The 72,089-nt window shown below is 38.3% G+C and overlaps 1 protein-coding gene and 1 long non-coding RNA gene across 4 annotated transcripts in view; both read left to right on the forward strand.

The window, feature by feature from the left end:
- Positions 1–20,739: 20,739 nt before the first annotated feature.
- Positions 20,740–42,657, forward strand: MGST1 (microsomal glutathione S-transferase 1). 3 transcript variants are annotated; one of them, XM_046012014.1, is made up of 5 exons: positions 20,790–21,027; positions 23,875–24,081; positions 27,129–27,276; positions 30,428–30,522; positions 42,053–42,657. In XM_046012014.1, the coding sequence occupies exons 3-5, from the start codon at positions 27,151–27,153 to the stop codon at positions 42,297–42,299; spliced, it is 468 nt and encodes a 155-aa protein (XP_045867970.1). In that variant the 5' UTR covers positions 20,790–21,027; positions 23,875–24,081; positions 27,129–27,150; the 3' UTR covers positions 42,300–42,657. The 3 variants fall into 3 exon arrangements, with proteins under 3 accessions (XP_045867968.1, XP_045867970.1, XP_045867967.1); XM_046012012.1 differs by lacking the exon at positions 23,875–24,081 and having other exon boundaries at positions 20,740–20,850; XM_046012011.1 differs by lacking the exon at positions 23,875–24,081 and having other exon boundaries at positions 20,791–21,027.
- Positions 42,658–69,084: 26,427 nt separating this feature from the next.
- LOC123947347 overlaps positions 69,085–72,089 on the forward strand; it is an 18,097-nt gene continuing 15,092 nt past the window's right edge. The window contains exons 1-2 of the long non-coding RNA XR_006819742.1: positions 69,085–69,221; positions 69,997–70,103. This is a non-coding gene — a long non-coding RNA (uncharacterized LOC123947347). The remainder of the gene's footprint in view (positions 69,222–69,996; positions 70,104–72,089) is intronic.

Here is a 72,089-nt window from a genome sequence, read left to right on the forward strand (position 1 = left end):
ATTACTTTTTCATAGTTAATGCCTATGTGGAACTAACTCACTGCACTGTTTTTCAATTCATACTCCCCAAAGCCTCCTCTGGAGTCATAAAACCATGAATAAGAGGAATTAGCAAACAGAAAGCCTATGATTTTAGAGTATCTGGGGTAAATGGGAATATAATTAGGCTGGTGCTGGTTTACAATTAGGAGAGGGATTATATCTGCCTTTCCTCACTATCTCTGAAGGTAACCTGGAGAAATATGACTAATTTGGGGGAGAATTATCACGTTCGCCCATAGCTCTAGGTCAAGCTCTCTCCCCCCACCCCCACCCCGAGCTGTGGTAACCCTACAGGCCCCTTCTTACAGAAAAATCACCAGCCAGCCCCCCTGCTGCTTTATAAATGCTCTCTCCAATCTGAAGGGATTGTGCTCGCAGCACAGTGCAATTTTCATTTAGAAATGGGCTTCCAATTGTGTTGACACACCTCATTAGCTAAGCCCTACCTCTTAAGTCAGGGACTTTGGTACAGGTGTTAAGTACGGGAGGAAGAAAAAAATAAGGAAAGGGAGAAACCATCATTCCTCACCTAAATAAATAAGGGAGGACAGCATTCTTTATTCCATGTCCCTTGTAACGTTTAATTTTAAACTTTACTGTTGTTGCTATTGTTTTCCTCTATTTCACTTTTCTTCCCCGCTCCCTCCCTGGGGGGGGGGGGTAGGAAGTCGCGTTTGCTGTGGACGACAAGCGTAAGGTTAGATCTGGGTTGAGCTTTTGAGGATTAGAGAAAGACGGCTCAATATTGCGCTTCTCTCTGTGGCTTCCACCACTGTGCCTTCCCTTCATTGTCAGGTGTGCCGTTTGGAAGTACTCAGTCGAATTTATTTAAATGTTTTATTTTATCAGCCTCTGCGGAGGACATATTTGGCACTTTATTTTACTTATTGGCTTATTCGATGAGTTGTTTCTCCGTTGTCTAAGGGAATATGTGTCCTGATAACTACAGCAGGTGTTTGAACGTTTGGCAGGGCTTGTCACTTGGAAGAGAACCAACCCAGCTCAGGCCACGTTCTGGGGTAGTAAATTTCGGCTCTGCTGTAGGTTTCTCTTGCTTGTCGATGATTTACATGTCAGGAGGAACATCTAGGAGATTCTATTGAGTTAGATGATTCTGCCATGCTCAGAAATATTTAATGAGCCTATTCTCATGATAAGACCAGGCTAGAGACAGTTGCTCATTCCTTTTGCTCTTTTTTTTTTTTTCTGTTTCTTTCTCAGTGCTTTTCTGAGAAAGAAAATTCCATCATAAACCTGCGGTATGTAATTAATATGTGATACTTGCCTTTTTCTGGACACTTTGGTATGTTTCATGATTAGCTTTTGCTAACAGCAGAGAGAGGAGGGAGAATGTCAAGCGAGAGAAGCGACTGCAAATGCTTTATGTAACAAACCATATTGTCAGACATTACCAGAAAAAAACACAGCTGCAGAATGGCGGCGACATGCAGAGAAGAAAAGCACCAATGGCCACCACAGTTTAATTTCCTTTAAGTTCTTTATTTACAGGTTATGGTTCTGCAACATGTATTCTGGAATGCTCTTTGGGCAAATTGATAGTTTGTAGAGCCAGAATATTCTTCTTAGTAAACTCGGTGATCCCCTTTCCAGGTTTCATGGACTTATTTTTGTTTTAGCTCTCAGTCAATGTCCTCTTCATGTGACTTATTTTTAAACTGTAATCTTGCCTTATTCTAATTATTGGCTGTCTTGAATGATTTTTCCAGAGATGTCAAAGGATGATTCTAGTTTTGAAATGCGCCACTCCCCCTAAAACAATCAGCAAGGGCCTGAAACACACATTTTATTCTCTTCAAAAGCGTTTCCTACAGTTCAGGAACTGTGTTAAAGTCTTTACTCGCTCATTTAAGACATGGAGCTATCACGATCATTCGAGTCAGTCTCAAATTATGTTCTGGAAAAATTGCCCTAGTGCAGTGTTTCCAAAGCTTGAATAACCATACCAGTCAACTTCTTGGAAATACAGACCCTTGCCTGCAATTAGACTGGTTTGGATCAGAATCTCTAGGGCATATGGAGTTGAACCAAACCAAAGAAGGTCAGAACCAAGAGTCCAGAGACACACCGAAGCTTCTAGAACACGATTGTAACCAGATGATTGATCTAGACTTGGGAGGATAAGGATGTGAATATGAAAAGAGAATTTGAAATTGGGAGATGATTCCAAGGAGAAAAAACAGCTGGCATACGAAGTAGGATGACACTGAGTCTTTTGTGTCTCCCTACAGCAGAGTAGGTAGTTACTACGGACAGGCCCTGCCTCTACAGAGACATCTGGCAGAGACACAAAGAAACAGCTATTCATTCAATAGTAGATGTCAAGAGCCTCCATGCAAGAATGGGGCACAAACTAGGTACAAACCCAGGTAGGTGATAAAGATGACCCAGGGATAGGAACCCAGCCCTGCAGAAACTTGGTTGCACTCATCGTAGTGTCATGAAAGCAAACAAAATGATTTAACATGGAGATAAGACATCTCAAATAGGAGCCCTTAAATTCCTTCTTCCTAAAGACTGGGCTGGTTGTACTGTATGGGCTAAGTCTTAGCCTGTGGGTGAGGGCTGAGTGTCCATTTCTGCAAGTGATACTCTGCTCTCCAGGGCGAGAGCCAAGCACACCACTGCAAACTCCAGGGAGGTACGGGGAAGGAGTGGGTGAGAGACTGGGACAATGATGTACAGAAAGACTGGTTTGGGAAACAGGAGAAGTCCGTAGGCATGGAAACTGTCCTTTGGTGACACGTCCATCTTTTTCTTCCTACCCTCAGCAGTTCTCTCTGCCTCTCACCCATTTTTCTTTCATCTATGGCCGTTTGCCATACTTGTTTGCCATACTTGTGTGCAAGCATATCTCCCTTGCCCTGGGGAAGTCTTATATACATTCATTACATGGAAACAGAGCTATATATAATAAGCCCTCCCCCCTTTTTAACGGAAAACATGACTCTTAAGGTAGCCACAGCAGTGAAGCCTGCAACCCTGTCATTGAATTACTGTCGGAAGGAAGAATCCAGCAGCTGGCACCTCCGCGGGGCTGGAAGAACCACTGGAGCCAAAACTGAGAAAACTTCATGTTTTGTAACCCACAGCAGTATTGATTATTCTCTGCTGCCTTCTGTGGGAACCAGAAATAATTGCAGCAAGAAGGCTGGCCAGGGGCATGTGGAAAAAGAGGTTTCCAAGTAGTTCAAGAAGCACCAGGGAGGGAAGTAGCTATCGAAGGGGACCTCCGGGTCCCAGGCTGCCCATTGCAACCTGCCCCCTCCTCCGTTTACCTCTGGCCAGTGTTGATGCGGAATAACCGGGTCCATTTCTTCATTCAGTTATCAAGTGAACTCCGAAGGGAAGTCTTCCCAGACCGCCTCCTGGTTGCTCCCATTTCTAAATTTTGAGCTGGTGACTAGAGTTACTATGAGGTGGGGACCTGGTACCCAATGACTTAAATAACACATATTTATTTATATCTTTGAATAAGTTTTTTTCTTCTCTTAGACACTTATTGTTCTAAGAACTGTCACAGTGAAGCTGAAGGGGGTGAGTTTGGGCTGGAAAGACAGTTTCTGTTTTCTTCAGTTTAAATTAAATCCTTGACATTGTAAAACATTACAGATACATTACCATTGTCGATTATGTACCGTTCGTATGTTTTTGCTATTGCATTATTCAGAATTAAGTTAAAAATTCTTTTTATTGTGTCTTAATGTTTCTAGGATGTGGACAGATCAATATTTCTAGTCTGTGCACATACTCTACCTAAGGGCTGTGAGTCATATTTGCTTTGAAAGAAATAGCACTTAAGGACTGTCAGTCAAGTCAGTTTTAAGAAACACAGAACTCTTTAAGAATTACTCTGCCTCCTCCTCACATCTAAATATAGCTAACCAGTTGGAGTGTCTAAGAAAGATAGCTAAGCTGTATTTAAAAATTGGTGCAATCGCAATTAATTAATGGAAATAAAAAATGCAAGCTCTTTTTACCTATATATATCAAAGAATCCTTACTAAATTAACATTTATATAACAGAACGAGTAAGGCGTATTTGTAAGGAAATGACCCAGTTTACTGAAGTCATTTGTATGTCAAGATTATAGTATTTTGTTTTACCAAGTCTCTATGCCCTGGCTGGGAAAACACTGGGCAGTGTGTTCACACACTGGGATGGGATTTTTAGTCTCCATTTGGCCACAGCTTAACTGTACGATTTTAAAAACTACTGCCTTCATTTTGTCCTTCCCAAGGTCTGAATCTCCTTTCAGGCTACAGGTTGAGGACAACTATCGAGAATGAACTGTATATTTTCAGATGTACTTGCTGTGTCCCTGTGAGAAGTTGGCATTAATATCGTACAGCTTGATAGAGAAGAAATCCTCCTTTAGCACTGAAACTGGCTTGCCTAATTCAGATCTGTTTACTGTTCCTGAGAGTAAATAAAAGCAAAATGGTCCCTTTGGTAGCTAGGAGACAAATAACGTAACAATCATTTATTCAGTGACTACTTACCTTGGGCTCGTCACTGTGTTACGTGCGTGTGTATTTAATCTTCTCCCCGAGTGAGCTTCCATTTACATACCACATGATCTATATTTGCAAAGTGGTTTTTGGATTCTTCTGGCATATTACTGCCACGGGTGCCAATAAAAGGAACCATACCGGGCCCTAATATCCCTGATTATATTTGTATCAGGGTCTGTAGAGGTTGTATCAGCAGACAGAACAATGGACTGTACCATTAAATTAGCACAATTTTACAGCATTGCCTAGCAGATGCTCTCACTTAATCCAAGAGGTTATTCAACCCTATCCAATATGATTACTCTATAAATATTTGCCCAAGCTCAGCACCAGCCGTGATATCACTAATCACATGCAGGTTTGTTATAGCAAAGACCCCCAGCGTCAGCAATTTGAAAAACAAAGCTAATTAGTTTTGATTTAGGGATGGGAAGACTTATTAAGTTGAAAGTGAAGAGTTCGCATAGGATAGAGGCTATTTAGAACACATATGAACGTGAACAAGATTTACTATTGTTTGCATAGGATTTTGAGAAGGCATGGGAAGACTGCTCAGCTAAGGATCTGGGCCAGTGATAATGATGAGGGTGGGCAAGGGAACAATCCCCTTAAAAATACCCCTGCAAATAAATATCCATTAGATAAACAGTGTACTTTCTATGCAACCATCTTTAGGACAAGTCCCTGGCTTCCACTTCCAAACAGATCACTGCTCCACGACTCCTCCAATAGGAGAATTCAGGTACCAACAGCAGTGTTGACCCATATGGTTTGATCTGTGGGCAAGGTAGCAGAGGAAACTCTTACCCCTATATCCCTCAGCTACCAGTCTCTTGTGTTACTAAGGATTTTATTATTATTATTATTATTAATGTGTTTGCATCCTTTAAAAAATATTTTGAATTGCAAAAATTTTCCTTAGTAATGTATATCTTTATTAGCACCATATAACACAGTCGTACTTATTCTAGTTTGTGAAAGGCACTATTGGTCAATGAAAAGACCTCTGTCCTGAGACATGGAAGAAAGAGAACTAACATTAACTGAGCCCTTACACTGGGTCAACCACTGTGCTACCCTCTTTAATATACTTTCGTTTCATTCAATACTCATAACAATTTTATTTGGTAGGGCCCATAATATCCCCTTTAAGGATGAGAACACTGAGACTCCATGGGTTTAAATGACACTGTCTCCCATTGAAAACCAGATTCTTCTACTCACAGTTGAGATCTTAGGTAAGTTGTTTCTTTCTTTGGGGTCAATTGCCTCCTCTGTGAAGGAAAAGGAGCAAATGAGATCACTGGTCTTTCAGCTTTTTTGATTACACTATCCTTTCAGTTAAAAAAAAATAAAAAGCATTTACCCACTAACATATATGCATTATAAGATATATATATATATATATATATACACACACACATATATAGTATATACTATATAAATACACACACAAATACATGCTATTATGAACCCATTCATTAAATAACGAGCTCATTTCTTTCTTAAATTTTTTCATTTAAAATAAATAAAATATAAATCCCAACATATTTCTCCCTCAACTGAATGAATCAAAAACTCCTGTACACCTACTTTGGAAACTACTGGGTGAGATGATCTCCACAAGTTCTCTAAATCTGCGATTCTAGGTTGTTTGTTCAGTTTTGTAAATTACAGAAAGAACACATTGATAAAAATCTTACTGCCATGGGTTAATTACAGTAGAAGAGCCAGAAAGAACTGGAAAAACTAGGTTAGGAAAGTTCAGTAGTGAGAAATGAATGATGTAATGTGGAGAAACTAGGAACTCCAAGAATAAATAGGATAAATAGGGAACAAGTAAGGATCAAAGCAGGTTATAATTAATAAAAATAATCTTAATGTGATAGCGTAGTATTAGTAAAAGCATACTTTCTATGTTCCAGACCCTGCTTAATAATTTTGCATGTGTTTATTTATTTATTTATCACATTCCTATGAGGTAGGAATGAACTATTATTATCTCTCAATGAGAAACAGAGGAGAAAATGTGGAACAGAGCGGTCATGTAACTTACCAAAGTTCACATAGCTAATAAGTGGCTAAACTGAAATTCAAACATAGTCACTTTGTCTGAAGAATGAGCTACACAAGGAAGCAGAGAGGACAAAATGTCATAAACAAAAGTGTTAAATCCTAGTGGATATTTGTTCATTGTCTTGGTAGAAGCCAAGCCTCCCAACATCCTTCCTAAAACCATTCCTGGTTTCCCAATCAACTTTTGGATAAAGCTCTCTCTCATCCACAACTCTGGAGGTAGAACAACCCACTAGTTGTATTAGCTCTCTAGGGTTCTCCAGAGAAACAGAACTAATAGGATAGATGGATAGATAGATAGATACATAGATGGAATAAAAGATAAATAGATTTATTATAAAGAATGGGCTTGGGGTGCCTGGGTGGCTCAGTGGGTTAAAGCCTCTGCCTTCAGTCAGGTCATGATCTCAGGGTCCTGGGATCCAGCCCCGCATTGGGCTCTCTGCTCAGCGGGGGCCCTGCTTCCCTTCCTGTCTCTGCCTGCCTTTCTGCCTACTTGTGATCTCTATCTGTCAAATAAGTAAATAAAATCTTCAAAAAAAAAAAAAAAAAAGAATGGGCTTGTGTGATGATGGAGGCTGGGAGGTCAAGGTCTTCAGGTGGGCTGGCAGCTTGGAGACTAAGACGATCTGATGGTGGAGATAAAGACCACGGGCAGTCTGCTGGAGGAGTCCTTCTTTCTCTCAGAGACTGGCCTTTTCTATTCAGGTCACCAACTGGTTGGATGAGGTCCACTCGTTTATATAAGGCAATCTGCTTATTCAAGGTCCACAAATTTAAATATTGATCCCATCCAAAAACACCTTCTACGTTGACACATAAAATTAACCACCACAGCAGGGTGAGTTATTCAGTGTATTTTATCTACCTCATTTCAGAGATTGATGCGTGACCCTATTAACACCAGTTAGGGTTAGGAAAGCTCACCTCTATGACTTGATACATTTCTGGACACCAGGACTACCTTACAAACATGAGGGGAGTGGTTGCTTGGAATGCAGCCAATACCAAGCAATCAAAGCTGAATAATGGAAAGAGACTCCAAATTCATTTTATAAAACCTCATCTGAGGGGCACCTGGGTGGCTGGGTTAAGCATCTGCCTCCAGCTCAGGTCATCATCTGATCCCAGGGTCCTGGGATTGAGCCCCGCATCAGGCTCCCTACTCAGAGGGGGAGGCTGCTACCCCCTCTGCCTCTGCTGTTCCCCCTGCTTGTGCTCTCTCACGCTCTCTTTCTGTCTATCTCTGTCAAATAAATAAAAATCCTTAAAAAAAAAAAAGAACTTGATCTAAGCCCTTAAAGAAACTAGATGTACCTGTGGACTAACAAATTATGTGAGTTAATAAATCCCTTTTAATTGAATTTGCATGGGATATTCTGCTACTTAGAATGTAAAATCTAACAAATGTATAGAGAGAACTTAGGCAGGTGGGGAACCCAAATTTCTTGACATCAGCCTCAGGTCATATGCAGCTACCATGCTGTTTCATAAAAGGACCAGGACAGCTGACTATTATATCCAAAATAGCCCTGCAGGTATTTTCATATATTTCTAGATGCAGAGAAAAGCCTGGATGACCTTTACTGCCAGATGAACTCTTGCCTACTTCAAGGTTTCACCTAAGGCTCACTTAATGACTAATAAATAAAGAGAAAGATGTGGTCACACATGAGTTGGATCAAAGGCAGAAATCTGGAAGGATTTGTGACTAAAATTATCCTAATATACTCTATAAAATAATTCATCTTAAACTCTAGTGGAAAATAATCTTGCAAGAATCCTCTTTACATACATTTTACTTTATTTCCCCTTAAATCCAGGTCAACCTCTATGTATTTCTTTAAATTTTTTTTCTATTTTTATTGAGAAATAACTGACCTACGTCACTGTCTAAGTCTGAAGTAGGCAGCATGGTGGTTTGATTTATGTATATTGGGAAATAATTAACACAATAGGTTCAGAAAACACCCATCTTCTCATTATAGCTATAAGAAAAAGAAAAAGAAAGGAAAAAAGATAAAGAAAGGGAAAAAATTTTCTCCCCATGACAAGAACTCATAGGATTTATACTCTTAATTCTTCCATATATCATACAACAGTATTAGAAACAGTCATCCTGTTATACACCATGTCCCTAGTACTTTCCTATCTTTTGGCCATTTTCCTCCAATTTCCCCTCCCTCCACCCTCTGCCTCTGGTAACCACAAGTCTGATCTATTTTTCTTTGTTTGTTTGTTTGTTTGTTTTTAGATTTCACATATGAGTGAGATCATACAGTGTTTGTTTTCCAGTGAGTGTTTGCATTTCCTTTGGATATATTCCCAGAAGTGTAATTGCTGGATCATAGGTAGTTTTATTTTTATTTTTTTTAGGATCCTCCATCCTGTTTTCTATAGTGACTGCACTAATTTGCATTCTGACCAACAGTGCACAAGGGTTCCCTTTGCTCCATATCTATGCCAGCATTTGTTACCTCTTGTCTTTTTGAAGATGGCCATTCTAAAAGGTATGAGATGATATCTCATTTGTATTTCTTTGATGACAAGTGATATTGAGCATCTTTTCAAGTACTTTCTGGCCTTTCATATATCTTCTTTGGAGAAATGCCTATTCAGTTCCTTTGCCCATTTTTAAGTTGGGTTATCTATAATTATTTTTATTATTGAATTATATGAGTTGTTTATATATTTTTTCTTTAATCTCATATCAGATACATCTTTTGCAATATTTTTCCTGTTTCATATGTTGTCTTTTCACTTTGTTGATGGTTTCTTTTGCTGGGCAAAGCTTTCTGGTTTGATGTAATCCCACTTATTGATTTTTGATTCTGTTACTTATGCCTTTAGTGTCACATCCAAAAAAATCGTTCCTAGGGCCCATGGTGGGGAGTTTATTACCATGTTTTCTCCTAGGAGTTTCATAGTTTCAGGTCTTGCATTAAGTCTTTAAGCCATTTTGAGTTAATATTTGTGAGTAGTGTAAGATATGAGTCTAGTTTCTTTTTTGGACATATATCCCAACATCATATATTTAAAAGACTATCCTTTCAAATATCCCAAATATCCCAACATCATATATTTAAATATCCCAACACCATATATTTAAAAGACTATCCTTTCTCCACGGAGTGTTCTTGGTTTCCTTGTCAAATATTAGCTGGCCAGATAGGCTTAGGTTTATTTCTAGGCTCTTGGTTCTATTCATTGGTTTATTTGTCTGTTCTTATGCAAGTACCACATGTTTTGATGACTGTAGCTTTACGGTATAGCTTGAATCAGAAAGTGTGAAGTCTCCTGCTTTGCTCTTCTTTCTCATGATTTCTCTTGGAGTCTTTTGTGGTTCCATATAAATTTTAGGAGTGTTTTTCTCTACTTCTGTAAAAAATGCCTTTGGAATCTTGATAGGGATTACATTGAATCTATAGATGTCTTTTGGTATTATTGACATTTTAACAATATTAATTTTTCCTGTCCATGAACATAGGATACTTCTTCATTTATTTGTATCTTCTTCAGTTACTTTCATCAATGTCTTATACTTTTCAGCATAGAGATTTTTTCACCTTCTTAGTTAAATTTATTCCTAAGTATTTAATTCTTTTTTAATGTTATTATAGGTAGTACTGGTTTTTTAATTATTTTCAGAAAATTTGTCATTAGTGTAGACAAATACTTCTGATTTTTATATGTTAAGATGTTAATTTTGAATACTGAATCTTTATTGAATTCATTAATTAGATCTAATGGTTTTTTGGTTGAGTCTTTAGGATTTTCTCTGTATAAAATCATGTAATCTGTAAAGAGAAACAACTTTACTTCTTTTCCAATTCTGTTAACTTTTGTTTCTTTTTCTTGCCTGACTGCTTTAAGACTTCTGGTACTATGTTGAGTAAGAGTGGTGTGACACTTTCATATTGTTCCTGATCTTAAAGAAAAGCTTAGTCATGTGTTGTCTTACACTATTGCTTTGTAGACTTGTGTGCATGAAAGAAAGATAATAAGACATATATCACTTCAATAATTTTTAGAAGACCAAGACAGAATATACTTTGGGATTTTCCCTATGGGTTGGGCAAGAAAGAGAAAGCAGAATAGGGGAAAAATCTAAACGTGTTGCTCAGCTTGGGGGTGTAAGTTTAGAGGTAGGCAGATGGAAGATAGAGTGTTTCAACTTCAAAGTCAGGCCAAACGTGGAATAGACAGAAAAGATGTACCTTCAGGTTCAAACAAATCTTCAGTGTCTGTCAAAAAAGGAGTAATGTAACAGTGAGCATCTGGTCAGATAACAGGACCAGCACTGAAGACAAGCCCTGGGAAATCAGAAAATAACCATTGAATAACAGGTATTTTTGGCAGGGAAACCTCTAAGGTCTGGAAATGAAAGCAGGACTCTAGACACTGAAGACTAGCTAAGGGTAAAGACTCAAGAATTCAAATGAGATGTACTTCACAATCCAGAATTGAGTCAGAGAAATGTCATGCTCTAAAATAATTGCAGTCAGGAACTAGGGCAGTATAACATAACAGCAACATCCTTAGATTTAGAAAATGAAGGTTCCAGTTACCAACTGAGTTATCCTGACAGATATTATAACCTCTCTGTGCCTCAGTTTACTCTCTGGTACAGTAAGAGGATTGGACTAGATGAGCCCCAAGATTGAAATGAATGAGAGTCATGAATGAGAGTGACTTAGGGATTTCTTAACCAAGGAAATGCACATTTGTCCTAATCACTAGGAATTTAGGACCATCTGAGAAACCTGTACTGTGGTATAAATTATTTTAAATTGTAAGGTTCTGGGTAAGATTTCATTTAAAAACAGAATTATACTTAAAAAAATAGTTTGAAAACCTCTTGAACTGATACTACTAGAGTTAGTTTTCAATGTATGAATACAAGAACCAAATTATTTCTCCTTCCTGCAAATAACTCCAGATGATAACTGTTTTGGATTTTACTGATATCATTTGAGAGTATTATGTAGGGGAAAAAAAGCTTGATGTACCTCTGGCAAGGGAAGTAAGTCAAATATTTGAATTTCAGATCAAATATATTTATTATTGTATTTTACATTTTAAAGAGTAATACATATTATGGCAACATTTTTCAAAAATAAAATAAGTAAAAGGAAGAAAATGAAAATCAGTAAAGGGAAGAAAATGAAAATCATACAGATGCCTTTAGGACAGAAAAAACAATTATCACCATTTTGTTTATTTCCTTCTAGTCTTTGTGTGTGCATGCATGTGTGTGTATGTGTGTGTGCACGGGTGTGCACATGCGCATTGTTTCTCAGTGAACTTGGGCTCTATATTTATATTCCGCATATTTAAAGGTGAGTTAAAATAAACTATTGGGAGTGTTAAAATATTATGAAAGTAATCACACTAAAGATAACGTAAACATACCATAAAGGAGGTAAATATAATCTCCTAAAGTTCAGTAAAGAAGGAAATCACTTTTAATTTGGTAAAAGCCTCAGAATTATGGGAAAATAGAAGCTAGGTTACACCGCTTGAATTTTAGATAAACTGAGGTGAAAAGATGATATTGTCAGATACGACAACAGAGGAGAAGTCCAGCAAGGGAAGCAGGTGGAACATCTGTCAATTAGCCAACCCCAGAGCAAGCAATACATATAGACTCTCCCCCTCGTCTTCTGCTTTTTCTGTCTGTCCTGGAATTCCACATACAGTTGAGATATCAATAATTCGTATCCGGCCCCATAAGCTATTAAAATATTTTGGAATTCCTAAGCCATTACCGACATTGATTCTGAAGGATGGAAGTTTCACAGTGTCGACAGAGTGTCCTGTCCCTGTTGATGTCGAGCAATCTGTTTTCAGATCTCATGGGAAGCAGGAGGCAATTCTCTTTATCATAATAGGGAATTTAAACCCCATCCCTATCTTTCTTATCCCCTGAGTGAGAGCTGAGATGGTCATTGATCTTACAAAGAGAGGGCAAGCATGGAGAAACATCATTGTCTGCAGCTCATCACTGCTTAAAGATCATACTGAGAAGAAAAACCTTGCCACAAAGGTCATTGGTAGACTGCCATGTATATGGACCGCACTATGAGCAGGTCCCCAGGTAAAGAGAGACTTCGCGGTAAAGTTTCTAAAGCAAGATGCCACATAAATTTTGCTAGACAAAACTAGAGTAGAGTGTGCAGAAGAAAAAAAAAATTTCTGGATCAACTTATTGCCAGTTTTTAAGTTATTGAATCCAATTATTGCCATTTTCTTCCCAGGGGGAGCCAGAACTATGGTCAGAGACTGCTGTATGTTCATGGTATGTTAGTGGTTTAACCAAGACGTGGCTGTGCTCAACGGAGCTCTCCATTCTCAATCTGTTTGTTGGCGTCCAGCTTGGCACCTCTCAGGAGTTCCAGAAAGAAAATCAACTGCTTAGGACTTTAGAGAGAAGGGATACTTTCCTGAAGAGTGTATGGGAAGTGAAAGAGGAGGAAGGTTGCATTACATACTGTGAAATCCTGATGAAAGTCCTTAGGAGCCACATCTGTTCTTCCTCTGAAGTTCTTCTTCTTCACCCGCCATCTTATCTTTCTCAATCCTTTGCCCTGTGGCTCCTGCTGACCTACTACTGACTGTGGTTTGTCAAGTTGCTGCTCTAATAACCCTCTCCACTTTTTATCTCTCTTCTCTCTTACAGAGAGTTACTTAAACTCTCTTTCTTTAGTTGCCAACTACTTTTGAGGCTGTCAAGAAATTGTAAACTAAAAATTTTCCCTACTACAAGTTTCATATTTTACACATGCATATTAGATTTGTTGTTCATTTTCAAAAGGTCTGCTTAACAGTTTCCAACAAATCCTTTATACTCTTTTCAAAGAGAGAAGACTAAGGGCTATGTAAGGACTCTGTTGGGTACTATTATAGCTGGGTGCAGGTCCAGCTCACCTCAGTATTACATCAAGATGTTCACCCCAGGAGTTGACCAAATGAGGTAAGAAGACCCAGTCCATTTCCCAAAATTTTACTTTTACCGTCCTCTGGTGCATCCTGCGGGCGGTATAGGAAAGGTAGACAGTTGAGATCACTGTATCTTTAATCCTATCTTGAATTTCTAGTAGAGGAATGGCTTATCAGAACTGTGCTCCAGGATGTCCAGACATGCAGCCCTGGATAGCATATACTGGTGGGGAGAAAGGCTAAAATTGGAGAACCTTCTTAAAAAATAGTAATGTCTCTGTGGTCACTTGAAAGGGACACTCTGAAGGCAACCAGAGATCAGTTTCCTAGTTCTACTACAGCCTGGGTGAAGTAGTTCCTTTGTTTTGGACAATTTGTTATTTCTCATTTGGTTTTCCACCTAGTAAGGGAGTACTTTGTAAAGTAGATCCAAGTAGGCTGTCCCATAGAAAGACAGAACTCTCTCTTTTTACTTGATAAATAAGAATTCTGATTTATAAAGCAGCAATAATAAATCTGTCAGTATGAATTTCATTTTGGAGAGCCTGAACACTGGCCTGGGTCAATAAAAAAGTATTTAAAGACTAAGAGGCGGGGCGCCTGGGTGGCTCAGTGGGTTAAAGCCTCTGCCTTCGGCTCAAGTCATGATCCCAGGGCCCTGGGATCGAGCCCCGAGCCCCGTATCGGGGCTCTGCTCATCAGGGAGCCTGCTTCCCCCTTTCTCTCTGCCTACCTCTCTGCCTACTTGTGATCTCTGTCTGTCAAATAAATAAATAAAATCTTAAAAAAAGAAAAAAAGACTAAGAGGCATCTTTGCCATGCTTCTCCTTCTTCCCTTTATTTTTCATGGCCATAGGACATTTCAAGGTCATGTAATCTCTGTTCTTAAGTTTTTAAATCTATGCAAAGAAGGTGATTGCTGTCCTAAAGTGTTGTTTTAAGAATCAAACTATCAGTGGAAGAAAAGACCCTTGGAAAAAAAGTGTTGTAAAAATGTAAAGGGCAAAAGGTCAACTTTTAAACAGAAATTGTTTGGCTTGTGTTCCTGTTGGGCCATGCCTGGTGGTGCTGAAAGGGCAAAATACATTTAATTTATAGAAATGTATGTCCCTGTCTATTAATGTTTGCTGTAACATGCTCCATTCTTGAGCTTTTTAAAATATGAAGAAACATTTGTATTAGCTTGACATTATTTCTAGGATAAAAATTTTAATTGGTACAAATTGGTTAACCCATACAAATTTTCTGGAATGTCTGGAAAGATGTCCAGCTATGATGAGCCAAATCAGATGTTCTCAGTGTGGGGTAAGCTGCCTAACAGACTATATCTGGTCCTTCTTAGCATTTAATAACCTCCATGCCTGAGCCTCCAATTTCAAGCCTACATGCCGTACCTCAGCCTTGCTGAAAAATTTGTATTGTTGGGATGCATGGGTGGCTCAGTCAGCTAAGCATCAGCCTTCAGCTCAGGTCATGATCTCAGGGTCCTGGGATAGAGTCCTACATTGGGCTCCCTGCTCAGTGGGGAGCCTGCTGCTGCCTCTGCCTGCTGTTCCTCCTGTTTGTACTCTCTCTCTCTGAGACAAATAAATAAATAAAATCTTTTTTAAAAATGTTGTATTGTTGCTATCACTGATATATCTGTTCTAGAAAGAAATAGGCTTTCTTTCCAGGACTGTCAAATCAAGAGTTTTCACAAGAACACAAAGATTCACTCTATTATTGCACATCATAGAACTCATGCCTGTAGCTTGAAAATAGAAGTCTTTGGTGGAGGCATTTGCTTGTTTGACAGTTTTGTTCTAAATTTTGAAACTACTGGTACTGGAAAGTGCCTGTCTGACAATGGTATACTAGAGCTTAGTCATGCAAAATAATTATTGTTCACGGTTCCTTAGCTGAAGTCAATAGCTCTGTGCAAAACACCACATAATGCAGAGATCTAAAGTTACTAAATCAAAACTGAGAAAAAGAAGAATTTTAAACAGGTTTGGCAGGAAAAAAGTAGGTTCTACAAGATTTGCCAAGTGATTTCTCTCAGCACATGGAAGGCTCTCGTATTTCTAAAAGAGGCTCCATAATAGAAGTGATGGCAACTTCTCTTGGTGCGTTTTGGTCATTGTTGCCAGTAAGCTTATATGACGTGAAAGAAGCAAGAGCAATTGTGGGGATATTAGCAAATGGTGCATAGTGCTTATTTTCTGAACTTGAAGTAATATTTTCAGGTTTGCTTTGGTGCATTCAGTGTTTTAAAGCCTCCAATATATCATCAATACTGAAGGGACTGAGTCAATGAATCTGAATTATATAACTAAATTGGAGTGTCAGGATGCCTTCCCTGAGCCTATAGCAGGGTCCATGAGTGAGTGGTGGAATCTGCTGGAAAGGTTAACATTAATCCTACAAATGGAGAATTATGGCTCCATGTTGCCTGAAACATTTGCCAGAGAATCTTGGCAAGATTAGGTGTTGCTCTTTGACTGCTTCGGCGAAAGAGATGATGTCCTTCTTAACACTTGGCAGACAATTGTCCTTAAGAATATCCCTCTTCTGGGAAAAGCAAGTGATATCTACTGTTTCTGTGGAAGAGGGAGAAACAGAAATAAACTTTCACTGGCTTCTCTGAAATATATTTACATTTTCCTTCAGTACTCTCCACCTAATAGTAAGATGGAATTGATAGGGGTGAACATGTAATTATTTTAGGCTTAGCTCATTGTCACCTTCCGTAGATTTCATAAATTTTTTAAAAATTCATTTGTTATTGAGGTACGATTTGTACGTAGTAGAGTGCACAGACTTTAAGTGCAGTTCACTCGATATTGATAAACGTGTACTCTCATGTAACTGATATCCTGGACATTTCTCACTCCAGAAAGTTTTCTTGTGCTTCTTTTCAGCCCATTGACACGCCATCCCACCACAACCACCCACTTTCCTCATTTCTCTGATCATAGATCAGTTTCACTTGTCTTTGAACTTCCTATAAATGAAATGTGCCTTGTTTCTTTTACTGGACATAGTATCAAAATTCAACGATGTTACTATGTGTCAGTACTTTCTTACTTTTTTTTGAGACCTAGTTAGTATTTCTGTATGAATGTTATCACAATTTGTTTTCTCTTCTGCTGATGGACATTTAGGTTTTCCCAGGTTTTGGCAATTACAAATGAAGCTGCAAAAAAATTCTTAAACAATTCTCTTTGTGTCTATTATGTCCTCATTTCTCTTGAGTGATACCTCAGGGTAGAATCGTTGAGATGATAGCCTAGATCTAGGTTTATCTCTATAAGAAACTACAAGCCAGTTTCCTAGTGTGGGTGTTCCATTTTATACTCTCACAGTCAACGTATAAAAATCCCACTTGCTTCACCTTCTCATCAATATTTGATTTTGTCTGTCTTTTTAATTCTTGCCACCCTAATGTTTGGGAAGAAGTATCTCATTGTGGTTTTGATTTGCATACCTCTGAATACTAATGACATTGAGCCCCTTTGCATCTGCTCCTTAGTCACAAAACTTCTTTTGTGAAGTATCTATTCAAATCTTTTGCATATGTTTCTATTTTTAATTGTATATTTTTGTCTCTTAATTATTGTTAATTGTATATTTTTGTCTCTTAATTATTGTTATAGGTATTCTTTATATATTTTGCATACAAGTTCTTTATCAGATAAATGTATTGAGAATATTTTCTTTCAGTCTGTGCTTGCCTATTCATATTCTTAATGATATTTTTATTAGAAAATTTCAGTTTTGCTGAAGTCCACTATCTTCATATTTTTTCTCTTATAGATAATGCTTTTTGTGCCTTGTCTAAAATGTCTTTGCCTACCCCTAAGTTACTTTCCTGTTTTCTTCCAGAAGTTTTAGTGTTAGTCTTTAGTTCTATGATCCATGTTAGATTAATTTTTACATATGGTGTGAACTAGAGTTGAAGTACGTTTTTTTTTTCCATATGACTATCCAGTTGTTCCAACTCCATTTGTTGAAAACTTTCCCTTATTCTTTGAATTGCTTTGGCACCTTGTTGGGAATCAATTGACCAATTAAGTGTAATTTTATTTCTGGACTCTATTCTGTTCTTTTGATCTACTTGTCTATTCTATAGCTTTGTCATATTCTGCTGGCTAGTTTCATGAGTTTTATTATATTTTAGTCCTGTTACTCTCATTGTGGCTTCTTTTACCTCTTGTAGGTATTGGGCTCAGAGTTTATTTTAGAAGTTGGTAAAGCTTCCAAATTGCTTTGGATCTCAGAGTGCATATACATAAAACAGGAAAAATAAGAACTCTGTTATAGGATTGTTGGGAGAGATAAGCAATCTAGTATCCTTTTAAAAAGCATATTATATATATTTTTAAGATTTTATTTATTTTTTTGAGAGAGTGAGAGAGAGAGAGCACAGTAGAGGGAGGGGCAGAAGGAGAGGAAGAAACAGACTCCCCATTGAGCAGGGAGCCTGATGTGGGGCTCGATCCCAGGATCCTGGGATCACAACCTGAGCCAAAGGCAAGCGCTTAACTGCTTAACTAACTGAGCCGCCCAGGCGCCCTAAAAAGTTTATTATAATTTTAAAATAAATTCTGTATGTTTAGGGGCACCTGGTGGCTCAGTCAATTAAGTGTCTGCCTTTGGCTCAGGTCATGATCCCAGGGTCCTGGGATGGAGCCCCGCATCAGGCTCCCTGCTCAATGGGGAATCTCCTTCTCCTTCTCCCACTCCCCTCACTTGTACTTGCTTGTTCTGTGAAATAAATAAATAAAACGTTTAAAAAATTTGTATGTTTAGAAGATTGCTTTATTTTTATTTCACTTTTTGGTTCCCTTAATCTTAAAAGTTCTCATGCTTGTTTACACAAATCTTCAAGAAGGATATGCACCATTAGTTTCAGGTTACAGGGGCACCTTTTCTGTGGATTTAGAAAAAAACAAAGATCTAAGACAGTTACAAGACATGATGGGCACCTGATCCCCTCCCACTTGCAGAAGCCTTGTGGTAATGGCAATCCTTTCTGATATTTCTTCTTTGTGGGTTTTTTAAAAAGGCAAGAACTGCTAGGCTGCAAATGCTCTATTCTTCTAGACCTTTCTGATCTGATCCCCCTTTTCTTTGTTGTGCCAACCACTCTGCTGAATGACGTTTGCTCTCCCACCCCATATCACTGACCTTTTAAATTGTTTTAATATTTGCTAGGGAATTACTTGGCCTAAAGCTTGAGTCGAGTTTTCCTGAAAGATTTTATTATAGACTTAAAATGATGGTGAGGAGAAGGGTTCAAAGTCTGAACCCCTCCCTTTACCCAAAGTAAAACAAGCTGGATAAAAAGTCTTTCTCTTCTGTATTCATCTAAGAGCTCATAACAAAAATGAATAGAAAGTGTGAATTCTTTACTGCCCTAGTTCCTACCCCAACTATCATTCTCATTTCTCAGTTGAAATATTTTCTTCCTCAAGTTTGGTGGCCTCCATATTTTTTTGGAGGGGGTGTGTGTGTGCTTCATGTTTACTACATTATAAACTCTTTGAGCAAAATTATTTGATGTTATTTATCTTAGTTTCAGATTTTAGCATCAAGCCAAGTGACTTGTGTTTACTTCATAAATGTCTTTTGAATTAAATTTATTACTGTCAAGTGCTAATGTTGTACTACAGACATTGTCATATATATAACAAATAGGCAATAATTGTTCACGATTTATTGATAGCAGGAATTCAGGATTTATTCATTGTTTAGTTAAGTTTGAATACATCTTATAATTAGAGCATCAGATGAGTCAGGTGTTCCATTCTTTTCAAAAACATGTTAGAACTGCTCAACTGGAAATCTGTAGATCAAATTATTTAATACTAGCTCTCTGTACCTTTTTCTGTAATGTTATGGTTTGGGCTGTATCACCGCATAATAAATTAAAATTACTAAACTCCTGTACTGAGAATTCGGAATAGACTCATCTCAAAGTCTGTCCTATTCCAGTTAGTGTTACCGCCAGGTTCCAGAGTACCTTACTGTAATAAGTAAATTAACACAATTTTCAGAAGATACAGACCTGAAAATGAAGCACTACTATCTTCTGATGCTAGATTTCTCAGTACTCTACTGATAGGCTTATTCAGGAATTGTTCTCAGGTTTGTGATTAATTTCTGCTTCCTAGGGCAAACCGGTTAAGTCCTACTTCCTTTTTTGGTAGAACACGGACTTGTCTATCAAATCTTAGACAGCTAATCCCGCCCCTTAAAACCTGAAGGAGGTAAAATTGGGACAAAAAAAGAAAGAAAAGAAGGAAGTGTACTACACAGCAGGTGGTAAATGTGTGAGAAGTATTACCAGGAGAGAAGTAACATAGATTGAAAACGTAAATCCTTAAATAGTTTTAGATAAAACCATGGATGCTAGATCCATAAATATTTTTGCGGGTATGAAGCTTAGAAATATCCCTAATCTAGATACTGATGTTAGACTAACAGTGCTTTCCTAAAACACTCCCCTAAATGTCCCTGTAAAAATCATATTAAGCCGATTGTGTAATGAACTGATCCAGTATAATCTCCTGCAATTCTATTTTGGACTTTGAACATGGAGGGGAGAGGGTGAGGAAGCAAATTGCTTGGGATTACAGGTTTGGAAGACCATAGGTGATTTTACTAAACTTGACATTGTGTCCGTGTCTGCCTTTGCCACGCCCCGGGGGCAGAGTGAAGTTCAATGGAAGGTAATCTTATGAATGACTTTTTCAAATTTAATTTTATTTTTTCAGTTATTTTCGGTTATTTTTATTTTATGAATGACTTCTAATCACTTTTCCTCCTAGAGATTTAAATATTCTATAAAGCTTCTAAAGCTTTCAAAATTCAACATTAAAACCTTTAAAAAAAAATGATTTCCCGCTGAGTAAAAGTTAACCGCCTTTTCCTTGCTTTCCCACTCGCGTGCTTGAAAAGTCCGAGGAAACAGAGGTCAGATCCTAACCGCAGATGTCCAGCCCCACTGAGTAGGGGAAACAGGAAGAAAGGCGCCGCAGGGGGTCAGAGAAGGGAACCGGTGGGCGGTGATTACTCTTGCACAGAAAAAATCAGGCCATTTAGGGGAGGTGCTTGGCGAGCCTGGGAGTCTTGCTCGGCTGGGAGCGGCCCTAGAGAAAGAATTAACTGGAAATTAGCCAGAGTGGGCGCGGTGCCGCGGTAAAAGTCCCCGTAGTGCCCGCGCGAGCAGCCGACTGGGGCAGGTTCGCAACTGCTGCAGCCCTACTCGGACTCCCCGTAGGTGCCCGGGAAGGGTGCGCAGAGGGCGGTGGGCGGAGAGGAGCAAAGTGGGTGCAGGGGGCTGGCTTGAGAGGTCTTTGCAGGCGTGAAACTTCTTTGCTCCCCGTAGCTGCTAAACGCTGGCTTTTCAGTCCGTCGCCTCTGAAAGGGAGTTGAGTTCCTGTACCCTGGTAGGTAAGTTTTCCCCATGGTTAAACTCCAGGAAAAAACTTAGGACGGTAAGTCTTTTGTGTTTACGTGGTGAGTTACTTACTTTGTATTCTCAAGCCAAAGCGAGCTCCGGTTTGAATGCCGCCCCGCCCCCCCCCCCCCCCCCCCCCCCCGCTGCCCTGGAACTCTGGGGGTCCCAGGAAGGTTAATCACAAGCTTACCGTGTTGGAGTCGAATTCATCCTGACCCTAGGCTGGCACCAGGGTCTCCCTCCGTGTGCTCGGCGCTCTGTGCGCAGATTGTAGTACTCTAGGAAGTGTTTACAGTTCAGGCAACTTGGGTTCAGCCGAAGGGTGTGGAATCTTGCGGCGCGTCTGGACACATCGGCCTTTGCACCTACTAAAAGTACAAGAAGGATTTGCCCCGTGGGGTTTACTTTGCTACCAAGAGGAACACCAGCAAGTGTAATAATAATAATATAACAACAATAACAAAGTGCAGGAGAACGGAGATTAAACTGTCTGATACTATAGCCAGCCCCCCAGTCTGAATGAGAAAGTCATGGGAAACTTATTTGGGAGGGGAAGCCTCAGATATTACTGCTGAGGCTGGCCTGGGAGAGTGGAGAGAACATGCATGCAAAGCTCCCACCTGCTTGCTTCCCTGGAAATAGTCCTAAGACCTCTTAGTCTTCAGGGCACCCTTTTGTTTTCTCCTTTGCCCTCTGTCTGCTTTCTCTCCAAGAGAGTGCCTAGTGGGTCATCATCAATCATCCACCAATCAGACAACCGTGGTTGTATGATCATTTGGAAAATTCCCCAGATCCTCCAGTTCGTGTAGCCTTTCCACCATTTAAGAGTAGAGTTCTTCAAGTAGAGCCTTGAATACAAAGCTGCACATACCTTTTGCATACCTTTTGGGGGGGGGGTGAGGGTTACTGTACTGGGAGTTAAGATAGTAATAGGGTTTGCTGTCCTCTGCTGTTTCCAAAATAAGAGGATTATGTGGGGACTTTGGGCACTTTTTTTTTAAATGGCAAGTCAGTCCGAATTTGAATATTGCTCTTGGTGGCAGACAAGTACAATTTTTTCTTAGCGTTTGTTTTCGAGTGGAGTTTATTAATCACTGGGAAAGGAGATCAGCACAGGCCCCTGAGAACAGCCTTACTTCACCTTCTCCCAGAGCCCCAGCATTCTCTCCCCAGCACCTGGGCTCCGAAGTACAGAAGGCCAAGTCTGCGGTCACCTTGCCCCGTTCAAAAAATGTAGAATTGATGAACAGCAACAAGGCCATTGAACTACCCTTTTTTTTTTTTTTTTTTTAAATCTTACGGTTAGTGTTAGGTTTGTTTTAGAAGATATGAAATTGCGGAGTCATGGCTCGGGGGTGTGTGACCAGATTTTTTTGTGTGTTTCGCAATATTGATGTTGCAATGCCACCATAAATAAGAAGAGACCTTTGCCCTTCATGGCTCAGAGCCTATAAAGAGAAGAGGGGTATTGCATGGTTGAGAGATAAAGACTCAACTGTAAGAGAAACAGTAGGGGGTAGGTGCTGTATTTGGGTGAGAAGGGCAGAATAGGAATATGAGATTGGACAGAAAAAGGCTTCCAGAAAACTAGAGTGGTCTCGTTTTGGTCTAGAGTGGTGGATAGCCCATGAGCTAAACACTTGAGAAAACTGGGTTCCAGTCTTGGTCCCTCCGCTGTGAATTTGGGTCACATTACTCACTATCTCTTCGGGCTTCAGTTTCCTTATATGTTAGAGGCAGAGACAGATAACTGCTTAATCCCACTACCTTACAGTTTTCTAGATCAAGTGAGATAATGGGAAAGCTTTTTGAAAACCCTCAGATGATCTCCTCTGTGCCTAGAACAGAACCAGAGTAGGAACTTATTTACCAAATACTTACATAACATTTGCCAGTTCCCAGTGCTTTTCTAAGCTCTTTAGACTTTGCTCATTTGATACTCACAAGAATCCTGTGAGGTAGGAAATATTATTAACCTCATTATACAGGTAAGGTAAGTAGGTTCCAGAAAAGTTAAACCACAACCAGTAAGTGGCAGAGCTGAACTCTAGTCTGAATCCAGAGTCTCCATGTGCTCCACACTCTGCTCTTTGTCCCTTCAAAGGCGGTCATCTTGGCGTGAGTCCAGCTCTCTGGTGAATAAGATGGAGGTATTCTCAGCTATGCCAACCAGTGGTGGACAATGAAGGGAATGATACCCTTGGACAAAAATAATTCATCATTGTAACACTGTATTCTTTCTAATTCATAACCAAGTTTCATGTTTTGTCTTAGATTATTCATACCTCGTTCCTAGAATACTCAAAGCACTTAACATTTTACCCTCTTAATTATTAATACTACTACACTGCTCTTCTCCCTCCTGGCGACCTTCTCTAGTAAAAAGCATTGAGAAATTTTGTGGGGATTTTTTTCTTAAAAGAGTTTATCTACTTACTAGAGAGAGAGAGAATGAGTAGGGCTAGGGCTGGGAGAAGGGGCAGAGGGAAAGGGAGAGGTGGGGCTCTGTCTCAGGACACCTAGATCATGATCTGAGCCAAAGGCAGACGCTTATTAACAACTGAGCCACCCAGGTGCCCCAGTAATTTTGTATTGACTGAAGTTCCCAGCCGTGATGTAGGCCCAAGGCAACTTCCTGACAAATCAGCTTTGAAAAAAAAAGTCTAAACCAGCACCATCTTATTCCATGCTGTAAATCATTTCTGTTTCTTTTTTTCCTTCTTCTTCTTTTTTTTTTTAAATTAACGTATAGTGTATTATTTGTTTCAGGGGTACAGGTCTGTGATTCATCAGTCTTACACAACACACAGTGCTCACCACAACACATACTCTCTCCCCAGATCACTTCTGTTTCTCAGTGTCTTGTCTTTACTCCTCCTCACCTGGCCCTTGGGTGTCTCCTGGAAGTGGAAGACATTGGTCTCTGAGAAGTGGTTCATGGACCCGTAGGATGTGAAGTCAGAGGCTCAGCATTGGCCCATCTCCCCAAACGACAGACTTGAGGAGTTAAGCCACATTCTTGGTGTTGGAAAAACTGTTGATGCGAGGTGCGCTTTCAGTGTGTTGTTCACAATGAAGGGAAAAAACCTCGTGTTGCCCTTTTCCTCCAACTGCTGACATCTTCGTGTTCTTTTCCTACCAGCAGCTCTGGAAGGCTTCCACTTTTTCTCTACATTTTCAAAACCAGTTTTCACTGAAAGGAAACTATTGTCTGAACTTACATTCCATTGCTAAATACATTTCATTCTGTAAACATCTGTAGCGATCTACAGAAACTGTTTAGTTGTAAAATTATTGCTAAATAACAATAGTTCTGACCCGATAAACTTTCCTTAATTTTTTTTTTTAATTAACAATCCTGCTCTGTTTCTTCAGATCTCTGTCCAGAGGCATAGTACTTAAGGATCCCTTATTAAGCTAATTACTTTACATGAGCTTTGAAGGATAGCACGGTTTTTTCATGACTTCCTCCCCAACCCCTGCCCCCACTACCAGAACAAGAGCAGATACATTAAATGGTACTGAAAGTATTACTTTGCACTGAGAGCTTATATCACATTCTGTGCTTTCAAGACTACTGACTTGTGGAGGCGGATTAATGTATCATATGCTTTTGGTTTTGTTTTTTTTTTAAAGTTTTATGTATTTATTTGACAGGAGATAGAGATCACAAGTAGGCAGAGAGAGTGAGGGAAGCAGGCTCCCTGCTGAGCAGAGAGCCCTATGCGGTCTTGGTTACAGGACCCTGAGATCATGACCTGGGCAGAAGGCAGAGGTTTAACACACTTGAGCCACCAGGCACCTCCTGGTTTTGTTTTTTAAACTGAAACATACGGTTTCTGTTTGCTGAAATCCAAAGTACATATTCAGGCCACCTTTTAAAATAGGGGTGACTGGGGCACCTGGGTGGCTCAGTTGAATAAGCGTCTGCCTTCCACTCAGGTCATGATCCCAGGGTTTGAGATTAAGTCTCGAATTGGGGGGGGGGGCGGAATCCCTGCTCAGCAGGAAGTCTCTTCTCCCTCTGCCCAGCACCCCCCCCACCTTGTGAACCCACGCTTGCTCTCTTCCTCTCTCAAATAAATAAAATCTTTAAAAAAGAAACAAAAACCAGAAAAACAAAACAGGGGTTACTTTGGAAGCTTTGGTTTCTTTATCTGAAAAATGGGAGAAATCTTACCTACCCTGTAACATTGTTGGGAGAAGAAACAAGGTAACAGATGTGAGGTGTGCGGGCCACAGAGCAGACATTCATTCGATGTTAGTTGAATCAGCGTTGAGCAGTTTCCAGTCTCTTGAAGAGGACAGTGCAGTGCAGTGTAGAAGATACCACGTCAGGGACCCAGGTTTGTGTCCTAGCTTGGCTGCTTAATGTCTCTGATTCACATTTTTTTCATCTGTAAAATGCATGTAGTTACGAGGACTATACTAGTGTAGTGACAAAGATTACATAACACATAAAGTACGTGGCATGGCTGGACACAGAGTGAACTCTTGTAAAATGAAGCATATATGTAAGTGTGTGTTGTTCATATCATACTCACAGCAGTACGTAGCTATATGACCAGCCACGGGGTGCAAAAAGAGATACAGATTTATAGGTTATTGGTAGATGGATAGAATGATCAGAATTTGATCGGTGTCAGTCTGGTAAGGTGGCCTAGAGGGGTCGAGTCTCCAAGGCAGGAATGGACATTGTGTCCAAGAGACCGTGCTCCATGCCGAGCAGGTTAAATAACATTTAAGCTTTGGGTGTGAGCAAAGATGTGTGTTTATGTGCAAGAGAGAGAAGCAGCAGACAGCAGGGCTGATAACAGAACAGAACAAGAGGATGTTAAAAAGAATGGCTACCCGATAGAGTAGGGAATTTACATTTTAAGCTTTACCCTAGGTCCCTGCCCATTTTGACTTCAGTATCACCAGGATGCCTTCGCTTTCCTTCTGGGTACATTCCCAACTATGCTTCCAACTCCAGACAGTTACATTTAGTGGCAGGTAAAGCAACAGGAAGAGTTATATAAAGCTCATCTTCCTTCCGTTATTCCTTCTAGGAGAGTACCCTGAATACCACCACTTCCTTGCTTTGCATTTTCCCCACATTTTGTTTCCATTGTCCTGCCTCTCCTTGTTCTTTTGCCTTGGTATTAATGACTAAAACCATGGTGATAATGATGATCATAAGGATATACTAAACTTTATCGAGGGTTCTTCAGGGGCCAGGTGCTGTGCTAAGTATAACTATTCCGCATTTCCACATGTTATCGCAATTAAATTCTGACAACAAACCGGTAAGTTAGGAACTATTACTATTCCCATTTTATGAATGAAGAAATTTAGTTCCAGAGAGGCGAAATCTCTCAGCCAAAATTAACAACCAAATGGTGGGGAGGGAATTCAGGTCTTGTAGCCTGGGATCGTAAATACTATTGAAATGACAAAAAAGCTGTAAACTGGATTTCTAAAGCAGGACATATATTAGAGCTCAGATGTTTCTTTACCTTTTTAAAGATTTTATATATTTGAGAGAGAGAGAGAGAGAGCATGTGCAAGCAGAGGGGAGGGGCACAAGAAGAGAGAGTGAGAGAATATCAAGCAGACCTCCAGCTCGAGGCTCAGTGTCTGGACCCTGACATCATGACCTGAGCCGAAACCAAAGTTAGAGGCTTAACTGCACCAGCCACATGCCCCAGAACTTAGGCATTTCTAATCAAACATTAATGGTGCTACTATGGATGTAGTTTAATGTTTATAAAGAGAAATCCAAGACCTTTGGTCTTTTGTGTCCAACTTGTGGTTCCTCCTGATCCTATAATAGGATTTTAGTCTATCTTTACAGCATTTTGCCCATTTATTTTTGCTTCTCATACCCTCACATTTTCGTGCTTGTTTGATATCTTCAAGCTTAATGTTACAGAACTAGAAAAAAATATATTGTTTATTTTGAAATTTTAGAAAAGATTATTTCTCTTGCAATAACCAAAGATAATTTTAAGAACAATATGGTTAATATGGCAATACAAGCGCACTGAGTGACTGTCAGGTTATTTGAGGTATTTATGTCTGCTTTTCCTATCTTGTCTAAAATCTTTTTAAGATTCCAGACCAAAATTGAAAAAATGGTGGACCTCACCGAGCTAATGGAAAATGAAGTATTCATGGCCTTTACTTCCTATACAACGATTATTCTTTCAAAAATGATGTTTATGAGTACTGCAACTGCATTCTATAGATTGACAAGAAAGGTAAGACATTTGGAGGCAATATTTTCCTTTAAGGGTTGGCATTTTGGAAAACAGTTTTCTTAATTTACTTTTAAAAAATGTTTTTTTGGTAAAGCCCAGTGGCACATTGTTTAAAGTTGCAAATGCAATATGTCATCGTTTGGTACAGATGCATCTGATATATTTATGGAACAGGTACTTTCTACTGGAAGCTAGTAAGTGGTTTTTTTCATTGTGGCTTTTGCCTTTCATCAGGCTGCTTTGTCTGTGAGCTTCTTGGAGTATCAAAGTTTTCAAGAAAACTCTGTGATTTTGAAATTAATTTTGCCAAATAGAGTTTAGAAAATAATCATTTTTCAGACAGGTAGCTGGTGTTTTTAGTTCTATTTCAGGTCAAGAATATGCCTTTGGAACAGAGAATTAAGTCCTTTTTATCAGTGGAGCCTTTTCTTTCTTTCTTTCTTTTTTAAGATTTTTTATTTATTTACTTGACAGACAGTCTCTCTGCTCAGCAGGGAGCCCGATGTGGGGCTTGATCCCAGGACCCTGGGATCATGACCTGAGCTGAAGGCAGAGGCTTTAACCCACTGAGCCACCCAAGCGCCCCTATCAGTAGAGCCTTTTACGACTGGGCCAAAGCATTTGAGTTTTGTACAGTTCTGAGTTGTTAAGTGGATGCTAGTTACACCCAGCATCATAAGAATGGTTTTTGGGGGGCACCTGGGTGGCTCAGTGGTTTAAGCCTCTGCCTTCGGCTCAGGTCATGATCTCAAGGTCCTGGGATCGAGCCCCGCATCAGGCTCTCTGCTCAGTGGGGAGCCTGCTTCCCTCTCTCTCTGCCTGCCTCTCTGCCTACTTGTGACCTCTCTCTCTGTCAAATAAATAAATAAAATATTAAAAAAAAAAGGGGAGGGGCGCCTGGGTGGCTCAGTGGGTTAAAGCCTCTGCCTTCAGCTCGGGTCATGATCCCGGGTCCTGGGATCGAGCCCCGCATCGGGCTCTCTGCTTAGCGGGGAGCCTGCTTCCTCCTCTCTCTCTCTCTCTCTCTCTGCCTGCCTCTCTGCCTACTTGTGGTCTCTATCTGTCAAATAAATAAATCTTAAAAAAAAAAAAAAAGAATGGTTTTTGGTTTTGGTTTTGATTTCTTAAACTGGAGACTTGGGGAAGGTGTTAGAAAGATTTTGAAAAGTATATCCTCTACCCAAGCAGGGTTTGTAACACAATAAGAGGCAGGTAGAGCAAAGCTACCTTGATAAAGTTGATTTTTTCCATTGGTGTGGTCCCTGTCCTAGTCAGCAACTTCTTCTGGAAACCACCTATTTCTCTCTCTCTTTTAATTTTATGTATTTATTTGAGAGAAATAGAGAGAGAGCATGGGAGGAGGAGGGACAGAGAGAGAATCTTAAACAGGCTCCATGCCCAGGGCAGAGCCCGACACGGGGCTCAGTCTCACGACCCTGAGATCAAGCCCTGAGTCCAAACCAAGAGTCCGATGCTTAATCCACTGAACCACCAGGGTGCTTCAGCCTATCCTGAGTTTTTGTCCTTCAGAGACTTGCTTTTCTCTGGAGGTTACAGTCATCCTTAAGCTATTTCCCTGTCACTATCTTGAGGTATAATTCCTTTCCAAGGGCATTTTCATTTTAATGGGGGCACCTACAAACATATTTAAGTATCTGAGGGGTCCAGGTGTCAGAGCAGCAGGCTGTAGAGTGGATGCCTATCACTGAGTCCACAATGTCCTCTATAAACAGAGTTGCACTAAGTGTAGCTTACAAGAAAAGGAGAAAGAGCTCAAATTTGTGGAGTGCCTGTGATACGTACCAGGAGCCATATGATGCTCTTTGTGTGAAGTCATGGAATTGTTAGTATTATCATATGAAATGGGCATTGGTCCCCCCATTTTATAGATGAGGAAATAAAAGTCAGAGGTTCAGGAGCTTACCCAAGGTTATATACCAATAAAGAGGGAAGCTGGGCACCTGGGTGTCTCAGTTGGTTGGGCGACTGCCTTTGGCTCAGGTCATGATCAAGGAGTCCCATGTTGGGCTCCCGGCTTGGCGGGGAGTCTGCTTCTTCCTCTGACCCTCCCCCCTCTCATGCTCTCTCTCTCTCAAATAAATAAATAAAATCTGTAAAAAAAAAAAAATGGAGGGAAGCTGAGATTCTCATTCAGATTGCTTTAAACTCAAATCCTGTACACTTCCCATTGTTAATACATTTATTTATTTATTTGAAACATACTTATTGAACATCTAGCATGTGCCAAGCATTTATTTAGAAACAAGACAAAGCTGACCTCAAGAGCTGAGTATCCTATCCCTTCCCGTCAGTTCTTCTCAACATCTTTATCTGCATAAATGCTTGTGTCACATCAAGAAAAATATTATAATATTTATGGATTTCTAAGCTGAAATTAGGCTAATTTTGTAGTTCATGTTTTCCTTATTATAAATTATTAAATAGTAGAATATACTTAAATATTTTTTAAACACATTTTTCAAGTTTCAAGGGATGGGGAAATCATATCAGGCAGCATAATAATTTGCAGGAAGGAATAAATGAGCATATGCCCTAGAACACGTACTTGGTATTTTTAGGAATGCCATTCAGCTTCTTATATTTCACTGTATTATTCAGCCCAAAGAAAAGAGATACACATATCCTAACCAAGTATAAAATACATTTCCTGCCCCTCACTTTTGCTTGCTTTTCACTGTTTTTTTTTTTTAAGATTGTATTTATTTATTTGACAGACAGAGATCACAAGTAGACAGAGAGGCAGGCAGAGAGAGAGGAAGGGAAGCAGGCTTCATGATGAGCAGAGAGCCCCACTCAGAGCTCGATCCCAGGACCCTAGGATCATGACCTGAGCCGAAGGCAGAGGCTTTAACCCACTGAGCCACCAAGGTGCCCCTCTTTTCACTATTTTTATACATTAGTTTTTATTTAAGTTCTTATTTATGCTTTTCTCTAAAACTGCTTTGTACTGGTAAGAAAAACTTAAAGTATAGAACCCTTCCCATGTTTGGGCTCCAAATTTTCTTTTTGTAAGGGCCAACCTGGATGCCTGTATTTCTTCTGTTAAAATGCAAATAACTTATCAGGTAGAATACTCCCATGTTATTTGGCATTTGAAATACATTTTTTTTTTTCTTGGAATTTGGAATAGGTTTTTGCTAACCCAGAAGACTGTGCTGGCTTTGGCAAAGGAGAAAATGCCAAGAAGTATCTTCGGACAGATGACAGAGTGGAACGTGTACGGAGGTAAACCAGCTGTGTCCTGAAATTATTTACTTGATCAAAGAATTTTGGTCAAGGAGTTCAGTGAGGTTGTTGGGGATCATAAAAAGGGAGAAAAGTCAGCCATCTTAACTAGTCCGTATAATAATTGTAGAAAATCAGGGATCTAGAAGCCAGCTCTCAACTGCAATTGCATACATTGCCCATTTCCTGCTTTGTTGGGGTTAATGACTTTGTTCTCTGTAGGGATTTTTCAAAAAGAATTACAGGTAGAAGATAAAATGAGAATGGTGGATTTTTGCAGTTTTGTCCTGTTTTCTCTAGAGATGAGACTGTCAGCGTGTGTGAAAGGTTGAACCTACTTTTGCATAAGACTCAAGATATGAATGTGAGAAATCTTGCCCTCTTTTCTGTCTCTCCTTTATAGGTATATGTTTAATGTACTGAGAATTCAATGAACAATGAAAAGCTATAAGCCAAGATACCATCCATACAACTTCCTAATAATATAATTAATATACTGCTTTAAAAAAACAAATTGAATTCTAGTTCTAAAGGTATACTTCTTAATCCTTGCCATAAAGGCATGTAAATTGCCAACTTTCTTTTTCACCTTTACTGAACTGTAATTAACAAATAAAATTGTAAGTCATTTAAAGTGCACAGCATTATGATTTGATACACGTATATGTTGTGAAAGGTTTATCCCCGTGGAGTTCATTAACACATCCATGACCTCCATATTTACCACCCCCTTTGTTTTTTTATGCGAACATTTAAGTCTAATCTCTTAGTAAATTTCAATTATTACAGTACAGTGTTATTAACCATAGTCACCATGTTACACTTTAGATCCTCAGCCCTTCCTCACCTTGTAACTGAAATTTTGTACCCTTTTACCAACCTCTCCTTACTTCCCCCACAGCCCCTGGCAACCACCTTTCTACTGTTTCTGTGAGTTTAACTTTTTTTCCCCCTTTAGAGTCCACATATAAATGATGCCATACAATGGTTGTCTTTCTCTGTCTACTTTATTTCACCTAGCGTAGTGCCTTTGGGTTCATCCATGTTGTTGCCCATAACTTTTTTAAGGGTGAATAATGTTCTGTTTGCATATATATACCACATTTTCTTTTTTTTTTTAAGATTTTATTTATTTATTTGACAGAGAGAGAGAGATCACAAGTAGGTGGAGAGGCAGGCAGAGAGAGATTGGGAAGCAGGCTCCCCACTGAGCAGAGAGCCCGATGTGAGGCTGGATCCCAGGACCCTGAAATCATGACCTGAGCCAAAGGCAGAGGCCCAACCCACCGAGCCACCCAGGCGCCCTACCACATTTTCTTTATCCGTTCATCTGTTGATGGACCCTTAAGTTGTTTCTAGTTCTTGGCTATTATGAATAATGCTGCAGTTAACATGAGAATGCAGATAACTTTTTGGAATAATCGTTTCTTTTTCTCTTCCTCTCTCTCTTTCTTTTCTTTCTTTTTGGATATATACCCAGAAGTGCAATTGCTGGGTCCTCTGGTAGTTCTATTTTTAATTTTTTGAAGAATGTCCAAACGGTTCTCCACAGAGCTATACACGTTTATAACCCACCAACAGGGTTCCCTTTTTTCTACATCTTTGCCCGCCAGCATTTATTATCTCTTGTCTTTTGACAATAGCCATCCTAAGAGAGGGGAGGCTAATCAAAACCATTGACTTTTGGATGACTTTTGGATCAAATCAATGGTTTTTGATGTCTTTGGACAAAAATGACTACTCAGGTCCTTGCTTATTTATTAATTGGGTTATTGTCATTATGGTTATGGATCTGTTCCTTATGTATTTTGAATATTAACCACCTATCAGATATGTGGTTTGCAAGTATTTCCTCCGTAGATTATTTTTCCATTTTGATGATGGTTTCCTTTGGTGACCAGAAGCATTTTGGTTTGAAATAGACCCATATGTTTATTTTTGCTTTTGGTGTCAAATCCAAAAAAATCATTGCCAAAGTCAATGTCACAGAGCTTACGTCTATGTTTTCTTCCAGGAATTTGATGGTTTCAGGTCTTATATTCAAGTCTTTAATCTATTTTGAGTTAGTTTTTGTATATAGTATAAAATAGGGTCTGGTTTTATTCTTTCACATGTAGAAATCCAATTTTCCCAACACAGTTTATTGAACAAATTATTAAAAGACTTTCCTATTTTAAATTATTAGTTCTTTTGCAAAAATTAGTTAACTATAAATGCATAGGTTTATTTCTGGGTTTTCTATTCTGTTGCATTGATCCGGTGTGTCTGCTTTTATGCCAGTATCATACTGCCTCAATTGCTGTAGTCTTGTCATATAGTTAGAAATCAGTAAGTGTGATACCTACAGCCTTATTCTTCTTTCTCAGAATTGCTGTGGATCATTCAGGGTCTTTTGTGATTTCATACAAACTTAAAGGTTGTTTTATCTATTTCTCTAAAAAAATATGGGATTTTGAGAGGGAGTGCCTTGAATCTGTAGCTCCCTGTGGATAGTAGGGAGATTTTAATGGTATTAATTCCTCCAGTCTGTGAATACAGAATATCTTGCCACTTACTTGTGTCTTCTTTGGTTTTTTTCATCAGTGTCTTATAATTGTCGGTTGTAGATCTTCCACCTCCTTGGTTAAATTTACTCTTAAGGATTTTTTTCTTTTTGATGCTATTGTAAATTGAATTCTTTCTTAATTTCTCTTTCTGATAGTTCATTGTTAGTATAAAAAAGGACAACTGATTTTAATGTACTGGTTTCATATCCTACAACTTCACTGAGCTCATGTATTAGTTCTAACAGTTGTTTAGTGGAATTAAGATTTCTGGTATAATATGTCATCTGCAAATAGAGACAGTTTTACTTCTTTCTTTCCAATTTGGATCACTTTTCTTTTTTGCTCTTGATTAATTGGTCTGGCTAGGACTTGAAAACTATGCTGAACAGAAGAAGTGAGAGTGGGCATCCTTGTCTTATTCCTGATCTTAGAGGAAAATCTTTCAGCTTTTCATGATGTATGATGTACGTTGTTAGCTGGGGATTGTCCTATATGGCCTTCACTGTGTTGAAGTACGTTCCCTTTATATCCCCTTTGTTGAGAGTTTTTCTCATGAAGGAATTTTGAATTTTGCCAAATACTTTTTCAGTATCTATTGAGATGATTATACTATTTTTGTCCTTCTTGTTGTTAATGTGGTATTGATTTATAGATGTTGAACTATCCTTACATCTCTGGATTAAACCTCATTTGATTAAAATGGACAAATTCCTAGAAACATATAACCTACCAAGACTGAATAATGAAGAAATAGAATTATAATTAAACTGTTGTATTTGTATTCTATTTAATTAAAGTAGAATTTTAATTAAACTGTTGTATTTGGTTTGCTAATATTTTGTTAAGGATATTCATATCTGTGTTCATCAGGATATTAATGTGTAATTTTCTTTTCTTGTAGTGTCCTTATCTAGCTTTAGTATCAGAGTAGTGCTGGCCTGGAAAAATGAGTTTGGAAGTGCTGTATTCTCTTCTACTTTTTTGGAAGAGTTTGAGAAGAATTGATATTAATTCTTCTTTAAATGATTGGTAGACTTCACCAGTGAAGTTATCTGGACCTGGATTTCTTCATTGGGAGGTTTTTGATTACTGATTCAATCTCATTACTAATAATTGGTCTGCTCAGATTTTCTATTTCTTCATTATTCAGTCTTGGTAAGTTATATGTTTCTAGGAATTTGTCCATTTCTTCCAGGTTGTCCAGTTTGTTGGTAATTGTTCATACCAGTCTCCTTCGTATTTCTGTGGTATCGATTGGAATATCTCTACTTTCAATTCTAATTTTATTTATTTGAATCCTTTTTTTTTTTCTTGGCAAGTCTAGGATATATCTTATTTCATCTTTAAAAAAAAACAGTTCTTCATTACATTGGCCTTTTCTATTGTCTCTTTAGGCTATCTTTCATTTATTTTGTTGTTTCCTTCCTTTTTCTAATTCTGGGTTTAATTTGTTTTCCTTTTTCTAGTTTCTTGAGGTTTAAAGTTAGGTTGTTTATTTGATATCTCTCTTTTTCTTGATGTAGGTATCTATCACTATAAACTTCCTTCTTAGAACTGCCTTTGCTGTATACCAAAAGTTTTGGTATTTTCTGTTTCTATCTTTATTTGTCTCAAGACTTTTTTTTTTTATCTCTCTTAATTTTCAACCCATTTGTTGTTTAGTAGCATGTTGTTTAATATCCACGTATTTGTGAATTTTCCAATTTTCTTCTTGTAATTGATTTCAAGTTTCATACTGTTATGGTTGAAATAGATGCTTGATATAATTTTAAACTTCTTAAATTTATTAAGGCTTGTTTTTTGGCCCAACATATGATCTGTCCTAGAGAATATTCCATATGTATTTGAGAAGAATGTGTATTATTGCTGTTGGATGGTGTGTTTTTTAAATGTCTTTTGGGTTCATCTGAGCTAATGTAGAGTTTAAGTCTAATGTTTTCTTACTTTTTTTTGTCTGGATGATCTATGTATTATTGAATGTGGGGTATTAAAATCCCTTAGTATTATTACTGTATAGTTACTTCTACCTTCAGATCTGTTAATATTTTCTTTATATATTTACGTGTTCCTATGTTAGGTGCATAAGTATTTACTAATATTATATCATCTGATGATATAGATGATATTGACCTCCTTTTCATTTTTTTTCTTTTTGTGCCTTCAGTTAGATGAATTCCACTGCCCTGTTTTTAAGTTCACTAATCCTTTCTTTTACTTGATCTGGCCTGTGTTGAACCCCTCTAGGGGATTTTTAAATTCGTTATCTTATTCTTCTGCTCTGTGATTTCCTTATGGTACTTTTTAATATTTTCTATTGCTTTTGAAATTCTGACTCTGTTCTTGCATTTCTCTCCTGACCATGGTGAGCATCTTTTGACCATTATTTTGAACTCTCTAGTAGGCAAATGAACTTATTTCTATTTCATTAAGATCTGTTTCTATAAATTTATCATGTTCTTTGGTTTGAAATATATTCCCCTATTTTTTCATTTTCCTTGGCTCTGCATTGGTTTCTGTGCATTAGATAAAACTACCACGTCTCCAAGTTTTGATGGAGTGGTGTCATGTAGGAGATGGAGCTTGTCAATCATCCTGGCCCGAGCTTCTGGTTGTCTCTCAGATCTTTGTGATTGTCCAAGTGCCTTCTTTGTTTCTATTGGCTCCCAGTAGTTCTGGGCGTGCCAAGACTTGTCACATGTTCAAAAGAGAGGAACACAGTCAAGATCTAGATGTAGGCTGATTGGAAACTGGATGCTCAGGTAGCAGCTAGGAAAGTATATAGTTAAGCCTCTTCTAGGGAGATCCTAAGATTTGAGCATTTTTGTCTGCTCTGTCTGTGCTGGATTTAGATATAGCCATGGGGAGTGATAGCTGCAGTGACTGCTTGGGCTTGCTGAGAATGATTCTTTGTTTGCTGTATTTTTATGGGACTCATGAGTGGTAGTGCCATTAGCTATCATTGTCAGGTGATGGAGACACCCACCCCTAGGGCTGCAGCCAAAAGCTGGAGTGTACACAGGTATATGAGCTCCTTCCAGAGAGATTCTAGTGACTGGCATCAAGGTAGAGGAAGAAGGTGGGCAAGATATCTACTGGCTTTCCTGGTTTCTAGGAAAGGCTCAAAGCTCAGCCTTAGGAAGGATCAAAGCCCAACCTTAGATGCATGCATGCTGACACTTGGGCAGTAGATTTCAAAGTATGCAGTTGAAACCCTTTCAGGAAAAGACTGGGAGATGGACAATTTTGCCTGCTCCCTCTGTGCTGACACACAAGTCTACTGCCTCCCTTAAGAATTTCTCTTCTGTTTGCTATAGGTCTTCTGGGTCTTGGGGATGCAGTCCTCATTGATTTTCTGAGCTAGATATTTTGGGGTCTTGCTCTTGGGTGAGAGTCATAAATGTTTGGGTACTAATATGAGGCCCAAACCCATTGCGCCTCAGAAAGAAGCTTGGAGTTGGGAGTTCCCTCTCAACTGGATAACACTATGTTGAGGGTAGGATTTATGGCAAGATTGGGTCTCAGCCTTTCCTACCCACTTCAATGGGGGTATTTGCTCATTGTGTAGGAGTCACTTAGCTGGTTTCTGGGTTTCTTCTTCTTTTTTTTTTTTTTTAAGTTTTTATTTATTTATTTATTTATTTGACATAGAGAAAGAGAGAGAGAGAGATTAATTACAAGTAGGCAGTACAGCAGGCACAGAGAGAGGGGGAAGCAGGCTCCCAGAGAGTCCAATATGGGGCTCGATCCCAGGACCCTGAGATCATGACCCAAGCCGAAGGCAGAAGCTTTAACCCACTGAGCCACCCAGGAGCCCGTGGTTTCTGGGTTTCTTTCAGAGGTAATTACTTTGTGTGTAGCTGTACATTTGGTGTGGCTGTGGGAGGAAGGGAGTTCAGGAGCCTCCTATGTCACCATTTTGGATAACCCTCTTCCCCTGCAGAATTTTTTATAATGGGATTCTATTACCAATCTATTAGTTACCTTTTTCTCACATCTGAAATATCAAAATTATATACCATCTTCTCATTTAGTATTTTCTAATGCTCATCCAAACGTGGTCCAATTTTAGGCACATTTCAAGGAATAAGTAAAATTATATAAAGTTAAAGAAACAGTGACATATTTTCATAGCCATACATAAACTTGCAGATATTGAGTTTTGTGGTGAATATTTAAGATAGGAAACATCATGAGTATATTTGATGCACTTTTTCAATTTGGTGAGTATGAATACTAAACTGGATACTGAAATAAAATAATTTTACTTCTGTAATTCAGGAATCAGGTGGAGTTTCTAAACTTTTTAGGATGTATATTTGCATTATAACTTTTTTTGATTCCCTGTGAAAGTCCGAAGCCCCTCCCAAGATTTCTGCAGGTTCCCTCTGGTATAAGATCTCAAGATTCCCTCTCAGTCTGGGTTCCTACACATGTGCATGTTTCCAAAGCCTAGATTTTGTTAGGCTGATGTAAACTTCGCTCTTTCCTCAACTCTCCACAAACCAACTTAAAAAATGTGACTTGACTGAAGAAAATAGACCTGACTAAATTGAGGTGCAGAGTTTCCATTATGACAAACATTTCATGTTGTGTGTTTGGCAGAGCTCTGACGGTGTCCTTCAGCATCCTCTCCCTGGGGACTTGCTCTGTACCTTCTTCCCCTCAAATAATGCCCATCATTACACCATTTTGCAGGCTCTTCTTTGGCTCCATATACTACTCTTCTGCTCTTCCAGTAGTACCAAAATTATGCAAAAAATTTAACCCCAAGTTATTTATTAAACAATGACTTTCTCTCCTAAGAGGAGGTCTGTGCTAGGTAGTTTGAATAAAATGTTAACTTCTGCTTCTCTTAGTTATGTATTTGTTAAATTAGCAGTCCTCCCAAGTAAATCCACCACTCTTAAAAATGAACTATGCCAAGAATGCAGATCTAAAATAGTTTCAGGACAAAGAATCAATGTGAAAATTTTAAACAGTATCAGAAAATTGTTCAGTGTTATGATGAAAAAGAATAAACAGTAGAAAAGGTGAATACGGCTTTGTGGAGTTACCAAAACTACCAAAGAGACACTAAATAGTTTAAAACTTTGTCTTTACCTTTTTGTACACCCCTTGTAGAGTAGGTAATCACATCAATGATACTGATCATGACCCTACACTCATAACATTGCCCAGACTTGAAAGTGGTAACAATTAGATACTGAATAGCATTAGTAAGTTTGAAGAGAATATCCAAGTGTCATGTGTGAAAGCTTAACAAAATATATTTTATTTTGAGATTTTTAGATTCTTTCCCATTCTCCCTCCCATGCCCCCCCCCCCCCCCCATGCCCACAAGACTACTTCTAGAGGAGAAAGCCTTTGTTGAAACTGATCTTCTAGCCAGGTTGTGAACAATTGACCTTAGTTCTGAAAGGAATCCGTGTCCTTGAGGAGGTGCAGCGACTGTGTGCACAGCGCCCCCTGGTGATCTGACACTGCCTTTTCAGTGTGGCAACGAAGAGTCTCCAAGAAAGACAAGGTGTCCAGTTTCCGGTTGTATTTTTTGAGACCTTATCGACGCCATCAAAAAGTTTCTAGTAACATTTCACTTTTGGAGATACCTTTCAAATAAAGAGTTTCCACAATCTCCCCATTTCATTTTTAACCTGGATTTTTTCCCCCCATTACTTCACATATAAAGCTATTTCTATTAGTATATCCCAATGGCAGGGACAGAATGGGGCTACAAATGAGGTGAAAGTTATACTTTCAGGTATGCAATATTGAGAAAATTCATACATACATACATGGACAAATAATTAAAAACATAAGTAATATGTGGAAATATCAAGATAAGTGGCTTAAAGTAAGTGACTTGCATTCTGGGCAGACAGAAATCAGTAATGATTAGAAAACAATTTAGTATGTATTTATTTAATCTCCTCTCGCCATGTTCTGGAAAGAATATGAGACCATATATACATTCAGTACAACAAGATGAAAAGAAAGTTACAAGGTAATCAGGGCAGCAGGAGAAATAAAGAGTAGCATTCAGAAGGAAAAGAAGGAAGGTTTGGGTTTGGTCTGTAGGGCAAGGAGAGACGTTTAGAATATACTACCTTCAAAGGCAGGGAATACCTTTTCACTGGGTGTTTAATGGAATGTCGGTGGACCCTCACTGGGGATTCCGTCAAGGGACTAAAGCAAAGGCTAGGAGTTGAAGTGGCTGGCTTCCCTTCTGGCCGCAGTGCTTGAATAAAGCATTCACTGAGGATTTGTTGTGTCTACATTACGGTCACTTCTTCTATTAGGGTACTGTCAAAGAGCTTTAAAACTGGATTGCTGCCCTTGAGGGGTTTATCACTTTTCCCTTGAAAATAAGACCAACATACATGTAGTAATTAAGAATGATACAAAGAAACCTCTTACTAGATATTAAGTTGTGGGGGACAAGGTACAAGTTCCTAAAATATTTAGGAATATTGCTTGAAGCATATTAGGATTTGGGAAGAGGAAGAGAAGAGAGATCATAGCAGTTTGGGACAAATTCTTTGTGGGAGTTTGGGCACACTGCTATACGCTGAGCATGAAGAGCTTTGGCTGAGATAAGAGAGTCTGGAAGAGTCTGGTGTGAAGCTCCTTTTGTACTTGGCCACCCCTGGGCAATTCTCAAAATATGTGTAGCAACTCTGGTCCAGGTCAGGTGGATGATGCTGAAATCCAGGTGGTTCTGATCTGAGGCCAGGAGGTGTGACGGGAGCATCATGAGCACAGAGAAGGGTTGGTGGGAAGGTCGGCCCCAGAGCAAACCTGTACCAAGGGGCATCTGTCCAAAGGAGAAAGGAAAATGGGACTAGGAATCATCATGGGGTGCGAGGGTATAGACCCCGATGCACAGTGATTGTGAAGACTGAAATTCACCTGCTGACAGATTTTGGGAACAGTCTAGAAAGGACACGAAGATGAAAGAAACTGTGCCTATAAGATGAGCTCTGTTGTTTGCATAGAGAAAGGGTTCCTGTGGACAGATGATACTGAACTATAGCAGATGCTCACTGCGGGAGCTGGGAAAGTGTATGCCCCAGTCAGGGTCTAAAAAGATGGCATGAATTAGCACTGAGTATGTCATGAATAGCATCAAGCATGAGACTCTGTTGAAAATAGGCCTTCCCAGGACGATGAGCAATGTTATCTGTAAGATCACTTGGAGGGCTGAGGACAGGAGAGAATTGAAGAAGAGAAATAAGATAGAGGGAGGGAGGCCAGAAAAAAATGAGGGGCGATTTCATTTCTTTTGATGGCTGAGTAATATTCCATTGTATATATATATATATATATATATATACCACATCTTCTTTATCTATTCATCTGTTGATGGGCATCTAGGTTGTTTCCACAGTTTGGCTATTGTGGGGCTAATAATACATTATATGTTAATAAAAAATTTTAAAAAATTTAAAAAATGAGGAGTGAGTAAGGTCAAAAGAACCCTCCTCTGACCTTCCTTCCCTCTACCCCTAGTGAACCACTTTACCTCCTAACTATCCTTAATTGTCTTCTCTGTTGTAAAACTGCATTCTATTTGCCAGTTGCTTAAGTAGGCTTAGAAGTAGACACTATTTTCCCTGGGGTCTCCCTTTTAAAACTTTTCCCCCAACTTTGAAATGTCGGTCTTTTTGAAAGTTGTGAGGGAGAAAACTAACATGGCCAAGATTGGAAGTGAAGTTGGATTGGTGGTCTGGCAGGAGAATTCAAATGACCAAAACAGATAGCCTTGGTGTAATTGGTGAAATGGGCCCTTCCTTTGTAGGAAATAGTGTTCTTATCCTTTTTGCCCACCTTGCTTTCAGTGGCCTGTTCCATGATGCAGATGGGACAGGAACATTCATAACTTTCTGTATTTTGCTTTTACTTAGGAACAGGTCATTTTTTATTTAAATCTTCCAAAACCATTACTTATCTAGGTTACTGTCACCTTCTTCAAACTTTTATGCTTTTACCATCTTTGTCAAGCAACCTATGGAAAACAGGAGAAAGGAATCAATGGGGAGATGATGGTGATTGTTGATCATGCCATGTGTAATAATTTTTGGTAATGACATAAAACAGATTTTTTTTCATTTTGAAATACCTATCAATAGCTAATAAACGCTCTCAAAATTCTCCATTTCTAGTCAAAATTCTAAAGCAATTTTAATTCTGGAGACTGAAACAGGGATTTTTTAGATTTTAAAATGAAGCACTTCAGAAAAAAATCAAGTCAATAATAAATGTGCCTTCTGTTCACAATGCTAGCCAGAGAAATCCAAGGTGCCATAAAATGGAGGAAATCTTCTTCTAGCTGTGGTATAAAGATTAAATTTAGGAAACGTATCTATTGTCTATCATTTTTGCGTATTCTTTGTACTTTGCTCCCTCACTTAACTAATTCTTTTTGTAATTTGGGGATAGATTGGCTAAAATCTTACCCATATTTGAAAGGCTACTTGTTTGGAAGTTGAGAGAATAAGATTGTTGGTATTGAATTGGGAGATTAATTGTTGACAGCCTAGTAGTTTGGGTGAATGGGCAAGGATTGTCTGAGTAACCATTCTGTAGACTGGCAGAAGTGAGGAAGGAATCTTGAGAAAGATCATAACTAAAAGTTCTTTCTTTGGGAAAGAAGAGTTTAAGCAAGAATCTTGAATTGCTGTTGTTTTTCAGAAGAAAAAATATTTCGTAACTACAAAACTGAAGTGAGTTTTATGACATAGATGCAGCTTTGATATTCCTGAAAGGGCAAAATGTCTTCTTTGTTATATGTTGAGATACACTAAAAATAGAAACAAAAATAATAAGACATTTTAAATGAAAGCCAAATGGGTTAGAGAAACAAGGCAATTTGAAAAAAAAATCCTTATTTTAACATCCATCAACACTATGTTTAGTTTTAGAAGGGGAAGATAATCGATTTCTGTGGATTTTGAACTTAGTGTTTTGCTAATCATCTTTTCCCACAGAGCTCACCTGAATGACCTTGAAAATATTGTGCCATTTCTTGGTATTGGCCTTCTGTATTCTTTGAGTGGTCCAGACCTTTCTACGGCCATCCTGCACTTCAGAATCTTTGTTGGAGCCCGGATCTACCACACGATCGCGTATCTGATACCTCTTCCCCAGCCAAATCGGGCTTTGGCTTTCTTTATTGGATATGGAGTTACTCTTTCAATGGCTTACAGGTTGCTGAAAAGCCGATTGTACTTGTAAAGAGAATCATACAACTCACTATTTTCTGAGAATTCTGTACCTCCAATTTATAATGAATGCTTTTTTAGATTCTATGTGGGAGGGGAGCAGAGAGATTAAGATGGGGCAATCAGTCTGAATGTTAACATCACAAATACCCTTTATTCTTGTTTTATATTTGTACTCAAAATTTCACATAATTCTTAAGTCTTTTGGCTTTTTCTTTATGTGCCTTGTTGTAAATTCTGATTATAATTTGTAACATTCATTCAGCATTTAATACTTGAAATCTACAAAAAGGGTGAGTACATGTGTGTGTGATAAATCTATATTGCAGTATTGCTGAATTGGATGTATGAAATAAAGAATTTAAAGAATAGTTTTATTTGGTTTAATTTTTCCCAATTTGTATTTTTAAAAGTTTTAAACCTACAAGAAAGTGGAAAAGCAGTAAAATGAACCTTTATATATGTTTCACCTAGATTTACCAATTGTTAACATTTTTGCATATTTGCTTTTGCTCTATCACTGAATGTTTTTTAAAGATTCATTTATTTATTTTAGAGAGAGTGAGAGAGAGAGAGAGCATGAGTGGTTGGGGGAGAGGGAAAGCAAATCTCCAGCAGACTGTCCTGAGCATGGACCTCGATGTGGGGCCTGATCCCATGACCCTGAGATCAGGACCTGAGCCAAAACCAAGAGTCAGTCGCCCAGCTGACTTTCCTACCTAGGCGTCCCTATAACTTTTGATCCAGGAAGCAAATGAGAACCACACAATCATTTTGTTATCACTTCTATATAGTTTTCGATAAAATGGAAGAGCTCTTTCATTTTCTTTCTTTCTTTTTCTGTCTTTAGTAGCATCGACTTTTTTTGAGGGTTATATACTGCTCGTTGTTTTACAGAATGAACCTTAATCTCTCTTAAACTTGTCTATTATTTTCTTCTTAGATTCAGATTAAACATTTTGGTGATGTGTCTTTCACATCACAACATATCAGTAGGCATATGATATCAGTTTGTCCCATTATCGGTGATATTAAATTTGATCCACTTAAGATAGTATCAACCAGACTTGTCCATTGTAAAGACATCTTTATTTTTATAATCATATTTGGGGACAAACTGGCACTGTGCAAATTCTGTTTTCCTATAAACTTTCACCCAGTGGGTTTGGAATCTAATGATGCTCAGTTTGGTTTCTACATAAAAATATTACTATATAAATATAAAAACTAATAGAATATATAAGTATACAAACCATAAACACATATAAATCCACACAGATTGAGATTTTTTTGTCTTAAATGGAATTATATGTTTTTAAATCCTTATAATGAAGGATGAACTTTTAAAAATCAACATTTTTGTTGTACTTGCTATGAAATTTATATTATTGATTCTGCTATCTCTTGATTAATCATAATTTTAAATACATATTCTTAAAACGTGCTTTTAGTGGCTCCTAATTGTTCATTTAGATTTACCACACAAGAGAAAATCATTGTGTGGTGTTTTAGGTCTCATAATTTGAACAACTCTGAAGTTCACAAACAGAACCTATTGGACTACAAAGAATTCTGTACCTGTTTCTCTTTTTTATATTATTTTATTTTTTAATTTTTATGTATTTTTTAAACATATCATGTATTATTTGCTTCAGGACTATAGATCTGTGAATCATCAGTCTTACACAATTCATAGCACTCACCATAGCACATAACCTCCCCAATGTCCATCACTCAGATACCCTATCCCTCCCCCAACCCAGCAATGCTCAGTTTGTTTCCTGAGATTGAGTTTCTTATGGTTTGTCTCCCTCCCTGGTCCCATCTTGTTTCATTTTTGCCCTCCCTACCCCCCACAATCCCCAGCCCTGCCTCTCAAATTCTTCATATCAGAGAGATCATATGATAATTGTCTTTCCCTGATTGATTTATTTCACTTAGCGTAATACCCTCAAGCGCCATCCACATCATTGCAAATGGCAAGATTTCGGTTTTTTGGATGGCTGCATAGTATTCCATTGTGTGTGTATATATATATATATATATATATATATATATATACACACAATATCTTCTTTATCCATTCATTTGTTGATGGACAGCTAGGTTCTTTCCATAGTTTGGCTATTGTGGACATTGCTGCTATAAACATTCAGGTGCACGTGCCCCTTTGGATCACATTTTTATCTTGAGGGTAAATATCCAGTAGTGTGATTGCTGGGTCATAGGGTAGCTCTATTTTCAACTTTGAGGAACCTCCGTGCTGTTTTCCAGAGTGTCTGTGCCAGCTTTCATTCCCACCAACAGTGTAGGAGGGTTCCCCCTTCTCCATATCCTCGCCAACATCTGTAGTTTCCTGACTTGTTAATTTGAGTCATTCTGCCTAGTGTGAGGTGGTATTTCACTGTGGTTTTGATTTGTATCTTCCTGATGCCTAGTGATGTGGAGCACTTTTTCATGTGTCTGTTGGCCATTTGGATGTCTTCTTTGCAGAAATATCTGTTCATGTCTTCTGTCCATTTCTTGACTGCATTATTTGTTCTTTGGGTGTTGAGTTTGAGAAGTTCTTTATAGATTTGGGATACTAGCCCTTTATCTGATATGTCATTTGGAAATATCTTCTCCCAATCTGTCGGTTGTTTTTTGTTGACTGTTTCCTTTGCTGTGCAAAAGCTTTTTGTTTTGATGAAGTCCCAATAGTTCATTTTTGCCCTTGCTTCCCTTGCCTTTGGCGATGTTTCTAGAAAGAAGTTGCTGCAGCCGAGGTTGAAGAGGTTGCTGTTTGTATTCTCCTCAAGGATTTTGATGCATTCCTGTCTTACAGTGAGGTCTTCCATCCATTTTGAGTCCATTTTTGTGTGTGGTGTAAGGAAATGGTCCAGTTTCCTTCTTCTGTATGTGGCTGTTCAATTTTCCCAACACCATTTGTTGAAGAGACTGTCTTTTTTCCATCGGACATTCTTTCCTGCTTTGTCAAAGATTCGTTGACCATAGGGTTGAGGGTCTATTTCTGGGCTCTCTAATCTGTTTCGTTGATCTATGTGTCTGTTTTTGTGCCAGTACCATACTGTCTTGATGATTACAGTTTGTTTGTTTTTTTTAAAAGATTTTATTTATTTATTTGACAGAGAGAGATCACAATAGAGCTTGAAGTCTGGAATTGTGATGCCACCAACTTCGGTTTTCTTTTTCAACATTCCTGTGGCATTTCAGCGTCTTTTCTGGTTCCATATAAATTTTAGGATAATTTGTTCCATTTCTTTTTAAAAGTTGATGGTATTTTGAATATGATTGTAAAGATGAAAACTTAAAAAGATTCTAAAAAAGGAATTGATAAGAAGTTGGTTAAAAAAAAAAAAAGAGGAAAGAATGTGATCAGGCTGGAGACTAAAACAAAGCCATGCACTAGATTTAGGGTATATTTTGATCTGTTAAAAGAAACTGTATCCCAAAATTTTAAAGAAAGAAAAACCTATATGCATATAAAAAATAAGGCTAACTGGGCGCCTGGGTGGCTCGGTGGGTTAATCCGCTGCCTTCGGCTCAGGTCGTGATCCCGGGGTCCTGGGATCGAGCCCCGCATCGGGCTCTCTGCTCAGCAGGGAGCCTGCTTCCTCCTCTCTCTCTGCCTGCCTCTTTGCCTACTAGTGCTCTCTGTCTGTCATATTTAAAAAATAAAAAAAATTAAAAAAAAATAAGGCTAACTATAATAAAGGGATAGAATATGACTATAAAAATGAAAATTTAAAAAGATATTTTAAAAGATGTTGATAAGATAAAATAGTTAAAAACATTAAAATAGGAAAGAGGAAAAAATTCAAAAAATAGAATAAGAAAAAATAAAATTTAAGAAATTTAACTTTGAAAGACTAAAGAATCATGGGGAAAAAAGCCATGAATTCTATGTGCTGTATTCCTGTAGCTCTGTAGTTCCGCAGTTCTCACTGATTCGGGAACATGGTCTTGGCTGGATGTTCTTGCTGATCTTCTGGGGGAGGGGCCTGTTGCGGTAAGTCTCAAATGTCTTTGCCTGAGGCCGAATTGCATCGCCCTTGCCAGGGGCCAGGCTGAGCAATCTGGGTCGTTTTGCTCCCAACAGCTTTTGTTCCCTGAACGTTTTCTGTACAGGTTTGGAGGATGGGAATGAAAATGGTGGCCTCCCAGTCTCCAGCCTGTAGGAGCCGAGAGCTTGGGGCCTCACCCCTCAGTGCACCCTCAGAGAAAAGCAGTCAACCCCTCCTGTCTCCCTTGTCTCTGGGCCGAGCTCCGAGCTCACCTGGCTTGTGACAGAGCGTTTCTATCTGTGGTGCACAGCCCTGTTTGGAGTCTCCAAACACAGCCGATTCCTGCAGGGTGCTTCTGTGCCACTCCTCCTGGAGGAGGAAGGTGAGTCTCCCCGGATCTGCCACTTGAGGGGTGTCTGCTCAAAGAGCAGTAGCCCAACTGTGCCTCAGATCACGGTTTAAGGTAACCCTGAGCTGAGAGCTCACTCCTCAGCCCCATCTCTGCTGCAGCCTCCCTGCTCTGATACCTGGGAGCTCGGCTGTGCTCAGACACCCCAGGTCTTTCTGTGACTCCTTGGGTTTTGAGACCACACTGTCCCGGCAAGGGCTCTAACCCCGCTTAGTCTCTGGAGCGACATCCCTCAGTGGAGCAGACTTCTGAAAGTTCCAGTTTTGTGCTCTGCTGTTCTACCACTTGCCAGGAACTGGCTCCTCCCACCGTGGTCTGTCTTCCCGTATATCGCCTCAGTTCATTTCTCTGCCAGAAAGTGGTCGCTTTTCTGTTCCTAGAATGCTGCTCTTCTTCTCTTCAATCTCCTGTTGAGTTTGTAGGTATTCGGACTGTTTTGATAACTATCTAGGTGAACTCCTGGGACCCAATGATATTTAGGCCACCTTTACTCCTCTGCTATCTTGCTCCTTCTTATTTTATTTTATTTTATTTTATTTATCTAATGTTAAAAGCAGCTTTGCATATCATGAGTCTTGGCTTCAGAAAATCTTATGTAATTAGTGGAAAAGACCCTGAACTTGAAGTGAATAGCCCAAAATTCAAGAATTGGATTTACCTGTGTAAACACACACACACACACACACACACACACACACACACACATGCTGTTCTTTGGATTTGGACAACCTATTTACCCTGTCTGAGCTGTAGTTTCCCCAAAATTCTTGTGAGATTTTTTGAAGGTCCAATGATCCCTGTGTGTATTTTAAAAAAGTACTTTCTAAACAATAACTTGTCCTCCATGTGTAAAATTATTTCAGAACTCTATCAGTCATAAATATTCAGTTAGTTGAGTTTTTCCTAGCTTCGTGTAAGATCTCTGTTTAAGCATGATCACTTTTCTCATTGTTTTCTTAAAATTTCTACTTCCCTGGTAGTACTTCTCAGAGTAGGAACAGAGGGGACAGTGGCTATCCTAATAGTTAGGATAGATCAACTGCTAATATTGATCACCATTACTAAACAATTACCAGGATAAAAATGGACATTTACATTTTACATTCTCGGAGGCTTAAGAACCATGTGTATGTGTAGAACACACTTAAGAAGAACTGAAAACACCCAGAGATAACCTATTTCAATTCCCAAGTTTGAATAATAGTTGTAAAGACCATTTTAAATGATTTCTAACCGTATTTTTCCTCAGAAGAGAAGCTGTAGATGTTGGGAGATTTATTAGTGGTATTGTTTTAATGGAAGCAGGTGGATGAGAGGGCAGAATATTCACTGGTCTAGTCTCTCCTGCATCAAGGACTCCCCACCTGCCACGTGAGAGCCCGGGCTGTAGAGCAAAGTCTGTGCAGTAAGCAAGTTTAACCTGTGATTGGATAGACGCAAGGAAGAGAGTGCACAGTTTACATAAACACTGTTACCTGTGAGGGGTATGATGGCTATTTTCATGTTTCTGTCACTTAACTAGAACTCTAAAAGTGTTTTGCTTTATTTATTTTTGTATGTATGTTCTCATTCACGCACACAGATGTGCATGTGAACTTATTCATACCCATGCACCTTGTACACAGAAAAACACCACACTCATACATATCCACGTGAGTACCAGCACCATCACCAGTACTAACCAGTATGGATACTTAGTGATGCAGTAACATGTTACTGCTTCATGCTTTGCCATCTCCCTTCGCTCGTGCCTTGCTCTCTCCTCACCCTAAAACAACTCTACCATAAGTAAGTAAGTTGAGATCCTTCTGCAGAAATCAGAATATAATTAGCTGTAATTCTTATCGATGCATTATTTAGAGTTTTGTTGGGGAGGCCGCAGTGACTCTCCGATGGGGCTGGGAGGTGGGGCAGGTTTTATGAATCTATAATTTTAGGACACAAGTGCGATTGCTTTATTATATGATATTACACAGAGTCTTCTTAGCAGGTGGGGACATCTATTTATAAGATGTACTTATTTGGCTTGGGCATGATGAAAGGTGGTGGGACATAAGAGATTCATGTATATTAAAGGCCTTGATGCTTAAAAAAAAAGGTTAAGGATATCTAATCAATACCAAATGAATGAGTCCCTCTATTTTGAAGGCTTGGAGGTATGGGTGCCATTAGGTCCTGAGAGGTAGAGTTTCAAGAACCAAAATGTAGTGGGACTGAGTCAGTTAAGCATCTGCCTTTGGCTCAGGTCATGATCCCAGGGTCCTGGGATCAAACCCCACATGGGGCTCTCTGCTGGGTGAGAAGCCTGCTTCTCCCTCTCCCACTCCTTCTGCTTGTGTTCCCTCTCTTGCTGTCTCTCCTTCTCTGTCAAATAAATAAAATTAAAAAAAAAAAAGAACCAAAATATAAATGGACAGCAATTGAATTAGAATGGTAGGGAACTCATCAAAACTCAGTCCCATGGTCTGGTGGTCTGAATCCCACGAATCAGTCCATTTGCCTCCATGCTCAAGATGACTTGGAAGCTGAAATCATGATCAGAAAGCCTCTGTTGATTTTCTCTGAGGCAACACTGCCAGATGTTCTAACGTTACTCCAGGGCCCCGGACTCCCCACACTGCAGGTAGGCTTGTGTGGTGAAAAAGCATACTTGGTGAGCATGGGTTAGACCAAAGACGGTTTGATGAATCAGATGTTCAATGGCTCAATGGCCTAAGACTAAAATAATCAGATCCCTCCATTCAAAATAGAGGTTATCTCATAAATGGGATTAAATATACTCATAGTTCATTGGCTACAGCATCCCACATTCATCTCTACCTTGGAACAGCCTTGGTGGTGGAACTAGGAAGACCCATCTGATCTGATGCAAGTCCCTCCTCAGCATGGGTGCTTGGACAAAATCAGTCAACATACATCTCTGTGTCCTTCTTTTACCCTGTTTCTTTAGCTATCTGATCTCTCCTCTGGCCCTGAGTCCATCTCTTGTGTCTTAATGTCCCGGAAGCTAATGACTTATATCTGTGGTAGGTTCAGCTAGGAGATTAACTTTCCAAAGGGAATGGTACAACCCCTAATTACAAGGAACCTGGTTCCTTGTAATTAGGGGAACCTCCAGAAATACCCACGCTCTGCTAACGCCTACCCTCTAGCTTTCACATTCAATGATTCTACAACCGGATGTTTTCCCAGGCAGTGTGGAGAAGGGCATGGAGTTTCTGGTGCCTAAAGCATTCAACTTCAAGGCAGAGAGATTCAAGCTTTGGGATTCCTGCAACGGTTGCATAAGCCATTCACCTGAAAGCTCTACTTTATAAATACAAAACAAAACAAAACAAAACAGTTTTTTGAGCTGCACTGACTCTTCTTGGTGGCAAATGGTGAGACGAGAGGCAATTTGCCTTGGGAGTAGCTACAATCCATTTTGAAACTGCAGCACAAAAATCCCATGATCATCTCCCCCCTGCCAGTCTGAAATGTCAGCCCTGCGGGAAGCTGATAGGTGTTCCTGCTATCCGTGGAAACAGCCCCTCTGCATTCGTTTCTTTCAGAGTATTTTATTCACTATATATCCTATGTAAACTGTTGGGTTTGACAAGGAGGAGTTGTCAAAGGCAGACTTCTGGGAAGGGGCTATGTTGGGTTGAATTTGGCACCAATCTCTCACACTTGACAGCTCAAGTACAAGACGGTGGATGAGCTATAGAACCTAGGAGCCCCCTCAGTCAGCACGCGCAGGCCCTAAGTCACATTTAATTCAGAAAGGCCTGACAGCCCTGCATAAAATGGGAGCAGTAAAATGGAGAAATAGGTGCTGTGTGTAAGAGTAGGCCATTTAAGTTATTTCCTTTTACTGGAGTTTTGGAAAATACGAACCAGGACAATATAGACTATGATACACCACGAGGAGGAGATGCGCATTAGCAATCCAAGGAAAATAATCCAAACTTGAAGCCAGAGTGACATGATTTTTAATAGCTCAAAGCTCAAAGGGGAAGCAGCGAAGTGTTAGAAGGTGCCTGAAGTTCTTATTTTTTTTAAGCTTAAATTATTTGATTAATTTAATAATTTAAATTATTGATATTGATAATTATTGATTTAAGCTTAAATCTATATCTTTATCTCCATGTAAACAAACAAAAGAAGAAAAGCAAAGGATCAGAACAGTTTTGTTTAGTGAATAGAACGTTGGATTTGAAAACACATAGATCTGAGGCTTGGCTCTGACATTTTTTGGCTGCCTGAAATGATGACCACAGTATTTAACCTCCTTAAGCCCCATCTTTAATTCTAAAATGCCAAAATTAATACTTTACCTACTGTATGAATAATCTTCTGCCACAGTCATTCCGTGTTACAAATCACCCACGACTCAGTGGCTTTGCAGATGGTTACACAGGGTTGAGCTGATGTTGGCAGGGGTTGCTCATGTGTCTGCTGTGAGCTACATGTTGGCCAGGCTGTGCTGCTGGATGTGTGTCTGGTTGTCTTATATAGCTGGGACTCAGCCGGAGCTTGGCTAATTCCGAATAATCTCAACTAGGATTACTAGTGCAACTCCTCTCTATTCCATGTGGCTGATCCTTTAATACAGGGGTCCGCAAACGATGGCTCTTCAGCCAAATCTAGCCCATGGCCTAGTTTTATAAAGAATATTTTATTGGGACACAGTCGTGCTCATAGATTTTCTTATTTACTGAGGCAACTTTTATGTCACCATGGCAGAGTGGAGTAGTGGAAGACTTGCAGTAGGGACCCCCTGACCCAGAACACCAAAAACAAGTTGCAATTGGGTCTTTTACAGAAAAAGTTTGCTGACTCTTGCCCCACAGTCTAGCCTGTTGCGTTCATCGTGGCCACCGCAAAGAGCCACGGAAGAAATGAACATGTGTAAGCACCTTTTTAAGATTCTGCATACATCCCGTCAGCTAACGTGATATTGGCCAAAAGAGAGGTCATGTGAATTAAAGTGAGAATTACAGGGAATTAAAGTGTTAGGAAACAGACTCAACCTCATTAGCGAGAACTGCAAACTCACATGGTGAAGGGGCATGGATGCATGGAGAGGGACAGAATTTAGGCTATTTATCGAATCAATCTACCACATCTGCCCACTTTGTGATGTTGTTATGAGGTTCAGTTGGAACACATGTAAAGCATCTTATAAACTCTACAACATTAAAACAGCATTCATTCTACTGTGTCGTAATTTTACCAGATTAGTGGTAATCTGTTTTATACTCAGTATGATAGCAATAGTTATAACTAAATAAAAAATGTGGTACTGGGTATGTGAACTTGGCCTCCTCCCTCTCATTTGCAATGTGCTGCATAGGGAGACAGATGGGATAAGGAACAAATATTTGGATAGCCTTATTGCCTCCATAATCAAGTTGGTTCCCAAACTGTGCCCAGTCTGTTCTCTTGAATTATCATCTGCACCCTGCTCCCAACCAAGTGTTTCACAAAAATTAATCAATTTCTGACTATTGGTGCATTGAATATAGTACAGACAATATTATTGGCCCAAATACAAACTCTTTGTTTTAGTATTTGCTGGAACGATTGTATATTATCTTTCTATGCATTGTATTCATCATGAAAATAAGAGCTGTGCTAAATTCTTGTCTGAGCTACTAAATGTATAAACTTGATAACTACTGGGATGTAATTTACTTTTTCCTTATAACTCACATCTCATGGCGATATAGTTAGACTTGAGAACCAAGGATTGGTTCCAACAATAGTTTTGTTACTAACTTGCATGAAACACACTTGCACATGACCTACTCTTGCTCTCTTCATTTTTTCACATTTAAAAGAAAGAGATTGAATTAGAAAAACATTTTGAAATATTCTCTAACTCTAGAAGTTCTCTTTGTTCTGGAGGCAGGTGTTGGACTCCTCTTTTTTTCCAGTGATAAAATATGAGTAACAAGATGTGGGAATAATTAGAGTAGAAAGCTTATAGCCTCTATTAATGAGGTCAAAGATAAGTTTATGAGTTAAACAGCATTTTGTGGCTCAATGTCTTAGAAGAATTCATCTTTAAATTAATTTTCTCCGAATAACCAGTGTGATGTCACATGAACCGAATGATCATTTTTTAATTTTCAGGAAAAAAATGCATCATGACACCCCCCACCCTTTTAAGGTTTCCTTCTATTAAATTTCTTCAGACATGAAATATGCTATCATTTCAGTACACTAATCACTAGTTGCAGTGAGTATTTGTGGGACAAACAAGTAGAATGCCCAGAAGTAAGTGAAATAGGATTCCTTGGTCTTTTTAATTCTTGGTTCCCAGAATGCTGACTCTAAGAGTTAGTGGTTTCCCTCTAGTCCAAATATCTGTAAGTCAAAGAGCAGAAAATGTTTTATTCATTGCTTTATGAAAGAAACATTCACTGAGGGCCTCCTGTGTGCCAGGCAGTGTTCTAGGTGCTTGGTATACATCAATGATAGACAAATGAAGATCTTTGCCTTGCAGAGTTTTCATTGTAGTGGGGATCCTTTGATTTAGGGCTTGTACAGAAGCAAAAGGAAAGCAGAAGGATTTGTCAAACTTACTGAACCTATGCTATGATGGGTATTACCCATGCCAGAGTTCAGTCCACTATGGCCCGTGGGCCATGTCTGACTGCTATTTGATATTGTTTGGCCCATAAGCTAAATTTTTTTAAACTAATGAACATTTGTACTGAATTTGATGATTGGTCACACTAACCTTGAACCCCAAGTAAACAAAATGGTAAACTTTGGAGAAAATTCCATTCTTCTCCCTAGTAGATCTGAATTACAAAAACCAAATTGTGCTCCATTGTTATTGTTATCTTTTGAATTTCATCAATAAAAAATTTGGACATTTATTTTCTCTCTTTTTATAAAAAAAAAAGTACCTACGTAACATAGTTGAATTTGCCTTTTAGTTCACACAATCTAAATATTTTTACTGAAATAGTGTGTTAGTCCCAGATCTATATAACTAAATCAAAAAGATATAAATGGATACAGAAATTTCTCTAGTTCTTTTCCACTAATGGCTGGTGACTGAATTTAATCAAAGTGACTAAGAAAACTTTATTTCAACATTTATCCTCTTATACTTGAACGAAGTTATCTGGTTTTGTTCCAAATTCTTACGTCCTACATGGTATGGATTATACTGGGATATTGGGTGATCTTTTAAGCTTTTGCTGAACTGTTAAAGGATTGAAATACTATTAATTGACTCAAGTGAAAACATGGCTTCTTACCAGCACATTCTGCACCTGGATGTGTGCACCTTGGTAGCCGGATTTTCTTCCTGAGATGGGTACTCCTGATGCTACCATGAGGGATATTGAAGTTTTAAATGCTTTTTGGCTAGAAGAGTTTCATTTTGCTTGGATTTGATAGACAGAAATCATGACCCTTCCAATGTAACACTGTTAAATCACTCACTTGCCAGAAACAGTGGTTAAAACCATTAATGTGTAATCACTCCTGGTAGTTTACACTAACTAGAGCAGAATAAGCTGTGGCTAAATGAAAGCAAATGGGAGACTCAGAAACAGTTGATGAGATCTAATTTAACATCTTTGTTTTTTCCTGGGACATTTATGCTCATGCTGGTGATTTTATATTGCATACATATAATATAGTCATGGTTATTGCTTTTAAAATTGCTCCTAGTTTCTTTGATGGTTTTAAATTTATTACTATTTTATGGAGAAATAGTATATTGTTTCACTACAAAAATCACGACTTCTCATTGCTCTGCCACACAGATGAATTTTAAATTCACGAATTCAAAAATCGCCCCCAACACTTTACCAAAAATGACAACAGTAACCATTGTGTTTAGAATTCTAAGTTAGAATTTTAAAATATATTTCAAAGTATGGATTAAGGACACTACATAGATACCCATTTTTAGGAACCCATCCCAAAGATACGCCATGCAAAAATATGAAAGTACTTGTGAACAAGGCTATTCATGGAAGCACCATTTGTAATGGCAAAATACTGCAAGTAATCCAAATATTAGCCAATAGGGAATAGCTGAATAGTTTATGATACATATGGATTATTATGCAGCTATAGAAAAGAGTGAGAAAATTTCTATGTTAACTATGCAATAATCTTCAGGATGTAAGAATGTGTGTACATGCACGTAGTTATATGCACATGCATGCCTGTGTGCTTATATTTTAAAAATTAATAAAAAGACAAAACATAAGGCTCAAAAAAATAGTTGACAATAGAGGAAGGACAGAGCAGAGTGGAAGAGAGAAGAATAGAAACTATTCTCTTTTTTTCTTTAAAAACCTTGTTTTGTAGATGTGACTTTTGAAATGCAAATATTTTACATAATAATAAAATAAAAGTAAACACAAAGTGCAATTCCTAAATATTGAAAGCCAAAGGAAGAAGAAACCTCAAGGCATATCCTGTTGAGCCACAAAGGAACTATTCCAGGTGACTTTCAAGCAACTTAGATTGACCTTACATCCTTGGGGAGGCCAAAGAATGTAAAAAACAAACAAACAAAATCTTCTTTTCCGTCCTGGTATAATTGGTGGTAGTGTTAATATTATTTGGAGACTTTTGTGTATGAGACCTGGTATGAAATAAAGCAAATGAGGAATCACATTGGCATCACTGAAAATCAGGATTTGGGGGCAGGGAAGCAAGTAGATACAGATATGAAATCAGTGAGTAAACCAGTTAGTACTCCTGATTTTGAGTTGGAAGTATTAGTATGAATTAGAATGTGATTCATCTAGGACAGAACAAAGATAACCTTATTTCCTATCTATGTTCACTGAAAAGAACTAACAGATACAGGAAACGTAAGATGAACCTGGTATGTATAACTCGTCACATCAGAAAATAAGGATGCTATTCAAGACTACTAGTGTCATCTCAAAAGGACTCAGGGGCCTAAATGAATAGACTCCCATGTTATAGACAAAGGCTGACCTCAGTATCAGTAAGAACGATGATTGCCCCAAGTTGTAAGACATCCAAGGTGTTTAAATCCATGAGTTAAGAAAATGCTTACAAATACATACATGTAAATACATACACATATAAATCTATTATATATGTAATACACATAGGAGACCATATATGCATATATATTATCTTGTTTGAAGGATGTTATGGGTCTTATTCTTTGTGAAAACTTAAAAAATAAAGAACAAGAACACATTTATCTTGCCTCTTTGACAAACTGTACCTCAACCTAACCAGTCACTGTTGAGGGGGAAATGTCTCTTTGTAGAAGCATACTAGCTAATAATTGAAGAAATAATTTATCTTTTCTCTATTTTTTTAAAAAGATTTTTTTATTTATTTGTGTGAGAGAGAGTGAAAAAGCACATGACATGGTGGAAAGGCAGATGGAAAGGGAGAGGCCGACTTCCCCACCTAGCAAGGAGCCCAATGCAGGGCTCAATCCCAGGATCCTGGGATCATGACTTGAGCTGAAGACTGCCACTTAATCAACTGAACCACCCAGGCATCCCTCTTTTCAATACCTTACCAATTAATAGATCTAAATAATGATTATTAATGGTTACTAACATCACAAAAGAAGACAACCAGGGATAACTCATCCCTGAGGGTAGTGTACAACACCTCCTATGAAGCTGGACCAGAAAAGCCAGGTTGAGTCTCTACAGTCTCTAATTTTGAATACAAATTTATAAGAAATACAAAGGACAAAAATCACCATGAGGATGACATTGAAAATTCAGACTGAGGAAACTTTAGAGGATAAACAACCCGGTTTTTTTTTCAACAAAAAACTGAAGAAAGACAGTAAAAGAAACAAAGAGAAAGAGAGACAAAGAGAGAACCTATAGATAAGAGGAATTTGAGAGATTCATCATCTCTCCGTGTATGGATGGTGTTTGGATTCTAATTCAAAAAACAGAGTAAAAACAAAGTGAAAATTAGTAAGTAATTGGGGAATTGTGAACATAATTATAGATTTGATATCAAAGAATATTTTTTAAAAAGACTTTATTTGAGAGAGAGAGAAGAGCAAGCAGCAGGGAGGGGCAGAGAAAGAGGGAGAAACAGGTTTCCTGCTGAGCAGGGATGCCAACGTGGGGCTCGATCCCAGGACCCTGAGATCATGACCTGAGCCGAAGGCAGATGATTAACTGACTGAGCCACCACCCAGGTATCCTGGTCTTGAGTTTTGAACTGTTGAATCTGAGTGATAGGTTCATGGAGAATTACTACACTGTTCTCTCCACTTTGATTTATGTTTGAAACGTTTTAGAATAAAACATTAAAACATAGAGGGTAGAGATGAGCAAGTTCTTCCAAGACCTAGAACTATAGCTTTATCAGATTCTAAATAAATTAGATGCAATCTGTTGAATGAATACTTTAAAAGTACTCTGTATTCTGATAAGCCCTGCGTAATATAGAGAATTGTTGAATCACTATATTGTATACCTGAAACTAATAAACACTGCCTGTTAGCTATACTGGAATTAAAATTGAAAAAAATAAATGAACAGCTGAAGGAAAAAAATATCTTGTACTCTAAGAAGAAGATTACATATACAAGCTGAGGTATATTACTGGGTATTTATGATTAGCATTTTTATCCATAATAAAATTTTATATTCTTTTTCACAACTGGATTTCTCCTTTGAAGTTTTTGTTAAGATGTTACCTGCAGGGACAAAATCTTAATATAACAGACTCTGTGCAACTATACATATATAATGGAGATAATATTTTTTGGATATGTTTACAAACAATTTAATCTCTCTTCAACCACACAGTTTTATTCCCCTTAGTGTATGCCCTGAGACTTTATCACCCCAGGAAAGAGGAGAGTAGATACCTTCTAGAACTAAGAGGCCCAGAAGTAGGAAAGACAGAAGATACAACATAGGAGAATTCTTCATTGAAGAGGGATGGGAAGCAGAAATGTTTCTAGCACAAAAAGAAGGTGGTTCATGCAGAATGGGTCTAGAATGGGATGCTACTGGGGTCCCCAGAGGGGATCTACACACCCTTGGCCTTTGTGAGAATATATGGCCCTAGTGAGAACTATGTCCCATGTAATTGGTTTAATAGTATCCCCCCAACAAGATGTGTACAAGTCCTCACCCTGGGAACCTATAAACACGATCTTACAAGGACCAAAGTTCTTTGCAGATATAATTAAATTAAGGATCTTAACTTGAGATTATACTGAATTAGGATGGGCCCTAAATCCAACACCAAATCCTCATAAGGGAAGAGCAGGAGAACAGAAGCAGACACACAGAGAGAAGAAGGTAATGGGAATAGGGAGGCAGACTGGAATTCTATAGCTCCATACCAAGGAATGTCAAGGTTTGTGGAGAGCCATCAGAAGTGAGGAGAGTCATCGAACTGATTCTCCCTCAGAGCTTCCAGAGAGAACCAACCATGCCCACAACTTGATTTCAGACTTCTGGTCTCCAGAACTGGGAGAGAATAAACTTCCATTGTTTCACTTTGTGATAATTTGCCACAGGAATCCTAGGAAACTAAAATGCCCTGCTTCTCTCTCTCTTTTTAAAGATTTTATTTATTTATTTGAGAGAGAGAAAGAAAGAGTGAGCAAGCACATGAGTAGGGAAGGACAGAGGGAGAGAGAAATTCCAAGCAGACTCTCTGCTGAGCTCAGAACATGAAACAGGGTTCCATCTCACAACCCTGAGATCATGACCTGCGCTGAAATCAAGAGTCAGACACTCAAATGACCGAGTCACTCAGGTGCCCCAGGCCCTCCTTCTTATCATGAACTCTGAGAGGAGTGTATCCTCTGGGGCTCTGGGGCAATATGAGAGTAGATACTGTCAGTGTCTACTGGAGAGGTCCAGAAATAAGACCCCGAGTTTCTCCCCTGGTTCGCTTTCATAGACTGTTTCCTGAGGTTCTGACATGTTCTGTGTGGGCTATCTGAGAGAAGGTGTTCCTATCACAGAGGTCCTGCAGTGAGGCTGGAATCTGGTGATGGCCACAGTGGAGACTGCAGGGGCAGGTGGACAGTAGAGCTAAAGACTGGGAAGGGACAGAAGTTGGGTGGGAATGCGGGATATTACCAGACACTAAGTGTGTTGAGAGAACAGACCAGGGATTTCACCAGTGTGTACCCGTCAGGGTGGATTTAGACAGGACAATCAGAGGTCGGAGAGCAGAAGGAACCACTACAGCTCAGAGAAGCAGAAACTAGGAGAGAAATCCAACACAGGGACTGGGGACCACTTCCCCAGTATGAACTTCTTCCTACGCTCAAATTTCATTTGGAGGAAGAGGAGAACCTTGGAAAGAGAAATTGCTTGAACAGCCACTGGGAACTGCAGTAAGAGTTTGCCTGCAATGGATGATTGTACTCAAGAGGGGGGTTGGTGAGCATGAATGGGCAAATTAAAGAGTTTTCTTCTCATTAGAGGTTGAGGGAAGGTGGGTCGAAGGGAGGCCTTTGAGATTACGGCAATTAGCTACTTTTGTAAAAGCTGTACTAAAGTGCGGGAATTGTAGTACAGAAAATTTGATCTTGCTACACGGAGAAGAGGCAAAAAATCAGTGGTTGCAGACTTTCAGTATTTTTCTCATAATAAAATCCACTATGCTTTTTATCAGCTAATTTAGACCTAATCTATTTGCACATCTGTCTGCTCGTGAAAGGGTCAGCTTTTGACAATGAATTTCTGATGCGACATCTCCATTTCTGCTTCCGTCCCACTGTCAAAGGACAGGAGCAGCCTGACTCTTCCGAAGGCTTTGTTTTCTCAGTCTGGGTGGCGGGCTTTGATTTGGCTTTGTCATCTTGCCGTGAAGCTCATGGGTAACTCTCATTAAGAGTTCTGCTGAGGGGCGCCTGGGTGGCTCAGTGGGTTAAGCCGCTGCCTTCGGCTCAGGTCATGATCTCGGGGTCCTGGGATCGAGCCCCACGTTGGGCTCTCTGCTCAGCGGAGAGCCTGCTTCCCTTCCTCTCTCTCTGCCTGCCTCTCTTGTGATTTCTCTCTGGTCAAATAAATAAAATCTTAAAAAAAAAAAAAGAGTTCTGCTGATGCTCATTTAGAGATCAGCAAGTTCGGAGGACTGTGTTTAATGTATTCATTTTATTTTGAAGCTTCATGTCTTCTCTGCCTCTCGAGGTTCAGGTCTGTTTTACAACTAGAAAGAGAGGATGGAAGGAACTACCCACAAAAGGAGAGTCTTCCATCCGTATACTCTCCTCCATGCACTGGCCTGGAGAATCTATCCTCTTTGAGGATAGAGAATCTTCTTTCTTTGCTTCATTTGACTTTGCTTGCTAGGCTTTACTTGCTAGAGTGAAGATTCCAGGGGCTCCATTTCGGGGGGCTGCAAATCCTTCTGACTGCAAATCCTTCTGACTGCTGCTTGCCTTCAAAACAGTGATTCATTTGCCAGGGTAGGAGGTAAAGCTCAATAAACCAACCAAAAGCGCCCAAGCAGCACGTGGTTTGGAAATTCTTGGCCTCTTCTGGAACATTTCGGCGATTTCCCATTGCCACTAGATGTCCCTGTGTGGCTTTTCTTTTGGACATCAGTGCAGTCAGCGTGCAAATTATTTCTGCTTGGCTGCATAGAAGGAGAGTGCTCTGCAGTCCCTTGAAGAGGCAGATCGCAGTGGAATCTCCTCCAAGCTGGCCCCTGACACATCTCACCCTAGGACCTGATTTCAAGTATGACGTGAAAAGTAGTCTGAGGTTGTATAGAAATCAGGACTGTCTCCATAGAGGTCCCAGCCCATTCTCAGTAGCTTAAACCAAAACTTTTAAAACTATGGTGAAGAACCAGCTCTTAAAAATATGTTTTTGTACTTCCGACCTCTTATAGACCAATACGTGGTCTCACAGTGCCTGACTAGCTTGCCGCTCACATCACATGGATCCCCACCAGGCAAGTCTGACAACATGCAAACTGGATATTCTCTGCTTCAAGAAACAAGTTTACTGATTATGTGCTTGGATGCGACTTTGGGCAGCAATGTCAATGGATTATAAAAGGTTTTCAATGCCAACTCTCAATCTTTGTATTTCTGTTTCATTGACCAGCGACCGTTCCTACACCAGCACTGGTTTGAGGACCCCAGGTGGAGTGGCACTGTCCTAGGCATTGCTGTAAGACTTGGTTCTCCATCCTTGAATGAAAACCGGTGGGCCGTGAGGAAGTGGGGCGCTCAAGGCAGCTTTGGAAAACTTGAACGGAAGTCTCGGGCATTGTGCAGAGGGTTGTGGGCTCTGTCCTTTCTAGGCTCCTGCCCTAGGTCAGATGTGGACCTTCCATTGACTTCCTGCACTGAATCGCAAGTGATGGCTGCTTTGAACAGACACAGTGGGTGATCCCTGGAAGCAACAGCAGTGCAGAGGGAATGAGAGTTCTTACAGCTTCTGAAACTTCTTGCAGAAATTAAGTGCATCTCGTAAAGGTTCATTCTGCACTTTCGAGAAGAAATAAAGGTGGCATAGGGATAAATACCATGAACTTGGATTCATTTTAATAATTAGCCATAGTGACACCTAGGTGATAGTACGGTGGCTTCCCCAGCAACCAGCTCCAATTACAGGAATAGTGGAAGAATTGTAGCTTCACAAACTGGAAAGAAATAGTTTGTTTACTCAATGCACCAACAGTTTGTGTCCTAACAATCATTTATTAAGCCCGTTATTTGTAATGCAAAAGCACAATTTGCCTTAAAAGCAAAGTTGAGGACGGTGGTTAAGTTTCCTGTGGGTTTGCAGAAAATCACTTAAGCCAACAGTCATTGAATTAAAATAATAAAGCAATTTTTTTTCTTTATGATTTCATAGGTTAGGTCAAGCCCAGCTGCGGAGAACATGGATTTCTCTGTTACAAATTCTTGGAAATCCCAGTTCCAAATTTTGATAGAAGGTTTCCCCTCTCTTTCTCAGGAGAGCCACTGGTAGAAACATGCTAAATGTCCCCCAGCGAAGGAGTAGATAGACCAAATATGATATATACGTACAAAAGAGTTGTTTAGCCGTAAAAAGTAATTCAGCATACAACATGGATGAACCTTGAAAACATGTGACGTGAAAACAGCCAGGCACAAAAAGTCACCTACGGCATCACTCCATGTATATGAAATAACCAGGATAAGTAAAGCCATAGAGACAGAAAGCAGATAGGTGGTTTCCAGGAGGTGATGTTGGGGGGAAATGGAGAATGACTACTTATTAAGTATGAGGTTTTCTTTGGGGCTTGTGAAAATGCTTTAGAATTTAATAAAGGTGGTGATTGTACAACACTGCGAAAAAGAAAAAAAGGAAATATAGTATGAGGTAGGAAATACAATTTTCTTATCACCATTCATTGAAAAGTCCATCATTTCCTTCTTAAATGAGATAAACCTATTTTCTCTCCCTAGTCCCTTCCCTCCTCTCTCTCTTCTTCCTTGTATTTATGTTTAGAACTGAGGGCCTGGTTGATATGACTGCTATGGTTCTCTTTTCAAGTCTCTAATAGTCATGGCCAAGGAGAGAATTTATTTCAAAGAGTATGCAATTAAATCTGAGATTTTATAGTATGCATCAAAAAAGAAACTTGGTCATGTATAGTTTTATAAAATTTTGGATAAAGTAGAATACATTAGAAACATAAGGCAGGTTCATGATATTTGCATTACCATTTAACCCAACTTAAAAAAATAAATATTTTGACTAGAAAAAATTGGTAATGCAATTCTCATTCTCCTCTCCATTTGAAAATCTCCCTCTCATCACAGTATATCACATCACTTTCCCTGCGTCTCTTCTCACTTTCTGAATAGGCTCTTCTACCTCACCCTCTTCAGAGTTATCGTTTAAAAAAGACTGTTTTTTCTCTTTCTTGTAGTTGGTGCTTTTATATATATATAATCCTAATAATATGTATAATTTATATATAAATGTTATATATAAATATATAGAAATACAAAAATTTATATATATAAATTCTTCTGGATTTTAAAATATCAATATGTGTGAAGTTTCCTCAAATGTGTATGTTCTTTTCTGACCTCTCTATTGGTCTATGTGTCTACTCTAGCATCAATAGCAGTGCTTTACCTAAAACAGCTGGGTAATGTACTCCCCCAACTCTACATTAAAATTTGGGTTAGGATTATGTTAAATCTATAAGTTAATAGAAGACCTGTTGGAGATTTGGCGTCTGAACATATCAACTCTTCTAACTCATGATCATAAATATCTCTCCACTTATTTATATGCACTATGACATCTCTCACAAGTATTTTAATTTCTCTATAGAATTTTGGGCATCCTTGGTTATATTTGTAACTAGTTTCTTCATATTGTTGATGCTATTTAAATAGTATCTCTTTTTCTTTCTTTTTTTCCCCCGGTTTGTTGGTGGGACATGCAAGTGTAACGGAGTTTTATAGATCATTTTGTATCCAGTAAACTTACTTACGTCTTTGAATATTATGGATTCTTTTGGATCCTCTATTTACTTGTGATTTCTAAGCCTTTCTTGGTTAGTCTATCCAGAAGTTTCTATGTTGTTTTTTGCTGTTGCTGTTAATTTATTTGTTTTTTTTTTTTTTTTTTTTTTTTTACTTTTTTTTTTTTTTTTCTCATTTTATTTATTTTTTCAGCGTAACAGTATTCATTCTTTTTGCACAACACCCAGTGCTCCATGCAAAACGTGCCCTCTCCATTACCCACCACCTGTTCCCCCAACCTCCCACCCCTGACCCTTCAAAACCCTCAGGTTGCCCCAACCTCCCACCCCTGACCCTTCAAAACCCTCAGGTTGTTTTTCAGAGTCCATAGTCTCTTATGGTTCGCTTCCCCTCCCCAATGTCCATAGCCCGCTCCCCCTCCCCCAATCCCACCTCCCCGCAGCAACCCCCAGTTTGTTTTGTGAGATTAAGAGTCATTTATGGTTTGTCTCCCTCCCAATCCAAGGAACCAACTTTCTCTGTTGTTGATCCTCTCTATTACATGCATGTTTTCTGCTTTATTTATTTTATTTTTTGTGGATGTATTTTCTCTTTTATTAATTGCTGCTGTAAATTACATTATTTCCTTTCTTCTACTTTCTTTGAATTTAATTTTCTCCTTTTTTATGCATTTAAAAAGTATTCTATTTTTAGATGGATATTTGACTCAATAATTTTTATCCTTTCAGCTAAAAAAAATTTATTTATTAATTTATTTTAGAAGGAGGGTAGCGACAGTGAGAGAAAGAAACTCAAGCATGTTCCATGCTGAGCACGGAGGTCTGCCTGGGGCTCCATCTCAAACCCCCAAGATCACAACCTGAGCCAAAACCAAGAGTCAGATTCTTAACCAACTGCACCACCCAGGTGCCCCATATCCTGTCAGCTTTTTACCACAAATACTTAAGATTAGAAGTTTCCTAAATTACAGCTTTAACCGCACCCTACGTATTTGGCATTTAGGATTTTTATCATTCAGTTAAAATGTTCTAAGTTTTCTTTCCAACTTCTTTTACCCACAGATTATATTAAATACTAAATGTGTTAGTTTATTCCTTCTTTTTTGCTTATATGCTTTGTTGTTGTTTCTAGTTTCTAACTTAAGTACACTGAGGCAATAAGATATGCCATGTATGATTTCAGTCCTTTGAAATTTGTTTAAACTTTTTTATGGCCCATTATATAGTCAATTTTGCAAATGTTCCCTTTGTGTTTAAAGAAATCATTTTGTATTTGATGGATATGATATTCTGTATGTATCAAACTTTAATTATTCTGTAAAATTTTTGTCTGACTTTATAATGTCAGTTATGAGAAAACTTGAAATCTACAATAATTGCAGAGCTATTCATTTCTCTTTATAATTCAGTTTTTGTGTCATACATCTTGAGGTCATATTTTAAGCAGACACAAAATTATATATGTAAATATATGTATATATATTTGAATTATAACTTTTGTCTTTAATATGACCCTTTTTGTCCCAAGAAATTCTAACCTTAAAGTCAATTTTGCATGATAATTAACATAATAATTAAATAATAACTAGCTTCCTTTTAGTTAATGTTTCTGTAGCACATTTTTTCCATCTTTTACTTTCAACTTTTCTGAATTATGTTAGATCTTTTTCTAATTGACAGCATATATTAGATTCCTTTTTAAAATTCAGTCTGACAATCTTCAGCTTTTTACAGCAGCATGTAGTTCCTTTTTAGTCCACGTAACTGCTGATATATTTGTGTTTTTACCTAATCTTCTATTTTACTTTTTGTATTATTGATAATTTATTCTTTTCCCACTACTAGTTTAGAAGCTATACATTCTGTTTATATTTTTTAATATTATTCTTAAACTACCACAGGCATCCTTAACTGATCAAAATCCAAATTTAGCCAATACTTTTAACCTTCTCTGGGATATTTTAGGGACCATAGAAACTTTTGTTTGATTTACTTCTTTCTTACATTTATGCCATTGTCCTTGCTTATTTTAACTTTTTAAACTCTAGAGATATATTTTTTATTTTTTTAATTTTAAAAAGATTTTATTTATTTATTTATTTATTTTCTTATTTATTTGACAGAGAGAGAAAGAGCACAAGCAGGGGGAGCAGCAGAGGGAAAAGGAGAAGCAAGCTCTCCATTGAAGAGGAAGCCCAGCGTGGGGCTTGATCCCAGGACTCTGGGATCATGACCTGAGCTGAAGGCAGACACTTAATAACTGAGTCACTCAGGGCCCCTCGAGATATATTTTTAAAGAGATTTTATTTATTTGAGAGAGAGAGAGAGAACATGAGCAGGGGGGAGGGGCAGAGGGATAGGGACAAACCGACTGCCCCCCTGAGCAAGAAGCCTGATGAAGGGCTTTATCCCGGGACCCTGGGATCATGACCTGAGTCAAAGGCAGACACTTAACTGGCTGAACCATCCAGGCATCCCTAGAGATTTTTTTAAAAAATATATATTTATTTATTTTACAGAGAGAAAGAGAGAGAAGGGTAAACAGCAGAGGGAGAGAGAGACTCTCAAGCAGACTCCCCTCTAAGCTCAGAGCCCAATGAAGAGCTAGATCTCACAACCCCGAAATCATGACCTGAGCCAAAATCAAGAGTCAGATGCTTAACCAACTCAGCCCCCTGAGTACCCCTAAACTCCAGAGATATTATTACCATTGTATTCAGTTACTGGTCTAGTTTTACATCTTCATATGCCACTTTATTTGCTCCTTATTTCTTTGTGTATCTTCCAACTTCCAACTAGGATTACTTTCCTCTGCTCTGAGATACATCTTATAGACCGGTTTTCAGTGTAGATATGTTGGTGGCAGTTTTATTTTTTTGAAAAATGTCTTTATTCCACCTTTATTCTTGAGAGATATTTTGAGGAGTATAGAATTACAGCGTGATAAATGTTTTTCTATAAGCACATTCCAACTATCATTCTATATCCTTTCCACTTCCTTTAGTGCTGTTGAGATGAAAGCCATCAGTCTAAATGCTCCTCCTTTAAAGTTAATCTTTGCCTCTGACTACTTTTACAATGTTCTCTTTTATTTTGGCATTTGGCACTTTTACTATAAATATTTTATTCTACTTTGAACTTATTGAGATTCTTATATTTGTGTTTTGATATATTTTATTAGTTCTGGAAAATTCTTAGCTAACATATTATCAATTATTTTTTGCTTCTCTTTTCACTACTTTTGAAATTGATTTACTATGTTAGATCATCTCACTCTCCCATATTTTTTCAACCATTTTTCATATTTTCTAGTTTTTTGTAAATTTGTACCTCATTTTGGATAATTGCTTTTGGTTTCTCTCTAGTTTGCAAATCTCTTTTTAGTTGAGTCTAATCTACTCTAAAGTCCATATCATACACTCTAAATTCCATATATTCACTTTAAAATTTTGAATATTGTATTTATTTTTTAAAAATTTTTATTTGTTTATTTATTTATTTATAGAGCATGAGTATGAAGACGGGCAGGGGGAGAAGAAAAGAGTCTCAGGTAGACTCCATACTGGTCATGGAGCTCAGCATGGAGCTTGGCCTCACAACCCTGAGATCATGATCTGAACTGAAATCAAGAGTCAGATGCTTAACTGAGTGAGCCACAGGTGTCCCAGGCTCCACTGTGTTTAGCTCTGTGGTCTTTTGGAAAGTTCTATAAGCCCTGCTTGACATAGATGTCAAATGGAATTAACGATAATACCAATCTTATAAGGTTTTTGTAAAAATAACTGTCAACTCACATAAAGTACATAACAGTGCCTGCTAAATAGTAAACTATTAATAAATGTTAGCTATCCTTATTATTTGGCCTGTGATATGTCTGAATTTTTGCATTAAGAAGTCATGCATGTGCAATGTGGGAATTAAAGCTAGACTATTTCTAGTTATTTCTTTTTATAGATCAAACTTGAGGGGCACTAGATTTGAAGTCAGAAGACTTGGATTGGAATTCAACCCACTAATTATAATGAGGGCACAACTTAAATCTTAACAACTAGATCTATTACATGATGCATGATAGCATCTACCTTAGAGGATTGTTTTAAGCTTATGAAATATAGTTGCTAAAGTAACTACTCTACCCTGATCTCCCAGGTTTCATTTTTGTCAGTTTGTACACTGACAAATATAGTGAGATATTTAGAAATATTAATTTTGTCCCAATCTCTTCCTGATTGGAATTGGTCAGAGTCATTCTTTACTTAAAGACAATTAGAATTGTAAACAACAAGCATTTAGAGAAAACAAACAAACAAAAAAACCCCAACAGATCTTCCAGTCTTCTAAACAATATTTAGAAGACTCAGTTTTTTTATGGTGAGAAGAAAAGGTTCTCAAAGTTCAAGAATAGGACTCTGAAGGAAGCAGAACATAGAGTATATGCTATCATAATAAGCTAGAAATAGAGTAGCAAACTCCTCAGTCTTCCTACCCTTGCTGGTGATAGTAGTCATTAATATGGGGGTGAGTGGTGTGGTTAGTCAATGAGTGTCATCTAGAAAGAAAGGAAGAAAGAGAGTGGATGAAGCCAACAAATCAGCATCAAGAAAATCACTATCACTGTGGTTTTTCAACCTCAGTCTGTCATGAAAGAGTTAAGTTGATTCCTGCGATGCGCTGTTGCCATTTTGTTGACTGCCACGTGTCCAGCGGTTGTGTTGAGTAATCTTGTTAGCTGCTGCTCATGTAGCTGTTAAGGGAGAGTCTTGCATTCACAGGTGCCTGCATGTTGCCTATGGATTCTTCAACAGAAAAGACATCTGTTCATTGCCCAAGATTTTGCTGACTGTCATCCAAAGCAACCCCGTTATGAACAGATCATCCAATTTTTAATGACTTGGGCATTTTATGAACATTGAAAACAACAAATAAGTTGTTGTGAAGCATTTAATGAAAGAAAAATCTCTCAGCCTTAGTAATGGATGAGAAAGACTGATGATGAAATGCCATTATGCTAGAATCCCCTTTTGTCCTCTCTCCAGATAATATAAGCAGAATCTACTTATCTTTATAGATACATCTTAAATATCTCATGTGCTCTTAATTCTTTCCACACATTCTCAAAGAAGTGTTATTTATCCCCTCATTTTTGGGTAAATCACTATATCTTGTTGTTCTAGCACCTGTCATAGTATGTTGCCAATATTTATTTACATTTATTTCCACTTCTAGACTATGCAGTTAATAGTGTCATTTAATCTTGGCATCTCTAGCATATAATTCCTGGCACATAGAAAACTTTTAGCAAATGCCAAATGAATGAATGAATGTATGTATATATTATTTCCTTCTTATAAACATAATATTAAGGCTTATTCTGTGCAGCATTTCTTTAAAAATCAGAGTTAACTTTTCTGGAAGTCTGGGATCAATAGCTAAGTGTCATGATATATGCCTAGTAAGGGTGGTGACCATATGATCTTATATGAACAATATAAAGTATTACCTACTTGGCATAATTTTTTGTGTGTGTTTTTGAAGTCTTTTTCTAACCAAATACTCTTCATTCTCACTTCCAGGATACTTGAAATTCTACTATACCAAAAATTTCAAATATTTTAATATTTGAATGTCAATATACAAAGCTATGAACATTACAATTGGTAGCCTTGGTGTAACAAAGATGGTAGAGAGGTAGAGAGAGAGAACCACACATTTCAACATAAATTTTGAATGAGTCATAAGTTCAACCTAGTTGTAAACAGTATTTTGTTTAGAGTAGAATTAAATGTACTTGTATTATTCCTTTCAAAACATTCTATTTTGTAATTCTTTTATTTAAAAAATACTGTTTTTTAAAAAAGAGAATTATCATATTGAAGTTAAGTCAGTTCTTATTCATTACACTACTAGTCATACATTTGTGTCCTCCTTCCTAGAATCATATACCACTTTCCCAATGGCCCTAACACAGTCCCAAACATTTTGGATTCCCATCTTCTTATCAAGTAAAAGCTTGAATTTGCCTTCATCTTGGACACTCCTGAAGACCTCTGTAGAGTTCATGGAACCTTGTAAAGAGGAGAGAACCAGGGTGAGTTTAAATGCAATGGTGTTGCTACCATGTTCAGTAAATCCTATTAGAACTGCTGTCCACCCTTTCATCATGTGTTGTCAAATCTTAGAAAACCTTCTTGACAAATAATGAAATAATATACTTTAACCTCAAGTCTAACAATTCTCAAATCTTACCAACCACCAGAATTACCTAGGGTTTATAAAAAAACAAAAATTCTTCATTCCATGTAGAATTTGTTTCAGTTGGTCTGAAGAGTTGCCTGTATTTTTTTCAAAGTTCCCAAAGTGATTCTGGTATCTATCAAGATGTGATTCTATCAAGATCCAAGCTTAATACACAGGGTAACATTTGTGTATCATGTGTCTCATTTTACAGGTGTTTTGTAAAACCAAATGGACCACTGGGGGTAGAATCAAAAGTCCTTCCAACTGTAGACATTGAAACTTGGTGCTAAGTAATTTTTTTACAAGATGTTTCTGCCAGTGTTAAGCTATTTCAGGGGCTGCAAATATTCCAGATCAACACTATCCTCATCTTTTTTCAAGACCCACTTAAAAACCTACTCTGAATGAAGGTTTCCTAAACTAGTACTACTCATGCTGACATTTTCCTCTCCACACCTCTGCAACCATGAAGTCTGTAGTATGCAATTTAACATTTAAGGATATATCTTTGTTAAATGAAATGATGAAAACTCTATAATTGTTAACTAGGATTCAAATGTTATGGTTTTTATTCTGTCCTATATTGTTTACTGTTGTATTTCTTTTTTTCTCTCCTCCCTATCTAGATTCAAAGTCTCTGAAAATTACTGAGTATGGCACTTTTCTGGTACAAATAACAAAAAATCAAAACAACATTCTGATTAACTTGGGAATATGCTGCAAAAAGGAAAAGGTGGGTTGCTAGTTCCACCAAGAGAATAATATTGGTGTCCAAAAAGACAATTAGGTTTCCTAAGCTTTCATACTCTCATTATTCTTTGGGATGCTAATTATTCTAGCTTCTACCTTTTAGTTTTATGTACACAGATTTTTGATTTTTTTAGACTAAAATGGGGACTCCACAGATCAGAGACTCACAATCAATCAGTAAGTCATTTATTAGGTTCAAACTATTGATAAAAAGTGAAAGATTCTTGTCTTCCTCCATATTACCTGATTTCTCTAGGTCTCAAGATGGTTATTTAAAAATAATATTTTTTAATAATTATTATATGTTTTGGCATTTTTAGCATTTAAAACATTTATAAGAAACTGAACATTAGAAGCCAAATTTGCATTTCATAGTTGATACGTACATTTTCAGGAATTACATGTATGGGATAAAAAATAATTTTCCTTATACACTTCTGAGTTTTTGGATGACCCTTGTAATAAAAGACAGATTAACAAAAGAAAACTGAAGTCTATTAACACATATGTATATGTGGGAGATACTTGGGTGAAAATGAGTAACTCCTTGCTTAGGATTCAGACTGAAATACCATCCTAACAGAGAAAGGAGGTGCAAGATGTAGTCTTACTCTTAGGGGAGTGTGAATGGCTTTTAAGGAAGGTTATTGGGTTTGGGGCACTTGGGTGGCTCAGTGGGTTAAGCCTTTGGCTCGGGTCATGATCTCGGGGTCCTGGGATCAAGCCCCACATTGGGCTCTCTGCTCAGCGGGGAGCCTGCTTCTCTCTGCCTACTTTTGATCTCTCTCTCTCTCTCTCTCTCTGTCAAATAAATAAATAAAATCTTTTAAAAAGGTTGTTGGGTTCTTAGAAGGATATATGGGAAATATGATAGTTTGTGAGAAAGTGTAGGTGTCATGTCTACTTCTTCTCTCCTGTAATAAGAATCAGTCTTCCCTCATTGATGAAACTCAGGGAGGGAAATTATGACAATTGAGTTCTTTTTGGAGGCTCTGTCTTTAGGCAGATAAGGGGATTCGGAGAAAGCTTATTTGTGCATTTACTATTTTCCAAGGACCTGCAGCTCAAAATAATCTCTATACCAAACCAGCATATTTTAGGATAGCATATTCTGTTACCTTTCCAATACATTAAGATTTTTAGATATTCTACTTTTCATATATTTCTTCCCATTTTCCAGTTTGGATACAAATGTAAGAACTTTTTTGGAGTTTATATTGTTTATTTCATAATGCTAATTAATTAATTTCCATAGTGAGGAAGGACATATTGTGAATTATACATGTTTGAAGACATCCTCTGAGTTACTCACCATATTTGCTTGGCCATGAGTGAAATATACCTAATCACAGAGGTGAAGGGAAGCCCGAATTCTCAATGGTAGGAATGACTTGCTTATCTTCAAGTATCAGTAGTAGAAAACTCACAAACAAAATTCAGTAAAGTTTCTTTTATAAATGGTTGTAGCTAGCTATATTCTAAAAATAACTTTAAAAAATTTTGCATGCTATATATTTTAACAAAAAGAATAATGCATAATTAGTAGTCCTGTTGTGTGTGTATAATAACTGGATAGTTGTCTTTTTATTAATATAATATATTATTTGCCCCAGGGGTACAGGTTTGTGAATCATCAGGCTTACACATTTCACAGCATTCAGCATAGCACATAACCTTCCCAATGTCCATAACCCAACCATGGATAGTTGCCTTTAACATAGGATCAGCTGGGCCTGTTCATTTTAATTTGGGAATTTTAGTTTTCAGTTTGGGAACAAGATATAAAATGAAACCATATGAAAAAGAAATAACTTTAGAGTTATAAATTTGTGATTATGAAGTCAATTTACACTTCTATTTTAAAAACTGTTATAAGTTTTGGCTTAAAACTATTATTTATGAATGTTCTAAGCTTGTCTTTTAATGATGTAAATGAAGATAACTTTCAAAAGTTGTAAATGAGTAAGGG

The sequence above is a fragment of the Meles meles genome, chromosome 7 (genome assembly GCF_922984935.1).
Source record: "Meles meles chromosome 7, mMelMel3.1 paternal haplotype, whole genome shotgun sequence".
Lineage (NCBI taxonomy): Eukaryota > Metazoa > Chordata > Mammalia > Carnivora > Mustelidae > Meles > Meles meles.

Bases quoted from the DNA above. Each gene is read 5' to 3' on its own strand.
- MGST1 (XM_046012012.1), top strand. From the start codon at position 27,151: ATGGTGGACCTCACCGAGCTAATGGAAAATGAAGTATTCATGGCCTTT. The intron at 27,277-30,427 runs GTAAGACATTTG...AATTTGGAATAG, and splicing joins TCTATAGATTGACAAGAAAG to GTTTTTGCTAACCCAGAAGA. The intron at 30,523-42,052 runs GTAAACCAGCTG...CTTTTCCCACAG, and splicing joins AGAGTGGAACGTGTACGGAG to AGCTCACCTGAATGACCTTG.